Source organism: Akebia trifoliata, chromosome 10 (genome assembly GCF_017979445.1).
Source record: "Akebia trifoliata isolate Shusen 1 chromosome 10, ASM1797944v1, whole genome shotgun sequence".
In the NCBI taxonomy this organism is placed as follows: Eukaryota; Viridiplantae; Streptophyta; class Magnoliopsida; order Ranunculales; family Lardizabalaceae; genus Akebia; species Akebia trifoliata.
This window is the reverse complement of record NC_141384.1, coordinates 22,406,396-22,478,484: the sequence shown is the minus strand read 5'-3', so window position 1 is coordinate 22,478,484 and position 72,089 is coordinate 22,406,396. Positions and strand designations below refer to the sequence as shown.

The window sequence follows — 72,089 nt, the reverse complement described above, 5'->3', positions numbered from 1 at the left end:
CTAGAGTTGAGTTTGAGTCAGCCAAAACTTGGAATCTGTTAGTTGTAGGGTTGCCTTTGTTCTTCTTGTTCCTTTTCCTAGGTGGGCCAAAACTCCCTCCACTACCAATTGTGTTCCCCCCAGGGGATGAGGAGTTGGTTGTGTAGCCTATAATAATGGCTGCTTCTACTGTCTTAGGATCAGGAACTATGGAACATCCACCATTCTCTGCTCCTGAGGCCCATTCTTCGTCTTCTGAAACCTCCCCTTCTTCCTTTTGGTTGTCAACTTTATGCTAGTTGTCTTCTTGTTGCCTCACTAACTCATTGGTGTTCCCTGCCTTGTGATAAGGCTTAGCCTTGTTGTGAGTAACTTTGGACCATCCTTCATCAGTAGTAGCATGTCTACCTGTATCTACTGCCTTGGCATTCCCTATTGCAGCATTCTCACATGGTGAATCCTTTTGAGTTGTTAGGTACTTGGATTTTCCCCCATTGGGGCATTTAAAATCTGAGTGTCCAAAGGTTCGACAATTTCTACATTTGGGTGGATACCAATCATATTCTACTTTGACATCAGTTTTCACCTCATTGTAATCCTCACCTTGAGGATTCTAGGAAGATCTGAATCAGCTCTGACTTCAACACATACCCTGGCAAAGGATAACCTGATGCCTTCTTCTGTGGCTTTGTCCATGTGCAAGGGTTTGCCAACTCCACTGGTGACATAGCCTAGGCCTCTTGAGGTCCAGAGGTGCTTCGGGAGATTGTAGAGCTTGATCCACAGAGGTATGGTAGCCTCTTCTCTCTTCCCAATTCCACAAGGGGATCCCATTTCTTTACAACCATGAGTTTCCCTCCAACAAACCAAGGGCCTTTGTCTAAGACCTCATGCATCTCTTCCTCCTCTCCAAACCTGAAGTAGAAGAGTCTGTTGTCATCAGAACAAACCTCTAGAGCTCTTTTGACTTTCCAAAGTGCAGTTACTGCATTCTTAACCAGAAGGTAATGTATTTTCACATTGAAGAAGTGCCCTATAATGCATTTATCCCACTTCACCAGACCTTGTTCCAGAAGGGTATCTTGGATATGCTTTTTGTTGATGCTGTAAAGTTAAAGAGCTTAGCCCAAGGCTTGGGAACTCCCCCTCCTCTGGCTGCATTACCAACATTGGGTCCTACCAAGTTGACTAGCCCATTCTTGTTTCTGTCTTTCGAAGTGCCACTGATCGAATCCTTGGGTGGTCCCCTATTGTCCAAGCTCTTGGAATCCTTATTAAAAGGTCCCATACCTTTGCCTGGTGGAGAATCTTGGGTTTGGGTGTCTTTCCTTTTCTTGTTCTCCGTGGATGGCCTAGTTTTGTTTGTCTTAGTAACGTTGACACCAACGAATTCATTACAGACAGCTCCATCTGCCCCAAGTTGTGGCTCACCACCTCCCATTAGATCTATATTCTCAGCCTCATCCGCCCAAGACTGCTTGGGATCAGTCATGGAGGATCCACCGTTTGAAGCCTGAACGTGTTTGCTTCGTCTGCAATTCTCTCCAGGTGGTAAATGGGGTCGTACTCTCTTTCTATTTTGTGTTAAGATACTATCGAACATTAATGATATATTTTCAAGAGAAATACATCATGGTACCATTAGCATTGTGGCTAACAATATGTTCACCTTATCATCTATAACATAAAATAAAATAAGACCATCCAAATTTATATCTCACTTTTTCTTTCTCTCCAAAAGTGGAGAGAAGAGGAGAGAAACCATTGTAAAATATTTTATAATTTCAACTCTGCCCCTAAATCTTTTTAAGATATTTCAAAATTTCAAAGTTGTCCTACGTTCTTTCCTGTCAATCCAAACATGGTGGAAAGAAATTGAATTTCTCTTCTCTTCTCTTAATGAATTTCTCTTCTCAACAGTCAAATTTTTTCAAAATGGGATTTTTTTTTTTTGAATGATTTCTATGATTATGAGATCATCCTCACAAAAAATCAGTCAATTCTGAAACTTTTAACCCTATGTTTACGAATGTAAGAATCCTGGACCATCCATTTTTTGCAAAAAACTTTTGATGAGATTAGAAGTTTTGGAATGAGCTGATTTTGTGTGAGAATGATCTCCTCATCATATAGATCATCTTCACCAAAAATTAGCTTATTCCAAAACTTCTAACCTATGTAGGACAAAATGCATTGGCAAGACGTTGGCCAATATATATATATATATATATATATATATATATATATGACTATATATTACCCCACCAGAAGTAAGTCCTGGCCCCACCCCTAAATCCAATTAATATATATATAAATCCAACTAGATTATTTGTTTCACAACGCCATGATAGATACTTTATTTTTCCTTATAAGTCGTATGTCTAACACTTGCTTTATATTTAGTGATAGCTTTCGTGAGAACCCAATTAATATATAAGATTAAATAACTCTTGCTTTTTCATTAGAAAAAAAAAAAAAAGTCAAATAGCTCAGTCAAAGAATATAAATCACCTCAATATAATATGGAGTGGAATGTTTGTATTATTGTTTTACTGTAGTTCCCTATATTAATCTTTCCATAGTAAAGAGGCTATGTTAAAATAAGAAAAAAACAACTAACAAACAAATCCGGCATGTAAGGTGGTGTTTGTTTCCGCTTCAAAACGCGGATTTCAGTGCATTTGCGCTGAAAATATGCGGTTAGGTCCGAAATCACCGTTTGTTACGAAACTGCGTTACGTATTTGCATTACAAATTTGCGTTTTTAAACACAAATTTGAAAAGCTCCTCAAACTAGCTTTTTTTCTTTGCATTTGCGGGAGACGCAATCACCGAAAAACGGTTCGAATGGAAAGACGGATATGCCCCCGTCATTTTCTTCTTCTCTTCTTCTCCTCTGTCAACCGAACACATAGCTCTCTCTCTTTCTCTCTCTCTCTCTCTTTCTCTCGCACAGTCGCACAGATCTCTCTCTTTCTCGCACAAATCTCTCTCGCATACATCTCTCTCTCACACACAGATCTCTCTCTCGCACATTTTCGTCTTCTCTAGCACAGATCTCTTTCTCTGTTCTTCTCTTTGCTATCGACAAAACCTCGAACAGATCGGTCTCTCACTCGCACAGATCTCAGAACAAGCTTCTCAACACAGCTCCTAATCTTCTTCTCGACAGCACCTCACATCAACTTGTTCTTGATGTTTAACTTGGATTCGATTTTTCTTCATTTTGGTTTGAATATTAATGAAAAATCATAAATTTTTGGGGGTTTTATTTATTTTGTTAAATCTGTTTTCCTGTTGATTTTTTGTCTCTGAGTTTTGTTTACATCGATCTATATATATAACTCATTTGCATTTAGATGATTCGAATGGTGGTGAATTAGGAAAGAAAAAGTAAATTAGGATTTTTCATAACTAATATGATCTATTGTTTCTGTCATTGTTGTTAGATGGCGAAGAAGTCTCGTGTCAAGCGCCTTCAGAAGGAATATAGAGCACTCTGCAAGGTATCTAACTGTATTTTATTCATTTTTAGCTCTTAGTATTATTAGTATTTAGTGAAATCTATCTGTTAACTTCCCTATCCTTATCATTCATAAATGTTGCTACTTGTTTTTGTGCAAAAACATTGGTTTGTCTATTTTATCATAATTCATAAATCAAGGAGATACTTAGTTATGTTCCACTTAATAACAGTCTCAGAGGATAGCCAAATTTCTGACTGTAGTTTTGGTCAAATTATAATTGGAAGCTTTTTATTTTGTTTTATCTTCTCATGTTGTATATGCATAATGAGTTTATTTCACTTTTGAACCATTATTTATTCTAGACATGCATTTAGTCATGTCTGTTCAGAAGCCTTGCTACATTTTTTCCCATTTTATGGGCAGATTATTGCATAGACTATTATGTTATGTTCTATTTAAATCTTTATTATTCCAACATCGTATACAATTTAATGTTTGTGTAGTTATTATCTTTCGGTTTTGTCATGCTGGACGCATTGGTGTATTAGGTTGACAGGTTGTTATATCAAATTCTTCTATAAATATCCCGGTATTGATGTATGTGCTTGATATGGCCATTTTTTCATAATTTCCCTTGATAAATGGGGACTGTTATGAAACTTTCCTTCTGGTCTTCTGCTTAATACCCCTGAATTTCTCATGTTGTGTTGTCAATGAGCAACCAATGTATTTTGTTGAATTTAGATTAAGCTTGAATCTATTTCCAGTGTATTCATATAAATTTCATCTGTGACGCTGACAACCATACGTATAGCTGAATCCTGTAAACTATTAAAGATTAATGAGTAGGAAATAATAACTTTGCATTTGTTATTTTTGGTTGACTGCTTCAGTTTTCCGTGGTGACAGACTTCATCGAGTTCTTCATTTAAACCAACTTCACCTTGCTAATAATAAGTACAAAGTTGTTAAGTGCTCGAGAAAGTATTTCTTAATTGAACTCCTTTACATGTTAAAAAAAACCTTTACCCATAAAAAAATATTGAAAAAAATTTAGAGTGAGTATGAGGGAAGTTCTCATATGTTGTATGCAAAAGTATAGTGGTACATGGTTGAGACTGTTTTGTGGTAGATTTGGTTAGACTGCCAACTGCAACACCCCATTTGCCCCATTCTCACAATCTTCTTTGGATGATATGTCAAAGGAAAAAAAGACCAGTCCGTATTTTGTGTTGATCACTAGAGATTGATTTGTGGTTGCGGGAAAGGAATACCAGGACTAGGAACATCATAATAGAGTGAATATATTGGACTGGCTATGCAAGAGTTGTTGCTCTATTGTGACTTGTGAGTTTTTCTTGTTAAAACTGGCCTGTAAAATGGGGATAGTTTGGAAGATTCATAGAGACAATTTTGCAATGAAGAAAATTAAATCCATGAACCATGATTTATTAGACTTGGGTTACCTAGATCCTTCTAATACCCTTAGATTATTTATGTCAACGTGATACGGTATGCGTCTAGGATCCATGGAAAACATAGCTGAGCTGTGTGTGGATCTATTTGCAAAAATATCTTTTAAAAGTTTAAAGAAATAAAGGTAACCAAAGCATTATAACAATTAACATGTTGCCCCTATAGCATTGTGATACTGTCATAATAAAAGAATCACCATTTACAAGAACAAAAATTACTATATAAATCTTTTCAAATTATTATATAATTTTTTAATATAAATCTATTATATTTAGTGTAATTACATATTTATAAGGGTATTCCGATAATTTTTTATGTATTTTGGGTGCATTATCAACATTGCGTATTATGCAGGTATTTTGTTTATCAGGAAAATTTCATACGTCCATTTTTAAGAGGAGATGATGTCGAAATTTCTATAGAATTATAAATTTTTCTATAATTTTTTTTAGAATTATAAATATTTTAATATTAATACAATTTTTTTTTAATATTTTATATAATTTTATTATATTTATATATATTTAATGTAATTATATATTTATAGGGGTATTCTGGTAATTTTCGATGCATTTTGGGTGTTCTTTCAACCTCAAGGGTATTTTGGTCATTTTACCATAATACAGCAGATTCTAGAAGCTGTATCAAACAATAATTACCAGATTCTGGTCAACAGCACAGCACTTTTACAAAGCTCTATCAAACAAACTTTTCAGTGTTTCAGCTTCTGACAGCAGATTCTGACAGCAAATTCTAACAACAAATTCAGGCAGCTGAATCAAACGGGACCTAAGAACATAAGCATTACACGTAGATCAACCAAACTTCATGAGGTCAAGTTACCAGATCCAAAGGAAACTCTCCAAGCCAAACGTAACATGCAAAACACATAACATCCCCGACCGTAGAGCCAAAGTTCTATAAAATATCTCAAGATTATAATACCTACATCTCGAGCAGTAATTGTTATCATCAAAATTAATACACCAATCTCAAGACGTGCGTGATTAAAAAATCACCACAATAAGTTCTAGAATAATGGTGAATGCACGCGGTCTTGGTGCGCGATTGGGTATGTGGCTGACGTGGCAAGGGCACAGAACCGCACATCTTTCCCCAATGTATCCCAATGAAAACGATCTATTATTTTGTGCCCTTGCCACGTCAATCGCGTACCCAACCTCATACCAAAACCGCGTGCATTCATCACAACTCTAAGTTTTAAGATACTACCAACCCATTTTTTCTTTTGTGGAAAAATCGAGGAAGTGGATTCTCTATAGCAACCTTGTAACACACATTCAAAGGATGAGAGAAAGGTATTTAAAAATAATAATAATAACATCTCAGCCTCTTATGACCATGACTTAGATCTGATTAAACAAAAAAAAAATCAAAAAACATGTTTTTTTTTTTTATTGAGATCCAAGTCTTTAAAAGTGAACAGCTAATGATCTCCCCAGATTTTAAGTGGTGAGATTTAATTTTATCACTAATGTGGTGCTCTTCCAACCATTTAATGTGTGCTACAGATTGCTACAGGAACGTGTGCTACAGAGAATCCATTTCGAAAAACAGAATGCCTTTGGTACCTATAAAGAGAAAGTGGTCAATAAAGAAAAAGGTAATGAGTAATAAGTGTTATGATCCCTTTCTAGTTTGTGGTATGTGATTGGTGGAGTTGATATTGTCCAATATTAATGATATAGTCTCAAGAGATATACATGATCATCCTCATGCATAAAATATATCAAGTCTCTCCAAATTTATATCTCACTTTTTTTTCTTTTTTCCGGTGGTAGGCTTGTTTTTAATGAGATAAGCAACTCAAGTTTGGCGAGTATCAAACTTAAGTCTATGGTATCATCACCCTATGAATTTACCAACTAAGCTAGTTGACAAGTGACGCTTGCTTCATTTCTCACATAGTTGATGGATTGGTTCAACATATCTTTAGTTGTTGTTAGGGCAGGCAACAAATCGGTTTGATACTGGATTAGTATTATATCATTATCAATCCAGAATTTTTACTTGATGAATTGAATCCGTTCCAATCCGATCGGATTGGATCAATGTATCAGTGAACCAAATCCGATCCAACACCAACACCTTATTTAATTAAAAAAAAATGGGTTTGGGAAAAACCTAGGTTTGGATTCCTCCTGTTGTTCCACAACATTGATTTTAAAGGCAAATCTATACTCTATATGCTGCAGATCTTAGATTTCGAACCAGCCCTACAATATTCGGGCTCCGGGCTGGGCCAATGGTTATGAACAGGCTTTATGGGTGGGCCTATGAACGACCTTATGAATGGGCTTATGATTTAAATAAATACTTATTTAAAAAGGGGATGGAAAAATATTATTAAAAAGTTTTAGTGGTTAAGTTAATTTAAAAATACATATTATACTCGAACATAGAGAAATTTTAAGGAAACAATAAGAAAGGAGATGAATGATTCATACTTATACTCAAACATGAAAAGTGTTCTACTCCAAACATCTATTCTTATATCTAATGTTCTCAAAATGATTGATGAAAGATATGGACGCAATTGAAGATCATATTCAGCCTTATTGTCGTAAAACAATAAAGTAGGTTGCGGATGCAATATGCATAAATTGTGCAATAGATGTGAGTGGTGAGCCATGTTAGCTCTCAAGAAGTCGTAGCCATGGCACGCTATTCAGCTTCAGCAAAAGAATGTGTATATAGTAGGGTGCTCCTGTGATTTCCATGAGATAGGAGAGGAACCAAGCATAGTACAATAACCAGCAATCGAGCGACAGGACTCTACATAACTTGCCCAATCAGACTCATAGAAGGCTTTTAATTGGTGTCTGTTTGAGATAACAAAGAAGACGGTGGACTGCATCAAGGTGTGGCATTCATGGTTTATCTATGAATTGGCTTAGCATGTTGACAGAGTAAACGACGTCAAGCCTTGTAATTGCGAGGTAAACAAGGCACCCAATAAATCGTCTTATAGCTAGTCAGGTCAGAGAGTAAAGATCCGTCTAAACTGTCAAGCTTCAGGTTTTGTTCCATGGAAAATGTAGAAGTGTGAGCCCCAAGAAATCCTCTATCTTCAAGAACTTCTGAAGTAAACTTATTTTAAGAACGGAAAATGACATGTGGTGAGCATGCCAATTCAATACCCAAGAAATATTTCAGAAGGCCAAGTCTTTAACCTTGAATTGTTGTAGGATGGTCTTAAGGTTGCTGATGGAAGTGGCGTCATTCCCGACAACAACGATTTCATCTACATAAACAAGCACTTGAGTGAAGGATTCACCATTAGAACATGTGAAAAAAGATTAATCTACCTTGGATTGAGTATAGCCCACTGCAAGTAATGATGTAGAAAATTTAGCAAAACACTATCTAGAGGCTTGTTTGAGTCCATAAAGAAACTTGTTGAGACGACAAACACAAGACTCCCCCTTACGAACATATTCAGGTGGAATAGTCCATGAAGAAATGCATTATGCACTAATGAAGGTGTTGATTCTTAACTGCGGCAATAGCTAATAAACATTGAACGTTAACAAGTTTTGCAACAGGGGCAAATGTCTATTGGTAGTCCAACCCCTCCTTTTGATTGTACCCTTTTGCTACAAGGCTAACCTTGTAGCCTTGTAGCGTTCAATGGACCTGTCAAAATTATATTTGATCTTGTAAACCCATTTACAATCAATGGGCTTTTAGTTACTACATGATAGAGTAAGAATCCAAAAGTTGAATAACAAAAGATATTGCTCTGGAAAAAGCTCGGTGAGATGATGATAATTTTTCATAAGATAAAATGATCGATAAAAGATATGATTTACCAGCTATACGGTTTATAAAAAAGGATGGGACTGGAGCAGAGTGAGATGCATGGCCAACTGACAATGATAATCAAGTAGATAGCTTGGTTGTTGTCGAGTACGTGTGTAGTGCCTTTGTGGTAGGGATTGTGCAACTGAATGAGGCAAAATGTCAAAAGCAGTGGGAGATGGGCTAGACGGTATGGAAGAAGGATGCATAAGAGGAGACAAGTCCATTTGATTAGGAATAGAGCAAGGAAGGATCAATGGAGAGGATTCAGACTTTTGAGTGTGAAAGGGGTATATATTCTCATGAAACACTACTTCCTGGGAGATGAAAGTCGTTTTAACTCCAAGATCGAAAACTTTAAAACCTTTTACACCATGAGGGTAACCAAGGAAAATGCAGTTCTTTACTCAAGGATCAAATTTTGATCAATGTGAAGCAAGAGTAGAAGCATAACACAGATACCCAAAGGTTTATCGTTAAAAATAGCTTCACATAGGAAGATGAGCTTGAAAACGTAAAGCTCCTTTTTCATTCAGCAACACAATTTTGTTGCGGTGTGGCAACGCAACTATATTGATGAACCACACCTTTAGCTTGGAGAAACATTCCATATCAAATTCAAACCCATTATCACAACGAATTTGTTTGATTTTCGATTAAATTGGGTTTAAACAAGTGCAAAGAAGGAATGGGGTAAATAGCATGTTTCAGATTTGTGTTGCATAAAATAAACTCATGTGCATCATGTAAAATCATCAACTATAGTACAAAAAAAATGAGCACCATTGAGAGAAGGTATATGATAATTACCCCAAATATCGAAACATTTTAACTAAAAAAATTCATTAGTAGAAATTTGACTAACAGGAAATGGAAAACAAGTTTGTTTAGCCAAAGGACAAATACTACAATGATCAGAATTAGATACAAAGATACCAGAAACATCTTTAGCTAAATATTCTGAACGATGATGAGAAGTGTGTCCAAGTCGCCTATGCCAAATGTCAAATCATGACGAAGTAGAAGTCACGGAATGCAATACGCCATTATTTGGTGGAGAGAAATAGTAGAGGCCATTATTCTCTTTCTCCGCTCCAATCATCATCCTTGATGATAGATCCTGTATAATGCAAGAATCAGAAAGAAAGGTGAGGGAGCAATTTGATTACTTAGAGAGCTTACTATTAGAAATAAGATTAAATCTGAAGGAAGTGAGACATAATACGGTCATAAAAATGAGGGAAGAAGACCAGAAAACAGTTCCAATATGAGATACAAGTGACATTGTACCATCATGAAGTTTAACAAATGTAGAAGCATTGGAAATAATGGCAGTGAGAAGTGTCAAAGATCCAAGGGACAAAAATAGTGGTACAGGCATGGCAAAGAGAAGTATATGAGACGTGGGTGGTTAGGCAAGCCATGTCTGCATTGGTCGGGTGTGAAAGGAAAACTTGTCAAGGAATGGCCAACACTTCGAGTATCGATAGGTGAGGTCGATACTTGGCTGGTGTTGGCAGAAGCTTGCTTGTTGTTCTTGTGAAGACGATGACCAGGTGGATAACCATGCAGCACATAACACTTCTGAATAGTGTGTCTGACTCAACCACAATGCTTGCAAGTTTGTCAATTACGCTGAGAACCTTGATTATTTTGGTTCCGCTTGTTGGAATCACGATTGTCTGTTCCAAGCTGTTGATCGGACTTGGCATGGAGTGCAGAAGATTCACTCAAATTATGAGATGAGATCGAAACCTCAAGTGAAAAAATCTTGTTGAGTGGTGACAATGGATCCATAAGGAGAAGTTTTCCTTGAACCGCAACATAAAATTCATTCAAGCCCATTAAAAATTGCATAATTCATTCTTCTTGTTGATAATCGACCAATGTTTTCATTGCACCGCAAGAACATAAGGGCAAGGGCCGAAAAGTCATTAATTTATCTTAATAGCCCTTCAGTTTGATGAAATAAGCAGCAGCTATGGACAGTTGTTCTTGAGTAAGGGAAGATAAGGCTTTCTCGATTTGGAAGATCCTAAGAGCATTACTTTGAGAGAAACGGTCTTTTAAGTTATCTTTATACTTCATGGGTTGATTCAACGTATATGATGTTGGTACGTAGAAAGTTCCTTGGAAAAAGAATTTAAAATCCAAGATAAGACCATGTTATTGCATCGAATCCACTGAGCATACTTTGGATCTGTGGAAGACTTAGGCTTTGTACGGATCCAGCAATGAATTCAATCTTGTTCTTAGCGCTTAAAGCCATGTTCATGGCCCGACTCTAAGTGGGTAGTTATCACCCACCAAGGGTTGGAAAACAAGCATGGTTCCTGGATTTACGGAATGATGTAGTTAGTAAGGACTGGTTTAATCATCACTTATTGGAAGAATCCATGGAGTGGGTCCTCAATAATGGGATGGTCGTTGGAGGAAAGCTTGTAATGTTGATGGGATGATCAACCTTGTTAAACTAGTTCAAAAGAAAGAGAAAAAATATATATTCAGATCTATGCGCCCTGGTACCATGACAAAAAGGGTGAAGGAATTTTCTTTCTTCTCATTAACGTGTCAAAACATATATTCAAGCCAACAATGAGTTACAATGGATGGTAAACGAAGAGAGAATGAAACAAAAATGGGAAAGAATAAAATATTAAGATACAAAATATTTTCAAAGGGGAAGTGAATACCATGATTGTGGTGTGTTGACATGGTATTGCTAATAGTGGAGATATAAATATAGGAAAAATTACTATAAGGATCCAGGAGGAGGGGTTTCTTTCTAAGTAGTCCCCAAGTTTTGGACGATATCTTAATAGTCCATTTAGTAAAAAACAATCTATCTTAAGGTCCCTGGTCCTCATCTCTTGTTATAATGGTTTTGAATTACCCAGACTACCATTTTTTTCCCCTTCTTCACATAACTAGGTTTTCCAACGGCGATTGCGATCATTTCCCATGATTTTTTTTTTATGGTGAATGATGAATGGAGAATGATATACTCATGATGGTTATAAAAACAAAGTTGAGATTCTAAAAAAATTTATGATTACGCTGGTACTTTTGATTCAAGTGTCTATTTCGCAACTATGATATAGGCATTTTGGATATTCCAAAGAGATTTACCCGGCCTCGATGTCTAAAAAAGGAAAAAAAAAATCTGGATCACATGTACAGTGTCGAGTTCACTACTTTTATTATCTAATTCAACATTTTTATTGTCGAAGTTATCACTTAGTGTGGATTTCATCACTTTTTATTGTCTAGTACTCTAGTTCACCACTTTTTATTGTCAAGTTAGACGACTTTTAATGAAAATATTTTAAACTCGATGGTAATTAAACATGACTTAAAAGCGTCGAGTTCATCAATAATATAACAGATATCATCGAGTTCAATAATATTAATATTTTGAATTCGACTATCGCTATTGATGAACTTGACGCTTTTAAGTAATGTTTAATTATTGGAGTTCGACAATAAAAAATGGTGAGTTCGGTAATAAAATGTTGAACTAAACCATAAAAAGTGGTGAGCTCAACAAGAATGTACTATTAAAAAAGAAATTGGTTACTAAATGGACACTTTAGAAAGAAACCCTTCCGCTGGGACCTTTTAAGTAATTTCCTAAATATATAACTAGAATAGAAGTGGGAATATGAGACACAATCCCCAACACCCCACTCTTTTATCTCTTCTTCTTCCTCTTTTTCTAGTTCTCCTTTGAAACCTCAATCTATTACTGCCTAGGTATTTGTGGAGCATTGGCTTGGGTCTTAACATTTGGTATCAAAGCCAACTCACGTCCAGGGTTCGAGTTATGGGGAGGCGATTATGGAGAGTCCAAGAAAAAAGGGGGGAGACTCCTCTATAGTATGGGATATCGAAGGGGTATACCATAGTAGGCCACCGTGATTATTCTGGGAAGGAGCGACTTATGGAAAACGAGAAAGGGGGTACCTAGTACTTGGAAAAAAGGGCAAGGTGCGAGGGGGCTCGCCATAAAGTGGGCCAACAAAGACGTCGACCTTGAATCGTGGGGGAACATTACGATCCTTAGGTTAAGACTTAAGCTTTCCACTCTATTTACACCTAGGTATTTTTGGAGCATTGGTTTGGATTTTAACATTCTCCTTTGAAACCTCAATCTACACCATTTATCAAACCCTAAATTCATCTAAAAGTTTCTGCTAAGTTGGACCCTAGAAAAGTCTCACAAGTACAACATGAATACCAACAACCTTACGAGTTATAGAAACAAGGGGAATCTATTTAAAGGACCTTGACGGAGGAATTTCTTTATAAATAGTCCCTAAGTTTTGGACAATAGCTTAAAGTCCACTTAGGGTATGTTTGATTGCATGGAAAGTCACTTTCCATGGAATTTGAAATCCATGGAAAATTAGTTGTGGAAAATAGGTAGGGTTGAAAAATCAAATTCCATTGTTTGATTTCACTTGGAAAAAATTATGAAAAAAATATGAGAAAAAAGAAGAAGAGGAGAAGGAGGAAGAAGATGAGAAGAGGGGGAGAGGAAAAAGAAGATGACGAGGAAGAAGGAGAGGGGAGGATGTGGCGACAAAGGTGGCGGCTGCGACGATGGCGGCGACGGAGGTAAGTGAGGAAGATGGGGAGAGAACGTGGTGGTGGTGGTGGCGGAGGAGGTGAGGGATGGAGAAGAAGGAAAAGAAAAAAAAGAAGAAGAGAGAGAGAAAAGGTGGTCGGAGACGGAGCCGACGGCAACGGCGAGGTTAGTGTAATGGTGGTAGTGGTGGTGGTAGAGAAGAATTGAAGATGGAAAATATGGGTGGATTTCATTTTCCCACCCATATGGGTGGGAAAGTAAAATCCATGATTTAGTGGACTTTTTGAATGGGGTGGAAAATGAATTTTCATTTCCATGTGCAATCAAACACTTGAAAAATGTCATTTTCCATGGAAATTGATTTTCCACCCTATTTTCCATGTTCAATCATACCCTTAGTAAACTTTTCATTTCTTAATAGTCCCTCTATTTCATCTCACGTCATAATGTTTTTGAAATAACCAAACTACCATTTTTCTCATCTTCTTCACATACTTATGTTTTTCAATGGCGATTGCAATCATTTCCAACAATTTTTATCATAAATGACAAATGAAAATGATATACTTCTAATTTTGAGCATTTAGATGCAGTTTTTGATTTATTTTGACAATTTATGACAAAAATGAAGGACGGAGTTGAGATTCCAAAAAATTTATACAATGTCAAGCTCACCACTTTTTATTGTCGAGTTCAACATTATTTATTGTTAATTCAACAATTTTTTTTAAATGTGGAACTCAACAATAAAAATGTTGAGCTCAACTACAAAAAGTGGTAAGTCCAATGCTGGTACAACCCACCCGTTTTCATTTTCGAGTGTTTTCGATTAAAATAAATGGAAAGATCAACTAAAAACTTGACACAACGACTTGTGTAGATGATTTCAAACCACAAGAAGCATCTTGGAACAATTTTCATCCAAAAACGAAGCAAAAAAAAAATTGAAAAAAAAAAACTAACTTTTTTACATGTCTTCAAAATGTTTGAAAATGACTTCATCCTTTTTATCGGAATGGAATCTTTGAAACTCGACTGAGATGCAAAAAATCCATTTTTTTTATCGAAAATGGTGAGTTTGAAAAGTTAGGACAGTTTCGGCATTTCAATCGTAAGAAATATGTGGAATGGGGTTCATGGACTGATTAGAAAGAGAAGTTTTACAAAATGGACTACTACGAGAAGCCCTAAAACTTAGGGACTAATTAGAAAGAAATCCCTCCACTATGGTCCTATAAGTAATTTTCCCTAGAAACAATATCTTCCCAATTTAAATCAAGCAACAAGTTTCCCCTATGTGTCAAGATATGTTAAGCCAAACCAAACAACAAAAGAAAAATGCTCACAAGCCGATAGAGGCCAACAACATAAGAAACACACCATCAAACAAGTTGGCAACTCATGGAAAGACCCAACATTACCTCCAATTCATTCAAATTGATTACCAACACTAATGATGGGAAATGCCGTCCACCCACAAACATTACAAATCAACATAAAACATAGGTGACACAATAAATACTGCACCTTAGATGTTACTATACACACACATACCTCTCCCATTTGTTCCTTTCCAAGGCTGCTGCATTCACGCCAGATTAAGAAAATCGCCACTGTAGTCGGCCTCAGATTCCATATCAACCTCTACATCGTCAGGGTCTACCATTCCTGCAACCGATTGCCCACCAGTTTTAGAACCTTCCGCAGGTGTACGTGCTTCTTGTATAATCCGCATTATTTCTTCCACACTTTGGGCAGGCTTGCAACGGTCAATGTTCTCATAGTTTGTTTTCTCACCTTCCACCAACTCTTTAGGCAAATTCTTTAGAAACCAAGGATGGCTTTTTATCTCTGGGATTGTGATCCTCTTCAAAGAGAGATAAATAGTGTAAATAATCTATAATTTAGGTCAAAGAAAGTACAAAAGAGGTCAATTGTCCATGGCGAGAAACTCACTTTTGATGGGTTGGCGACAAATATTCGTGAGAGTAGGTTCCGGCAACCTGCAGATACATGTACATAGTCGGGTATGGAGTACTGAACACTCATTATTCTCTGTTGAGAAAATCAACAAAGCTGAACTCAGTAACTCTAGATTTGGGTGTGTAATATTGATGGTTATTACAATGTTTAGTTAAGAGAACTTACCCCGATGGTTTTTCGGAAATTTCTAGGATCATCGGGATCCTCAAACGGGTATGCTCCTACCAACATCACGTACAAAGTCACACCACAGGACCAAACATCTGCTATCTGCAATTCAGAAACTTTCAAACAACCCTGTAAGAAAGCTATAGCATCCATTGGTTTGATGCATGAACCCATAGTTTTAAAACTTGATTTGAATGTCCACTGAGTCAAGTCAAGTGGACTAGGACAAGTCAATTAAAAATATAATAAATTTATAAATATTTAAAAATAGTTTTTACTGTTTAAAAATAAATGACGATATTTATCTTTTGTTGTCTTCAAAGATATCAAATATAGTCACCTAACTCCGTCAAATTTTTTATCCAACTTGGTATACTTTTTTTTCAAATTGACTCAGCGACTTAGTTCCATCAAGTTTGGGGGCCGAGTCGCCTCAAAATCAAATCAAGTCAAATCGACTCAATGAGTTTTTAAATTATGCATGAACCAAATCGGCCAACTGGTACCGATAAAAAAATAAAAAAAAAATCAGCCAATTGGAGAAAGTCACACAGGAACATTGATGAAAGCCCTAAAATAATTTAAGTATACTTGGCAAATAAATAGACAAATAGGGGTTACCAAGTAAAAAAGAATTCAACAAGAAAATAGATTAGCTCCCACAATGTTTGTTTGGAAATTTTATCTCCACAACTCACAAATTAATAACATTATAATAGTCTCCTCCTACATGAATTAGGCTCCTTTTATATTTGAAAAAATGTAAAATTACCAACCAGCCACATTTTCACCTTCATTCCAATACCCTTTATGAGATGACATTATCTAAAATATACTTGGGGTAATAAATCTCCTATCTCAGAACACTAAGAACTTTCAACAAGTTGTCTCATGATCAAGATATCACCAATGTACAATACTACAAAACAACCAATAAGGGCACGTAATACATGATTGATATCATGGTGTAAAGTTCCGTACCATTTCATAAAGTTTCATCCATGCTATCCGGTTTCAGCCAAGATCATAACAAAACATTGACCCCCAACCATTGAATGTCTTTGAAAATGTTTTGGACTCTTGGAATGTTTCGATTGAGATTGTCTTGGTTTTTTTTTCAAACTGAAACATTGCCTCAAGACGAGATTTTAAACCTTGATTGATATATTGCACATCAAGGTTCTCACGCGAATGTGGGGCTGGGCATAAGGGGGCTTAGATTACCTAATAGAGCGCTTCTGGGAAAATGGCTCTGGAGGTTTGGCGAGGAGAGGGGTAGTTTGTGGAGGAAGATTATTGTGGCTAAATACGAGGAGAGGATGCTAAGCTAGTAAAGTGGGGAGTCTAAAGAGTCATATGGGTGTAGTGTTTGGAAAGGGGTTCTTAAAGTCAGTAAAGATTCCGAGAAATGAATTAGGTTCAAAGCGGGTTTGGGGGACAGGATCAGATTTTGGGAAGATAGTTGGTGTAGCACTACATCTCTGGCAACCCAATTTCCGTCTTTGTATGCATGTTCTATTAAGAAGAATCGTTCAATCCAGCAGTGTTTGATTCGCAACAATTCCAGTCCTTCATGGGATCTGGGGTTCGAAAGAAACTTTAATGATTGGGAACTGAGATAACATCTTTCCTTGATCTCCTGCATATGTTTCATCTCAAGGAAAGCGATCAGGATAGGTGGGAATGGATAAGGCCAAAGGACTTGAGATTCTCTGTCAGGTCATTCCATAAGTGGCTCACTCCTTCAGAGCGAGTCATCCCGGGATCCATTATTTGGTCTAAATCAGTTCCCTCTAAAATCTCCTTTTTTGTTTGATTGGCTTCCCTTGGTAGGATTCTTACGATGAATAATTTGATTATTCGGGGCTGAATCACACCCAATTGTTGTCCCCTTTGTTTGAAGGAAGGGGAATCTGTTGATCATATTTTAATTCATTGTACCTTTACCTATAACATTTGATCTATTTTCCTTAGTATGTTTTGAATTAATTGGGTCTTTCTTCGTAAGTTCTTCTCATTGTTAGAAGAATGGACTAGCATTACTTTTCACACTAAAAAACGTCTCCTTTGGGACATGCTACCGTCAGCTATTGCTTGGGGGATTTGGAACGAGAGAAATAACAGGATGTTCAATAGTAAGACTAAAAGCTCTCATGCAGGTCTCTTGGAGATCTTGGGTTTTCTTTACCTTTAGTCTAAGCAAAACATAGAGTTCGTGGGGACTTCTTTTGACGACTTTGTATTTAGATGGAACTCTTTATGTAACCACTGATATTGTTTGTTTCTTTTCTTAGCTGCTCTTTGAGAGGCTTCCTCGGCCTCCTTGTATTCGGTTTTTCTCTTTTTAATATATTATACTTATCAAAAAAAAAAAAAAATGTTCTCACACATTAGACCATACTAATATCACCAACCATTTGTATAACCCACAAGTCTAGTCCAAATATCATGGTACCTACTTAACAAACCCATCTTCGAAAATTTGCATGCCACATAGGATCCAAGCGAAGAATCACGAATGGACACGGATTCGGTTTGATAGATTTATCATCAACGCACATCCACCATGAATCATCAATTTTAGTGTGAGAAATGCAGAGAGAATACAAGGGCTCATGCTTTCCTTTACTCATCCCTTCTATAATAGTTCCCCGTCCTGGCGTCACAATTATTCATGTTCTTTGGGACTCATCCTGTAACACAACATAGTGGATAGTGATGATCTTGGAACAAAATCAATGTGATGCAAAATGTTGTGGGCAGCTGAAAGGCCAACCAGAAACTCGCCAGGAGCCACATCAAAAAAATTCATAGGAAATCCAGTACATTATCCAACAAATAAGCGTGTAATATCTTTTCCTTTATGACAAACTCATATACAATACTCTATCCCAATGATTCATCTTTGCTTTAAGTTCAAAATGGTGCTTTATTTTAATTTTGTAGCCCACTACATGTAGCATTCCTTCAATAGCAAGTGATCTTTTTTTCTTCCCTTTTTGAAATAATAGGGTTTTTTCCTTCCCATTGGGGATTGTTGATCTACTTGCATCAATCAATCATATTTTTTTTTAATAAATTGTCAAATGATGAGGAATATTGATCGCATTATCAAGGGAGTAGTCAATATGGGAACTCTTAGCCTCAAATACTACCAAGAAAGAGCCAATAATATGTGAGATGCATTCACCGTCACTACTCCACCACTCTCTATCTGCATAATTTTTTTCTAATTCTTTTCACTAGAAGAAGGACTAAACAACTTACATTAACCAACACGTCTGACCACCTTGAAACACTGGATGCAATATAGCCTCATGTGGTTGTCAGCAACAAAACCACAAATTTCTTTGACAATATCCCACATTTCCTTGAAGGTTTCGTGTATCCTTCTGCGATGTTGTACCTTAGTGCTTGCAATCTTCCCCATAGAATTTCTTCCACTTTCAATGCAAGTTTGTAGGCATCCTCCACAACCCATGTCCTCAAAATGGTAAGGTTTGTATCGGTATAGAAATGACCCAAACAAAATGTTTATTTTTCTTGCAACCCAGCTTGCATGGACAACTTATGAAATTCCTGTATATGCCAACATGTCTAAATTCCGTTGTCTTAAATTCGAACACCTTTGTGAAATTTGAGCCTCATACGACGAAGGAATTTAGTCCACAGAGATTTTTTTTTTGTAATCTTGTGCCATGAAGTAATGTTCTCTTTCTCTTTCCTAGTATGATTTGCTTGGAGGTGAAACCACCATCTCAAGGCAAATCCAGTCAATCGAGATGCAACCAGTATTAATTTTTAGGGATTTAGGATAATAGACTAAATATTTTGGCCAATTGATAAAACTATTGGCATCTACACGTCCGTGAATTTCTAAAATTTGAGACTGAAATATTATCCTCTCAATCATTGTGGTTTCTCTGATTTTCACAATAACCATTAAATCCGGGGGTTTTCGGATAGTCATGCCTAGGGCTTAAAATGGGTCGAGTCTAGGCCGGATATGTGTCTACCCATATCCATATCCAGATTTTTAAGTTGGGTCCAAATCCGGATCTGACTCAGATCCTACTAGCTCAAAACATATCCAATTTTTTTACTTCCATTAAACCCATATCTGGATCCAATCCGATCAAATTAATTGGTTTGGGTCGGTCGGTCGGATAATTTCAGACCATTACAAAGTAATTTATTAAAAATGTGGCTTTAATGTGATTTGAACTCAAGACCTCTCCACTTTTGAAAAGTAGCTTTGACCACTACACCTAACACTCATTTGTTGATGAATGATAGACTAAAAAATATAAAAATATAGCATATACAACATACAAAATAATATATCATTTGGAAATAAGTGGATATAGGGATGGGTCCGTATCCAACTCGGGTCAAGGGACATCAACCCATATCCAACCCATATTTTAATTCGGATATACTAGAGAAATCAAATCTGCTAAAAATCGGATTTGGATCACTCGGATTTCAAATAAAATCCAACCCATTTTAAGCCCTAATCATACCTCTTGGATCTTGTTAAAAATTCTATCCCGACTAAATGGGCTCTCCATACTTTCCACAATTTCCTAGAAATTTACAATCAATGGAACCCAATGCCATCACAACACCATTCTCACCAAAATCATGCCCCTAAGCATTCTTGTGATTTCTAGGGTATTAGTATGCTCATTAACTTCCATGAAACATGAGCATGACTCCATCTCGATCATCCTTTCCCTTGAATTAACTTCAACAGGGAGGATCATCTCTAGTTGCACCATAATAATTCCAAAATGGATGTCATCGAAATGTAATCCTCTATGTTAGGTTAATCATCTTGGTGGGTTCCTCTATGAGTTGTTCCAACAATTTTATAAGCTTGGATAGTACTTTTGTAAACATTTCCAATTGTGTGAACCCTTCTATTTGATCCTCCAATTGACCTGCGTAATATCTCATGTCACAACAATTGTTTCCTTTCCTTACTTTTTAATGATCAAAGTGAAAGTTCTAGAAGTGGAACAAGCTCTTGACACCAGAATGATGCAAGCCCTGACAAAATTGAAGTGTAAATGAAAGAAAACATGGATTACCAAGTAAAAAAGGGCTAAACATGACTCTAGAATAGCTCCAAAAGGCCCCTTCAGATTTTTCAACCAACAAAATCTGCACAACAATAGCCTTCCCCAGTGTAATCCTCTATGTATCACACCTATTCATAAAAAATGTTGGGAGAAATAGTTGTTGTTTAGCATGATCGTTGTGAGAAAGCACACATTTCAAGGTGACAACCAATCTGTTACTTCCATGCTAGCTAAAATACTCTACATAATTAGGCATAGTGTGCATGCATACCCCATATGGTACCAGACAGGTGTGGTTTGCAATCTTCTATTATCAAAGTAATCATCATATCATAAGTCATAACTAAAATGGGCCTAGAAAAAGCACCAAACTCTCCAAACAAAGGGGTTTGCTTGGATTCATGAAGAATATTATAGCCACCTGTAGATGTGCCAGATAGACCGCCAAGTGGAAAGCATCACAAAAGACATGGCTCTTGCTTGCTATGACAACATCATCAGTATTGCCTTGATGGCATCGGATAGCAATCATAGAAGATAGTTGGTGAGGCTTTGTTTCACTCTAGTAAGCATTCTCTTAATTCTTAAGTATAGTGGCGTTGGGATGGACATTGTTTCAAACCATGTGGGGTTTGACTAATGTGCAAAGGTACAAAAGTCATGGAGAGAAGAAAGTTCTTGTTGAACACCCTCATGGCAGTGAACGTGTCTCCTAAATGTAACATTTCCTGACAAAGAGGATGATGTGCAACAAGAAGTCAATTTTGATAGGTGTCAAAGCATGTTCTAGCGCGTGCACACATCATCATGGCATATCTTGATATCTACTATGATTTTCTCTACCAAAAACCCAACACACCTCGACCCCACTTGACATCTGACATCAACTAAAGATCTTAACCTCCTTATTTTTTGCGTCCACACCACCTTATTTATTGACATATTAGATGGACTTAGAACACATGAACACCTTTTAATACGAGACCCAACTTGAATGGTATCCACAGGGTCCAACGATTACATTCTCAGAATGGTACATAATATATGACAAATGACCTTTTATTTATAGAAAAATAATGGGTTTCACTAATGGTGTGGATCTCCTACATGATCTTTCAAAATGACGTCACTTGGATCAACATAGCTCACCTATTCAAGAACCTTAATTTTGGGAGGTCCAAAATTAAATCACAAGTCTAGAATCTAAGAATATAAGCATTAATTGACGAGGGAATAATCTAAAAGGTATGGATTTTAGGGTGTGGTTTGTATACGAAACATTATGGCCTAGCATTTATAAATTCTGGATAAGTGACCACACGCCCACATGTCCACATCACACACATAATGAGCATTTGGTATACAAATAGATGTGTTCATGACAACAGACACACACAACTCAGCCAGAGTGTTTCTTTTACACCACATTGCCAACCCAAAGCCCACATAAAAGTGGAGAGCTACGTTAGTAGCAGCTACTGGTGTAAAACTCTGCTACCCCAAACATGATGCCTAACCCTTTGTTAAATTTAGTGACTTCAAACACACCTTAATGAAGGAACATAATTTATTTAGCCATTTACCCAAGATCATGTTTAAGTAGATGCTGGTCCCTCCAATAGTGGGTCATTTTCCTCAATGGTTTCCAAATTTATTTGGTAGAGAATAAAATTGAAAGATGTCAATTTGAAGTTATTTTAGTATGTTCGTAACCTATGTACTTACCACTTAGATGGTTCAATCTACCAAGTTGTACACAACAGAAGGTGCGAGCTGGCTTAGTTGGTATTTGGTAAAGTCTATGGGTGATGATACCATAGACCTGGGTTCAATTCCTACTATCACCGAGTTACTGATCTCATTAAATACATTCTGACCAATCAAATAAAAAAAGTCGTACACATGACAGCATAAGAGGGTGTCTCCAAAACTGAGAAGAATTTACTAGGCCAAAGTCCTATAGCAACTGTGCATACCTTGCCATCATATTCCTTCCGTGAAAAGACCTCTGGGGCAATGTACGCTGGCGTTCCCACAGTTGATTTGGGTTGAGAGTGCAATAAAGCAGACTGACATCAAGAAAGAAGCAAACTATAAATTTGAGAAAAAATTAAGCCCTCATGCCACAGATATATCAATCACAAAACCTATAAGCATCAACAAAATCCCTAACAAAAACAAAACCTTGGAATAACCAAAGTCGCATATTTTAACACGTGGAGTCGGACTTCCATCTAAGAGTGTATTTTCCAGTTTCAGGTCCCTATGACAGATTTCCTGCAGCAGAAACAAAAGATAATGTCAATACGGTTCATAAAAAAATCTAGTAAACACCATAAAAGAGAGGATTGGGATAGTATACCATAGAGTGGCAGTAGCTAACTCCAGATATTAGCTGCTGGAAGAAAAATCTAGCCTGAAGAGGCAGATGGATTTGTATGGTCAATAAGGAGATATTAGATATAAAACAAAAAAGAAGTAAGCAAGAGTAGAAATTGTGCATTGAAATAGAGAATATATGGTGAGGTTACAACCTCGTCCTCGCTAAAACGGCCGGCGTTGCATATCCTCTCAAAAAGCTCACCACCAGCCGCATATTCCATTACAATGGCGAGATGTGTTGGTGTTAACAAGACCTGCAAGGAAAAATATTCACATTCTTTGTTTGCAACTATTACTTATGTTATTATCGCTCTTCATAGATACATATATGGGATTGGATTATATGGATCAAAGGACCATCATATATATATGCACTGAACATCCATGTTGCACCCAAAAACATGATAAGGTGCCACATGGATGTAGAGCACAAAATTTTATGAACTCCAACAAAAAGAAAATGTAAAAAGACAATTTTTCACTGTTGGGTTTAAATTTTAAATTTAGAGTTTAGTGGCCACCCATTTTCAAAGTATTAGATCATGCCCAAAAAAGTTCCCTTTTTTTTTTTCAACTGAATCTAGAACATGAAGTAAAGAGGTCTGAAGTGTCATTTCGAGCAACATGGCAGTCCACGTGGCCCAATTGAGGTCCTCAGTCCAGGCTCTACATGGTCATTCAGTCCATGCAACCTTTTTGTTTGTGTGTGTGTGTAAGTGCAATTATTGGTACATCAAGATCTATGTATAACATAAGTTATTTTGATATGGCAAGGATGTGGCTAAGGGTACATCTTGACACAATGATTAACAGGGTTAGCTTGAGCCTTGAGGCTTAACTCACAAGGCACAATGGAGGCTAAAAGCCTCACACTGGTGCTACACAAAACCATTAAAAAACATTTTTATTTTTTATTTCCCCCAAAATTAAGGTCAAGGTAAACTGTAGCATATAATTTAACAGAAATCTCAACCATAAGCCTTCAAGCCCTAATTTTTACTAGTTGAGAGTTACATTATTGTGAGCTCATTTCTCACCAAATTCAATTCCGTCACTTCCTGAGGACTTCTTGCAAACATTAAAAAATAAAAAATTTATCAAGTAAAAATAATTAATCAAAATAATAATTGCATTTTCTTCCTTTCCTTTTTGTAAGAGATAACAAAAGATATGGATGAAGCTAAGAGATGATGATGGGAAAAAACAAACTAGATCAAAGTTCATGTTTCCTTTTATTGATTGATGAAGACAATAATAGTAGAGGGAGAGAGAGGAACTGACCATATTTATAGAATTTTTTCACATTCTTTATTTTTTAACAATTACAGACAAATTTATTTGAGAAAAAAAGTGCAGAGTAATTTAACGACATAATATAATTAAAAAAGGAAAGGAAAAAAAAAAAAAGAAATCTCTTTGACCCTCCACAGCAAAGGAGGGTCCTAAAGTAGGTAGTAGTAAAAGGAAACAACCTCTGGATCTAGGGACATATCAAGCACACCAGATTATCAGAAAGGTGTCACCCAAGCTACAACAATCACTATCATAAGTAGTTGGATTTGATATGTCTAAAAAGGGGTATGTCCAACACAATCTAAGAATTAAATAACGCAACAACATTTGCATTGCAAGAACGTCCCATCCCCCTCCCTTTTTTATCAAGTAGCTTCCATATGTTGGTGACCTATTTCCATGTATCAAATTGGCGCAAAGCCACAAACCTGTCTCATTCCCCTGCCCATACACTCTTCATTTTCCACCAAGACAACTAATTAAACCACAGAACGCAGAATAAGGAGTGCAGTAACATTAAATGCATTATACCATTAACTTTCACAACAACATTCTATTAAGAATCCTCGAGACTTCAACTCCATAATAACCAAGTTCGGATTCAACAATTATTGGAGCGGGGGGGATGTGCAGTCCAATTTAGTTAGTTGTTAGTTTCTCCTTAGTTTTCTTTTGTTGTCCTAAGTGTTCATGTAAGGGTAGTGTAGTCACTTCACTTAGGCTGCTATGTTTCTTTTGTTGCTTTAAGTGTTCATGTAAGGGTAGTGTAGTCATTTCACTTGGGTTGTTATCTTTCTGTTTTGCCTATAAATAGGCCATTGAATGTAGTTGTATTTTTATTTAAATGAAATAGATTCAAGAAAGAGAATTTTCTCTTCCACCTTAACTTCTCTTGAAGTTTTCACACAAATTAGTCTAAATTTCCAGATCTAATTGCATCAAGGGGGGTCAGTTTGGTTTTAATTCAAATAGATCTAGGAAAGTTCAGAAAAAAAAAATGGGGATTTTACAATTTTACTCTAGATGTTGAAGGCAAAATAAAAGAATGTTTAATATGATTTTGGAAGAAACTTATAAGAAAATAGATTTTGGAAGAAGAAGAATCAAGTTGAAGACGATGGATTTTAGAAAGAAAAATAAAAAAGTGAAGGTCCGAAACTAAGAATCATAAATCTTGAACAACAACAAGAAGGAGACAAAAATATTGGCGATTTTCCGATAGAACAGCAGCAACATAATCAGCCATTAACGTAATAGGCAAATTTCATGACAATGTTCAGCTCTACCATTTAAAAAGCATTAAAGGGAGTAAACTAACATAATAATCTAAATAAAATTGACATTTTTCTTACCTCCTTGAACAGTACAATGTTTGGATGCCTCAAAGACCTATGGTTGATGATTTCCCTCTGGACATTCTCATCAATCTGAATTCAGAAAACACAATTAACATTCATAACAATGCCGCAACCGCAAATATGTTGTGCGAATTGCATAGAAAATTCAGATAAAAACTCGAAGAAAAATAATTTCAAATTAAAATCTGATCCAATTGTATCAGTGTCATTCCACTAACAGTAACATGTTGAAAACAAAAATAGTTATGTCAATAAATACCCATTTCAATAAATCATTAAGTAAATAAATCCAATTAAAAGATAGCAAAACCAACAATAAAAATATCTAATTAAAAAAATAAAATAAACCTTAAGCAAAATCCAGGAACCATTTCTTAAAATGAGTAAAAAAATAAATAAATAAATAAATTATAAATCCAATTAAACCCATAAAATTTAAATAAATAAAAAAATACAAAGAAATCATAAACTACAACAGGGGAAAAACAGGGAAGATTTCTGTATTATTAAATTAATTACAAAATACCTTCTTCCCCCTCTCAATATATTTGACTGCAACAAGCTCCTTAGTCTTCTTATCTCTAACAAGCCTTGCCACCCCAAAGTTCCCTGACCCAAGTTCCTTCAATGGATCGTAACGTTCCTCCATTTCCCCCACACACAACACACAACACACAGCAGAGAGAGAGAGAGAGAGAGAGAGTTCAAACTTAAAAAGAACCCATTCACCCATTCACCAATTCACCTTCACCTTCACCCATGCTTCTTAGAGTCTTGATTCTCTTTCAAAGACTTCAAATTGTAGTCGTCGTGTGTCTTTGAGAAATTACGGCTTACAAGACACGTAAGAAAGAAACGGTCGCTTCAAAGTGTCGCCCCTCACACTGATATTGACACCTAAAGCGTCCCATGCGCTAACTTGCGGCCACGCATGTTATTTATTTGCTCTTTCGGAGAGTGACACCATGGTGCGTAGTTTTAAAAGTTCCGAGTGGGCCGACGATAAGTCGTTTTCTTTGTCTTCTTCGCCTAACTATTAGGATTTCAATAATACCATAAAAGATTGGATCAACCCAAGACTTATCCAACTCTTATTGGATCTCAAAACCCATAGGTTACCTCTATTTGCGCACATCGAAAAATCGCCAAATTGCACCTAATTACGTGAATTTTATAAATAAAAATAAATAAATTACCATTTTACTATTTTATTATTGTTTATTGCACACTCCACCACTTACCAAACAAAAATCTCAAAACTCACTTCTTCTTTCCTTACTTCCCCCCCCCCCCCCATCTTCTTATTTATATTTATCTCCTTTTAAGTTTTATGAGAGGATTAATTTTTACGATTTTATTTTTTTAAAGTTATTTTATTTTTGAATTTTTTTTTTGCATGTAATCATTAAGGAAGAAGGAAAATTCCTTATCAAAATCTCAAAACGACAATTTTGAATTGAAGAACTAAAGAATTTTTGACAAATTTTATTCGATAGATTCAGATTAAACTTGTTTTAGCAAATTCGGTAGATACATATTGAATACTGTCAAATAGATACATTAAATACTTATCAAACAGAACTTTCTCGTGTAAGCAACAGCTGCAACTAGATTAGAAGTATTAGGATAAAATAAAAAGTAAGATCAAAGTTTAAAATCTTTCTAGATAAAAAAAAATGAAAGACAGAAAGGAAAAGAAGAAGAACACTCGTTTGGTACCTTTAGATAGGTGAAATAAGTAATTTAAGTTAAAGTATATCTATTAGGTGTGTGCAATTACGTTTTTTAAAATAAAAGTGTACTCGCAAGCAAGTGGGTACAATTGGCCATTTGTGGCTATCCAAATAGATCGACCAAACCAATATGATATAACAATCTAAATAAAATTTGTATTGAAAGCTTATCGGATTGGATCCTTATTGGAATCCCACTTCTCGATACAAACCCGTAATTTATTAGAACGAGTCGAATTTTGGGTCTGATCCGATCCATTCATAGACTTTGTGCAAATGACTAACATACCCTTGTGGACTTAGTTAATGAGTTGTTTGGGTTGTTAGACTTACAGTGCAGTTCAAACATCCAACGTATTCGACCATCTTATCCATTTTGTTTTTTTTGGGTTGAGGAACAAAAGTCCCATGTTAGTTAACTTCCCCATTTGGTCGGCTATAGGAAGAGAAGCCGCCTTAACCCTTTTAAGTAAAATAGCTTTATTTGGTGGCGTTGAACAAAAAGATGGTGCTTCCTCACTATTTCAACCCTCGATGGGTCCCGTGAGTCGTAACTTTTAGACCAATGAGGGTAGTTCCTTCACATGAAGAGGGAGTTGGGCACATGATTTTAAAACTCGCTTTCGCATTTTGTCTCGACCAAAAATTTTAAAAATGAATGTGAGGTATTAAATCTTGTTCTAAAAATTGACTTGTGCGTCCGTCTTGTTCATGCCTGATACCAAGACGACTCGGACTAAATATCTCAGTCTCGGACGAGTTTTGAAACCATGGTTGGGCAGCACTTTTTGTATCTATTTTTTGCCATATGGGATTTTTCTTTTGGACCCACTAATTGGGTGTATTTACCCACTTTTTTGTTGGATAGTCAATAAAATTCCTTTTCTTAAATTACATTGCATTGAGAAACGCGAGATGTTCTGCGTATATTTGGTAGATTAATGATAATCTGACTCGAAAATTTTCACTCAATCGACATGGCAAGTGGACAAAATAGCAGACATTTTTCCTTGTGTATCCTGAAGAAAAAGATATATGATTTTGTGCACTTACCATGTCAATCGAGTACACACCAAGTGAAAATTTCCGAGTCTGAGTATCGCGACTCATATTTGGTAAGAATGGAAGATAACCACAAAATGAAGGATAACAAGAGGGTGATTTACAAATACTCTCAATGTTTTGGCAAATATTTGGACACCCTTTGTTTTCAAGTTGACGACATGCATCCCTTCACCACCAGCCTCCATCTTTCCAATTGAGAAATGGAAATGACCTAAATACCTCCATCTTGAGTCCCTAACCAAAAATCTCTTGATTGTACATCCCAAAACCAATCATCTTCAACCTCTTAGGTACAAAAATTTATGTTTATCTTTGACCTTGGAATTCTTACCTACTTTAGCCTAAAAACCCCCAAAACAAAATATGAATTTAGGGGAAGTGGACGACAATATAATAAAAAAATCATGAGTTTTCTATAAGAAGTTATTGGAATTCTACCTACTTTAGCCTAAAAAACCCCAAAACAAGATATGATTTTAGGGGAAGTGGACGACAATATAAAAAAAAATCATGAGTTTTCTATAAGAAGTTAAGGCAAAGTTGAAGACCTTGGATATGATGGCATTTTGGAAGAAAAGTCAATAATATTTTTATAAGAGATTGAGGATAAGGGCATTTAAGGCATTTTCTATTAGTCTAGAGAGAAGATCAAGGTCAAGTCATCAGTTAGAGAGCATAAGGGTATCTCAAATATTCTTCAAAATTTGAAGGGATATATCTAAAGGGGGGCGTTCAGTGGCCAATTTTGGCAAAACATTTTTCAAAACATGAGTTAGAGGTTTTGGAACGGGCCGTAGAGATCATTTCACCAAAAATCAGCCCGTTCCAAAACCTCTAACTCATGTTTACAAGCTGAAAATTTATGGACCGTCCATTTTTTGTAAACTGTTTTTGATGGGGTTAGAAGTTTTGGAATGGGCTGATTTTTGGTGATGATGATCTCCTCACCGTAGAGATCATCCTCACCAAAAATCAGCCCATTCCAAAACCTCTAACTCATGTTTTGAAAAATGTTTTGCCAAAAAGTTTACGCTACCCATATCTAAAATAGATATCGCATTTGCATAATGTGAAGTATGTCAACATGCACTCCCCTACAAAGACAACTAAATTGCAGTTAAGAGGATTTTTCCATATTTAGATGGCACTCTTATTATGGACTGCCTCACAAGTAATTTTTGTTGAGTTTAGTTGCTTACTCAGATATGGATTGGGTAGATAATCTAATAATTGCCAATCCACTAGTGGTTTTGATGTATATTTTTTGAGCAAAATCAGGGTCGAAACCAGGATCCGACCCTGATTTTGCCCACATGGGACAACTAAGAGTGACTTTTTTTTTTTTTTTTTTAGGGTAATAACTCATAAATTCTCATAGACTTTGAAGATTCTTGTAGAGAGCAAGTGCTCTTATTACCCCAACCCTAACCTGGGCACAATATCATTTCTTAAAAGTCAAAGGAACAACCCACCATAGTTCAATCAAGTATCAAATCCGATTAAAAGTCTCTTGCACATACTACACAAAATTGACTTGTCCTTGAACTCTTCTAAAAAAATTGGATGTTTTTCTTCCGTTATTATGGTACAATAACATTAGTGCTCTTCATCTCCTGCCTAATCTTGTGTTTCATGTTCTATGTTCGTACAAAGCAAATCGAGGTAGATCATATTTTATGTGCAAAAATATAATTCTTAAAACCCTTGTTGTGAATATGTGGGGTATATGGATCAAATTGCAAATATATTTATCAAAGGCCTCTCTATCATTTAAATTAATTGACTGAAGTCAAAATTACTCGTAGCTCCATTGTCGAGTTTGAAGTGGTGTATTAGAGAAATTGAGTCAAATATCTTCACAAACGATTCCGTGATTCTCGACTATTGACTTCATATGAAAATTTTTTAAAATTTGATTTGATTTTACAATTAGAACAACTCAATCTTTAATTGTCAAAACATTTTTATCCTATATGTACGTTGTTTGTGGGGAGTTCACCCAATATTTCATAAAGGAACCTGATATGTTCAATCCAGATTGAGTTCCATACATATTATTAAGGGATACTTACTTAATAGACCCTATTGGAGGGGTTTCTTTCTAAATAGTCCTTGACTTTTGAGCGATATCGTGCTAGTCCATTTAATAAAAAATTTATATCTAAATGGTCCCTTGATTTCATCTCCTCTTATAATATTTTTTGGAGTACCTAAACTACCATTTTCCGATTTTCTTCACATACTTGGGATTTTCAATGGTGATTGCAACCATTTCCAATATGATTTTTACTCTGAATGATGAATGAGCGATGATATACTCCAAATTTTGAATATTTAAATGTATTTTTCAATCTGTTTCGACCATTTGTAACAAAATATTATGAAAGAAGTTGAGATTCTTTTTTTATTTTATTTTAGATTTTGTTGTAAAATTTTGATTCAAATGTTTGTTTGCAGTTATAATATATGCATTTTGGGTATTTTGAGTAGATCTATCCAATAACAATGTCGAAAAAAATGAAAGCACAATAAAATTTGAATCACATTTGCAATGTCGAGTTCAACATTTTTTTTATTGTAGATTTCACATGTGTTGTTGTTGCGATCAATTTTTTTTTACAAAGTGGTAATCTCAACAATAATAAAATCGATCTTGACAATAAAATTGTTGATCTCTTCAATAAAAAATGTTAAACTCGACATTGTAAATGTGATCAAGTTGTTTTTAATTTTATTTTTTTAACCTCGACATTGGATGAATCTTTTCGAAATACCTAAAATGCATATATTATAGTTGTGAAATGAATAGTCAAATCAAACATTACAATGAAATCTTTAAAAAAAATTGAATCCCAACTTTTTTAACTTTTTTTGTTACAAATTGTCGAAATAGATTGGAAAATACATTTAAATGTTCAAAATTCAGATTATATCATTCTCCATTCGTTATCCACCGTAAAAATTCTTCAAAAATAATTGCAATTGTTGTTGAAAAACAAACTATGTGATGAGAAAATGTTAATTTGGGTATTCAAAAAAATATTACAAGAATAATTAGGGTTGAAGGACCATTTAGATATAAAAAAATTCATGAAAGAATAATAATAGATTGATTGCGTAAGACATTGCATATCGAGGAAAAATATCTATAGTTTTGTGCACAACTCCACGTCAGTGCAACGCCCTTTTCCCTATTATCAAACAAAGTCGATTTGATACTGTTGAAAAAATTACAAGACCTAAATTCCCCTTTTACCAATACATTTTCAAGATTTTCCCCATTTTTAATTAAAAGTTGTTAAAGTATTTTTTTTAGAATTTTTTTCCAAACACAACCTTATTCTTACCTATGTTCAATTTCCCCAGTCTCTCTCTCTCTCAATCTTTGATTTGTCCTCATGTTCTCTCTTGTAGAACTATCTTCGCTCTCTTCTCTTACCCATTTATCAAGCAATACATTTTTTTCCCATCAATTGTATTTTATCTACAGTGAAGAACATCACTTTTAGGATTTTTCGAATCAGTTGAAGGTTGTGAAAGGTAAATTCTTTGAAACCCTACGTTTTTTTTTCTTCTAATTTTATTTGTTTCTAAGCCCTGATTAGGTTATTATTGCAGAGAAAATTTCACCAATGACAAACAAAATTGATTACCTTTTGTTTTATATGTCGAATATGGATGTTATCCTTAAATTTTTTTTGGCATGTGTTAAATGCCCCCACTTCTTAGCAAGGGCGCTCAATCTAATAAGGGCACCATTTAAGTTATAGAGTTGCTATTGGCACCCTATTTTTACTCATTACACCCTATTAAAAATAATTAAACAATGAATCTCCATTTCATGCACTAAATATGACAAAATTCTGATTTCAGTGTACTGTTCATTTTAATTCTCATAACATGATTTTACAATAAATCTGTCACTTTTATAATCTATGAATACGTTGATAAAATACTAACGATTTTGCCTTATTTATGATCTCATTGGTAATTTATCAACAAATTTATTGATTGTAAAAGTGACGAATTCACTAAAAAAGCATGTTTTGGAAATAAAATGAACATTGTAATGAAATTGAAATTTGGACATAAGTAGTACACATTTTAAGAAAAATCTGACATAGCGAAAATGTGTGAATCAATAGATTTGATAGGTTGTCTTTAATGAAATACTTTAAATTAATTTGAATTAATAGATTCAATTGATAAGTAATCACTAGCTTGAAAGAAAATAAGTATAAAACTAAAAAGTAATTAAAAGAAAAAAAAAAGATAATTAATTTATTATTAATTTTCATATTCGGAATTCCTTATATAGATAATTTCATTATAACAATTAAAAATCTTACTAAAATATTAAAAAATAATATTTCCTAACATATGTATAATATAATACTAATTTTTTTAATCTTATTAAAATTTAAATTTAACACTTCTAATTATAGTTTAAATAATAAAAATAAATTAAAAATTAATAAGGAATTGTACTCTTAACATAATTATGAAATAGAAATTCTACTAGAATTAAAAATAAAAATAAAATCTAATAAAATTAAAATTTTATTTAAAATTATAAATGTCCTGCATCAAAATCTCATGATTAAAAGATTAATAATAAGTAAATGTTAGGATACCAATAGAAGCTCTATTATTTGGGGGAGGGGTTAGGATTTTATGTCAGGGTCAGGATTTTATGTCATAATTTGTAAAAAAGTACTAAAACTGTCTACGAAGGAAAAGTTGGGGTGCCAATAGATCTTAGCTCCCACTATTCCAACTTCATTCGTTGACTTGACAAGCTCCCCATCCCCCACTCCTCCTCACGCCCACCTCGCCAACGCCAACGCCAACGCCAACGCCACTGTGGAGCAACCCAATACTCACTATCACCACCGCCCGAAACACGCGTTTTCTTCCCCACTAGCACCGCAACCTCCACGTAAGTTTTCTTAATTTTCTTTGTTGATCGAAGTTTATTATTTCTTGAATATATATGTAAAATTGATTTTCTTTGATTTGATTTGAAAGAAATTTAACCTTTTCTACTTGTTTTACAGTGGTTGATAAAATTTGGAAGTAATTTATTTATTTTCTTTGATAGAGGTTTAGTGTTTGATGAAATGCCTCAAATAAGAGAGAAAATGAAATAGGGAAGAGCATGAGAAGGATGAGGGAGAGAATGAGATGGTCTCCGGAAAGTGAACTATTTCCGGTGATATTTGTGGTAGTTGGCCTTAGTTTTGTTGGTGGGAAAGCTCTCCACTACCGGGTTCAAATTTGGAGAAGGGAGAGATGAGGAGAAGAGAGAAAGAGGTGGGGTGCTCTAATCAGGGTAAAACTTAAGTAAAAAAACTAGAATTTCAAATAGTTCGTGGGTGCCCTTATCAATATGGTGGGCGGCTGGGCGCCCTTAACGCAACCTTTTTGGCCTTACTGGTCCCTTGATCTCGCAAGTTTTTATTTGAAATCTTGTCTCGATTAAGGTTTCATGTAACCCGCCACATTTTGGAACTTTGTGTTTTCTAGGACTTGATTGCTACAAAAAATTGACTTTTTCGATCTTTCTTTTCAAATTTTATAGCCAAGGTTTCAATCAAAACAATGTATAGGTATGATTCATATATTAATGGTTTTGGGAACCACCTGAGTGCTAGAAAAGATTAAATTTATTGCTCCCCCCCCCCCCCCCCTGCTGAATTTATAGCCAAAATTTCAATCAAAACAATGTATAGGTATGATTCTTGTGATAATGGTGCTGGAACCACCCGAGTGCAAGAAAATATTGAATTTTTCTCTCTTCCTTTTCAAATTTATAGTTGAAGTTTCAATCAAAGCAATGTATAGGTATGGTTCTTGTGATAATGGTGCTGGGAACCATGTGAGTGGTGGAGCAGTGATTCAACGACCTGTGTTTATTTGTGCATGCTTTTTTAATGGTGATTTATACACATGTGGCCCCTACAACATTTTCTTTTCCTTCTTGTTTGTTGTGAAGGTCCATTTTATCTCTCCCTTGCTTTCATGTGTGACTCTGTGTTACTATGGTACTTCGAGCTATATGTTGTACCCGTATAGGACATTTCATTGTTTTTAATTGTAAATGACGTGTCCACAACGTACCCAACCATGTCTTTGCCATACCCAGGTAAATATTCTTGTTCCATGTGCAGGATTATGATGGTTTGCAGTTGAGATCTTTAAATGAGCATTTTTCTATGTAAATTTAGCAAACATTACGTAGGCGATAACTTTATCAGGTCTCTAACTTAATATTAGTGTAAGGACCAAAGATTCAACCTAGATTACCTAATTGTACCACCTAGCTTGATACATAGGAAATGAAGAAATTGGAATAGTGATCTATGACCACAGTTTATCTTCTTGTCCCATTTCTCTTTTAGTTCTTAACTGATGATGTGGTTACATTTGTCTTAGAAAATGCGCTAGAGGATCAACAAAATTTGTTTGGAGTCTACATGCTTTCTTCTCTTTGTAGGGAGAGTTTCTCAATGCAGATACATTGTTTCACGAGGAAGTTATTTTGTTCTTCATCCCCTTTGGCCCCTGTAGCTGTTCCATCTCAAAGGTGTGCTTGTTTTACTAATAGCTTTTTCTTTCTTACATGTGAACCAATTCAAATATTTAATTCGTTACCTTTTTTAAGTTGTGAATAATGAAGATAATTTTCCATAAGAAAATAAACACTCTACATAATGCCTCATTGAGTATGTTGATATTGTTGTTGATACCGTGACTTGAACTTCAAACCTTTTAGTTGAAGTGTTGAAGTTACTTCCAATAAAGCAACCAAATGATGGTATGCCTCATTGAGTATGGCATCATTTATATGCTTAATGGACCTTTTTCCAAGGTATTCTGACTTTGGTTTCTCTACTCAATGTGTTTTTTAGCAAGTAGCCATCGGAAAGAAAACACATAAATGGAAGTTATGATCGTGGATAAAATGGCATGGTTGAACATGATTCATATACCGACCAAAAATAGTTGGGACTAGACTTGGATGAATATCATAATTCATGAACGCATCAGAGATAATGGATTTGTTGAGGTTTCATGTATATATTCATTTTTGTAGTTAATTCATTCATGTCATCGAAGCCTTGTCCCAAAGATTTGGTGTTGACTAACCTTTATTCATAGATTTGTTCATAATTATACATACATTCCCATTATCTCTCTCTCTCTCTCTCACACACACACATAGAGTGAGACATGTATCATCATCATCTAATTTACTATCATGTAATTTTAATATTTGAAAAGTTGATGATACACTTTTTTTAATTCACAGGGAAACCCATTTTTGGTATATTGTACCTGATGAAGTGAAGGATGCTTCTCTCCTAAATCAATATATGGAGTTGCTATCACCTTGTGAAAAAGAAAATGTTTTCCGCATGCAAGGAGACAAGCTTCAAAAAAGGGCCTTGCTAGCCCGTGCCCTGGTGCGCACTACCCTTGCTAGATGTATGGTCAAATTTCATTTGATTCTCCCTTTCATTAATAATAATATAATATTAATAATAATAATAATGTAATATTTAAAGTAATGATTATTATAATTTTGACTCCAAACTTGCACACGGAGGTGAGATAGTGATGAATATTAGCAAAATAATGTATTTACACTATACACATACGAACATAAGAGGCATCTATCCCAATATTGATCCCCAACTCATGCGTGGTTCTACCATAGAAGTTGGGTCAATGATCTTTAAATAGATAAGCACAGGAAACAATGCAAACAATCGAATCTTGCAAGTTACCATATATTATGAAAGTTTATACCCTGGTTAAACTATTAAGGCTAATGATATTGTCTAACACCACCACTACCAAGGAGTTGCCGTGAGTAAGACTTATTGAATCACGCAGTGTGTATACCTCAATTTCGCTTAATAATAGAATTTGGGGTTACCAAATGAGAAGTATCAATGCCCTGAGATTGCCATTAAGTGGGGTGGGACAAATCCTTCTCATGAAAGGGAAGAAAAGTTATGTATGATCAATGCTAAGGCACAAAGCCCGCTTGTCAAAGGAAAGAGAAGAATCATAGAGCCCCCTAGTGGCGTCAACATCTCAAGTTGAAAATTGGTAAAGAAGAAATACAATTGAGACAATAAAAATTTACAAACTTTCTCATTATGCAAAAATAATGACACCTGCAACATACTCCAAACTTTGTTATTACATTGCAAGAAAATATAAGCAATTATTCAAAAGAAAGAAAACACATGCTTAACATTTTTTTACTTTGAAAGAAAACAAAATCAAAACCCTTTTTCATTTTTGAAAGAGTAATAGAAAATAAAAACAAAAAATTTGTGGAATTGTGTGCAATATGTGCAATTACACTAAAAAAAAATTAGCAAATTTTGCAAATCATTTTGAAAGAGGGTCCCAGGATTGAAATTCGTCATCTACAAACATTTTTTAATATTCAACAAATTTGCGTACCATTGACGGCGTTAGCCTAGTGCAGGAACACCCTGTAGATTGCAGGTGCCAGCATCCTGTGTTGGAACATTTAGGTGCTTGAAACATTAATCATTGAACATTTTCATTTTGAGGCACCTTCGACGACGCTGACCAATCATGGGAACTCCCTGTACATTGCAAGTGCCAGCATCCTATACATTGTGGATGCGTCCAGCTGTGTCGCAACATTTTAGGTGCATGAATCATTGAAAACATTTTCATTCTGAGATATCCAGAACATTTTGGACATCAACAATCATTTTGAAACATTTTTTTAATTCTTCTTGAAATATTTTTTTGTCGAATTCATTTTGCAATATCAAAATAGAAACAAATTTTCAACATTTTGCATAAGGACAACTTAATCAATATTCCAAACATGATTTGTTTTTTTTGGACATTTTGAAAATTATTTCCAAAAATATGCAATTTTTTGGAAGAATGATAGAAATTCACTTTGACTTTTTTTTTAAACATTTTTTATTTGAAGCACTTTTTAAAAATTATTTTGAAAATTATACGACTTTTTATTAAGAACAAAAGAAAATCAATTTTCACATTTATTGAGGAAAAAGCCCCCTAGTGGGGCAAATATATGCCATTGTGAAAAAGAAACATCTGAGAAAGTAAACTTTGGTTTCGAATTTGAATTTTTAGGGGAAATTGAGAATTCACATTTTTTTTGTTTTTTTTTTTTAATTTACATTTTTTGTTGTTTTTGAAAATTCATATTTTTTAGAAATGAAAACATATATATATTTTAAAATGAGAATGTTTTGAAGAAAATATTAGAAAAAAGACGACACGATTGTGAAAATATCATGAGTGTGATCATCAAGATCTGAAGATGTTACAACAACACATTATGCAAAGATGATTTAAATCAATAATCTAAACATTCCAAAGGCATTGATTAGGCCAAAATGATGACAATATGAAAATTACAAGTACAATGATGATATTCTAACAAACAGTTGTGCCCAATTCTAAATATATTGAAAATTGATAAACAAATAGAACATCAAGAGGCAAAATGGCTAGGAAAAATTGGGCAGCATAACACCTCATAGTCGATGAAATGCTACCATTCAAAGTGATATTAATTCGAATCTCAAGTCATCCCAAAAGGGAGGACAGAGATAAATAATTAATACCATTCAAATGGTAATATCTTTTTGTAGAAAAATGTGGGGTGTTACTCAATCTTCAAGCCAATATTGCTAATGAAACAAAATATAAAGTAAAGCAAAATTCAGGTAAAGAAAATCATTGGCTTATCCGATTGATAAAATGTAATCGGAATTCATAAAATGATATATCTAAAAAATGATGAAGGAATATATCTTCTCAAACAAAATGGCACAAGGCTGTATGGATAAAAAGAAACAAATTTTTTTTTTGTTTAAAAACAAGAATTTTAACATGTTTGTATTAAAAGGGAAACAAAAAATAATAATTTATTTTTTTCTTTTCTTTTTTTTGCAAAGAAATAACAAAAAAAAAAGTGGAACACCACAAAAGAAAAATAAACTAAGAAACTAAGAAAATTGACAAAGAATTGGAAAAATAAACTAAGCAACTAAGTAAGAGGTGGCAACCATACCATAGTTGGCAATGAAAAGTGAAAGGTGGCACAATGAAATGGCAGCATGAGCTGGCTGCTGTTATGGAATTTTAACGTCATGTTGGAGTTTTGGTTTGAAGGAAGCTCCATTGATTGGAGTAGAATGTGAAATGGAGCAGTTGAGAGGATAGTTTGAAAATAGCGAGATCGAAATGAAAACGACATGGGGTGGTTCTGTTGTGATAGAAAGCGATATGAGATGAGAAAAGATGATAACAATTTAATTGGGAGATGAGAGCAACTTGCTTGTTGTTGCTATGCTAGGCTAAATTACAGAAATGATTAGCAGGGGACTACTTTTGATGATTTTGTCTTTAGATGGAATTCTTTATGTAATTGTTGATGTTGTTGTTTTCTTTTTGTAGCTATTTGTGAGACTTTCTCGGCCTCCTTGTATATTGTTTTTTCTTCCTTTTTAATATATTATACTTTTTCAAAAAAAAAATTACAGAAATGATTAGCAGTGAGTGCATGTGCTGCATAGTCTCGAATGGAGAAGTGGGGGAGGTAAAACGAGATGACAAGTAGCAAAGCTTGCTGTGGGGATAACACGATATAGCGATATGGAAAGGAGAGGGTATGATAACGATGTGGGGAAGGAAAGTAGAAAATAACGAGTTGATTGGGCAGAGGCTGCTGTGATTTTATGTGAGATGAAAAGTAAGATGGGGAGGCAATAATGGAAGCAAAAGAAAAGAAGAGATGCATATTGTGGGGGTGAAACCAGCAAAATCAATGTGGGCAGAAGAGAAAGAAGTTGAAAGTGAGACTGGGTGAAAACGATATAGAAAGGTGGGAGTTCATTGGCTGCTGTTGGGCCACATGTGATAATGATATGAGTTGGGGCAGTGGTAGCTTGATGGCGAGTTGAACTAACATTGGGACTGTGCTAGGCTTCCACATACAAAGATGCAGTCCAAAGCAGAAATGAATGATGGAGAGGTGGGTTGACCTAACAGTGGGTCTTTGGGTTGGTTTTAAATTTTTCTTAATTAATTTGTTAGGGAGAATTGTAAGTAAAGAGGGATATTTTGTAATTGTAATCATAATTGGGGCATTTTATTGGGAATAATTGTAATTGTAAGTAGAGAGGGGTGTTTTGTAGCTGATTTATAAGTGAGGGGTTACTTTGTAATAATTGTAAGGAAGAAGTGAGGGAGTACTCTATAATAATTGTAAATTGTAAGTCAGGGAGTTAGTAATAATTTTCAAGATTCTCTTTATATAAATAAAAGAGAAATCTTAGAAAGAAGGATAATTTATTTTGTAAATTTATACACACAGAGAGAGATTTAGAAAGAATGAGAAAGAGGTGAACAAGGGGACATAGAGAAGACAGAGAGTCTCCATTAATGGAACTCAAAATCTAAAAATTTCTTATTCTTTATTAATGAATTTCTTCAATTTTTCTTGCAATATTATCTTGATCTCTTAGTTTCTTTATCAGTTTCTCTTAATTGCTTGTTCTTTTATTGTTTCTTCTTAATTTCTTTTTTTCTAATTATATCCGATCAATAACACTTCAAAAAACAGATCTAGAATCGATCACCTTGCCGTATTGCGTGATTGGATCGCGGATCCTCTTCTTTGCGGTGGGGCAAGATCAACCAAGAATTCATCAATGTCCCCCAAATTCAGATCTGAGAAACATCCCACAAACTATGACTATAGAGGGGAAATCAAAATATTTCAATGAAAGCACCATTTTGTTTTCCCCTTTTTCGATGGTTCATAACTCACGAGATGTTTCTCAGATCTGAATTGGGGGACATTGATGAGTTCTTGGTTGATCTCGTCCCAACTGTAAGGAAGATGATCTACCATCTAACCTCGAAATACGGCAATGTGATCGGTTCTAGATCTAGATTTAGGTGTTCTTGATGGATTTAAATTGAAAAAAAAAAAAGAAATTAAATACAAGAGATTTAAAGAAAATTAACAAAGAAACTAAAAGATTGCAAGGAAATTGAAGAATTTCATTAAGAAAAGCAAAGAAACTTTACAAATTAGGAGCTCCATTAATGGAGGCTCTCTCCTTCCTCTATCATCTCTTCTTTGCTCATTTCTAATTATCTCTTTTTTGCGTCTAAAAGTAAATTATGCCTATTTTCTAAGATTTCTCTTCAATTTATAGAAAGAAAATCTTGGAAATTATTATTAACTCCCTCACTTACAATTATTACAGAGCACTCCCTCACTTACAATTTACAATTATTATAGAGTGTTCCTTCTTTACTTACATTTACAATTATTACAGAATAACCCCTCACTTCTCTTTTGTACAATTATTACAAGATACCCCCCTTTACTTATAATTATTCTCCAAATACATGAAAAATTACAAGATACCCTCTTCATTTACAAATAAACCAACCCAAAATACATACCAAATATGTAGTCCAATTTTACCCTATAACAATAAAGCTCCCTTAGTGTTGGTCCTCCTAAGTGAAGCTCAACGACTAACATCGAAGCAAAAATCATCACAGAAACATCCTCTTCATAGACATCTAGCTTTAGTTAGCACCCCTAGGTTAGATCAACCTTCTGTGTTTTTTTTAAAAGATTGACAAATGCCATCGAATCCATTTTGACCTCTATAACACCTATCTCTATAGATAGGAAAAGAAGGGATTTTCCCAATTTTAGAATATTGATTGCCCACCCCATGAATGATTTTAGGATTATCTATGGCCTGCTTTCGCCCCATCAGAAACTAGGTGTCATTCTTGCTGGTGCAAGCTCGGATATGCGTCTAAGATTGAGGCAAGCTTACAGGTGTATTAGGAATCATGAAGTGCATTAGGACTCCATAAAAGTGAGTTCAACGTGCAAGATGAGTACAATTGGTGTATTTGGAATTGTGGAGTGCATTATGTTATTTCAAGATATCTTTGTTTTGTTGTCCTTTCCTTTTGAATTGTTTGGTTCTTCGTGTAGCTCCACCATCTTTATCATGATCAAAAGGCTCCTTGTTCATCTTGGGACCCACCCAGACCTCGTCCTCTTCGTAGGAGGCTTTGCCTACAAGATGAAGAATCTGAATAAGAGTCCCCATATACTGATTCCAAGACTGAGGGTACCAATTTCTGCTTTAGGGAGGCTACCTGTGATCCCCCAACTCTATGCAAAACCCTAAATGATAATTCTCCCAATGTTGTGATCAACTTGAAAGCCTATGCTCAACAAAGACTTGTGAAAGCCTCAGTTAGAAGAAACATGCAGATTCAATGTTCAAAAAGAGCGAGTGGAAGACCAAAAGGACATGGATTGTGGTAGGGAGAGTGGATATAAACACACTTGACTTAATAGAAGATATGGCTTTAGACAATATTGATAAGCCAACCTCAAGTTCTTGGGATGAGGATTTGTTGATGATGACAATGATCAAGCAATTTGGAGGAAGATGAAAGGGAAGTAGGATGTCATATTGGTAAGACTTGTCTTTAAGTTTAGAAACTGAGCTACCATTGTTTCAAAGAAGAATCAGATTTTACTTGGTTTCACGATTTTTGGGTATTGTGCGAATATCTTCAAGACCTTTTTGCAAGGGGATATAACACTCGGGTGTTTTTTATTTGTGATCTTGTGGTTTCCTTAAGTGCTGAAAAATCTCAGTGAAATTTATAATAAGTTTGGGTCTTGGGATTTTGGAAAAGGAAAATACCAGTAAGGCTATTTTAGCCAGACAATTATGGGGTAAACATCATTGATGAAAATCAGGATGGTCCACGTAATTGAATCCCCCTTTGCTTAGTAAGGATTCACTTTCTTGGTCCACACCACTTATGTGCTAAAGGTAAAGTGGTAAATCTAATGAAATTACCGTATGTGATTGACGTTGAAAGATCACATATGTCAATCCCACTGATTGGGGATTTATTTTTTCTTTCTAATTTTGGGAAGAAACTACCTATTTTTTTACATATAAGACATTGTGATTAGTTCAATTATGTCTTCTCTACTAAGATGGAGATCAATCCATTAATTAAGAAAAGGAATGCTGAGAAAATGACCCATCTAATGAGAGTGATTATCCTCTTAATTGTTGCACTTAGAGACAATCTCTGCAAATCCATCTCATTTAATGAGAAATTATCCTCTGATTATTTAGTTAATCTGGATTGGACTCTATACCTATCGTCTTTTGGTTTAATTGGCATTCGATCCCAAAGGGGATTTTATTATATCAAATCTCAAGGGATTTTTTAGAGAGAGGTGAGAAAAATGCCATGTTACACACTCTCTTTGGTGAATTTTTGGGGAGATATCAACCACTTTCAAGGTTAAAAAGGCCTTGTTGTTGAGGCTTATATTGTATTTAATTGTTAATGGGGGGGATTAACCCTCTCGGATTGTTGGCTTCAGAGAGTTAATCTGGACTCTGATATCAATTCGTGGACCAAGGCCAACTAGTTTCTGAGCAACTAGATCCAGATGCTGACATCAGCTACTGTATGGTACTATACCTTTCTTATGACTATATGAGAAATTTGATATTCCCCAAATCTTTTGTGAAATCAGACCACCATTTTTTATGGTCTGACCCATTTAAGTGACCTGATTTTTATGCCAACCATGACCTCGAATTTAGAAGTAAGTTTGAACCTTTCTTTTTATCATGTTTTTCTGGTGATAATATGTCGCTCTTCATCCTGTTTATTGTTTTCTGATATCTATCCTGTTTGGTTTTAGATCAGATACGAACTCTCAAGTAAGTCCAAGAACGTTGAAGTTCGGGAAGAATATTTTTGGGAAGCCAGAGGTCAGTATATCTACCTTAGCTTCTGTTTCGTTTGTGAAATTGCCACTAAATTTCTTTACAATGCTTTCTTTACTGTTTTTACTTTTCTAACTTTAATACAATATTGTAAATATGAATAGGTAGAGTGGCAAAATGATGAGAAATGGGAGCCACCATCTTTGCATTTCAACATCTCACATACATCATCCTTGATAGCGTGTGGTGTGACTGTAGATGTGCCAGTAATACAAAATCTCTAGTTCAAATCTTAGCTGTACTTTTTTGCCTTAGCAAACTGTGAATGCTCATACACTTGTTAGTAAGTGCTACTTCTAATTGTAGATAGGCATTGATGTGGAAGAAAAGCAAAGGAAGATAAGGAACAACATCTCATCTTTTGCTCAACGTTACTTCTCACCACATGAAGTAAAATACTTGCATGCTATTCCAGATCCTGAGATTCAACGGCAAGAGTTCATTAAAATATGGACACTTAAGGTGAGACATTTCTTATAGTTGTGTTGAGTACATATTGTATAACTTATTTACATTGTGATAAAGAAGGGAATCTGAAAGATTCATGAACACTAGCAAATATCAAATAAAACCTTGTGATAACAGGCACATTAAAGATCATCAGGCAGTGCAAATCCCATTGATATACTTGGTCCATCTCTAAACTGTAATTTCACTAAAAAAAATCAAAGGACCAAATTTTCAAAAGAATGTCCACACGGACCGAGATTTTGAATTTTAGTACATTCTTTCCATGAAGAAATGGCAGAGGAAGTGGTTAGGGAAGAATTCCTATCAGGATTAATGGCTAATCATGTAAATGCCAAACACTTGATGGATTTCGATATTGAAAAATGCTGAAGTGACTGCATAGGACACTGTGTTGGACACTAAGCTGATGTGGAGGTGTGACGGAACCGTAGATCCTTTCCTCAAGGTACGAGTGAAAAGCATCTACGATTCTATGGACACCTCCACGTTAGCTCAGTGTCTAACGCAGTGTCCTGTGCAGTCACTCTAGGACGACTCTTCGATATTTCATGTACTTATTGAGACAAGAACCAGCTTGCTCCACAAGTTAATTGTTGGTATGTTTACTTTAACATATAGAATACCAACCAAAGCATATTCTTATGTGGAATAACAAGTTTTACAAACAAGGATGTTGATAAGACTAGCGACTTACACTCAGCTCTAAGTGTCCGATTCATTCTTCAATTTATAAATATGGATCTTACGTTTAGGAAGCATATGTTAAAGCACTGGGGAGGGGATTCTCTGCTGCACCTTTCAAGACTTTTACTATCTGGTTCAGAGATACTAGTAGAAGATCCAGCTATCAAGTTCCCTTAGACCACAGTTCAGAGGTATGTCACAAGCCTTTTTTATTTTTTTAAAGTCTTCTGAAGTAGAGTTAATGATGAGAAACTATCAAGATTGTCCATCTACCTATCAAATTCGGTCCAAGTCTCAGGGTATGGGTACAAAATTCCATCTTTCCCTAATTTCATGAGAACCATAGCTCTAATATGTCAAAGAAAGCCCAAGAACATGCAGTATGTGTCCTAGCTACTACACCTCTCCGAAACCAGAACAAGACAGATTGTATTTGATCCGCTTTAACAACGGTTTGATCTAAAGTGCGGATCATCAACTCACTCTTATGAAAGTTTTTTTTTTTTTTTTTTCTATCTATCATAAGAGACTTGAGAGAGTTATTTATACGTCTAGATTCTTACAGCGTCACCTTGGAATCAAGACCTGCCTTGACCAAACTCCTTGCATGGTGGTATTGTGTTCATTATGCTCAGTCCTGAAAATTTCTCTTCTATTTTATCTTTATAATTATTTTTTTAGGCATTTGAAATAGTCGTGGAAGCTTTTGATGATTGCAAGTACCTTACTACCAACTGGCAATTTGCACTCTTTGAACTGGCCAATTCTCACTATGCTGCCATTTGCGTGGAAGACAACAAAATAATGGAAGGTGAGACTCATATCTTCAATCGATTCTAATCTTGGAACAATGCACGCTCATGGTAAATTTTTATAATTGCAGGTGAAGAGACTAACACGCTGAAATTGAAAGTGTGGAAAACCATTCCATTTGTAGAAGATGAATGCATTTCTGAAACTGACTCAATTTTATGTATCAGTGGATTGACAAAGATAGGATCATCACTTTAACTGTGATGAGAAAAGAATAGTGTATCCTACAAAGAATATTACTATAAATTATTAAATTTTATCTTTTGAAAGCTAAATGGAGGAATTGGATTTGTTCAGCTGACCCAACTTTCGGATGACACTTTGATGTCTAGATGATATCACTCTCCCCCCTCAAGATCATAGAAACCAAGTTCAGATAGGGAAATTATTCAGCAGAGGTCTGAATTTAATTTGGATGAATCAGGGAAAGTTTTGGATAAAAATAGGAATTTTTTGGGGGGGGATTGTACTAATAAAACTGTTGGATTTCTTCCCAATGATCCATCAACCTCAACCTCCACAAATTCCGTGTCTTGTTCTTGAGATTTGAAGATTGAAGAAGATAGAATCTTGAAGTTGAAGCGGATTTGCTAATTTTAGTTGATGAAACAATATCAATGAATTGAAGCGGTGTGGATTTTCTGATTAGTTTCAATAAAATATTTGACACATGTTACTCTTTTTTCATTGAGGCTTGTTGAGATGATTATTTTCTATGGTGGACCCACAAAAAAAATTAACTTGATCGGTGATTTCAAGATATGAATTCTCATTTTCATCAGTCCTTATACAGGGGTTGGCAGCCAGTTTCATCAATTTGAGAATTGGAACTGCAGTGGAGAAAAATTACTCATTTTTTTCTTTTTAAACTCAATGACTTGACAAACCATTGAAGCTGATTTTTGGGGATGTAGGTACTTCACTTGGTGGGTGGATGAAACATTCATGTTGATAGGGTATGTTTGATTACCCATGGAAGAGTAGGAAAATGATTTTCCCTAAAACAATTTGATGATGATTGTATAGGGCATAATGTTGGTTGGACTTGACCCAAAATTTGAGTCATTCTAAAAATTTATTTAGCAGATTTGGAAATCATTCGAGTAGATCTGAATTAAAAAATGTGTTAAATATGATTTAATGTCCCTTGACTGCACATTATCCAACCAAGCTGACTCCGAATTTAGGGGTGATTTCTCTGAACCTTATAATGTTTCTAACGTGAAATGCAATCCAACTCGATCTTACGAACAGTCAAATTTGAATCTAAATTTTTTATTAGGGCATCCAACCCAGGTCGAACCCATTTTTGGGTTATACATGGGTTGGGTCAGGTACACCTTATAAATGGTTTGGGTTTGAGTTTTAAATTTTTGACAGGATCATTAAATTGGTCGGGTTTGGGTTTCTAACAATTTTTTTTTTTTTTTGGGGGGAGGGGGCGGGGGGTTAACAGAGGGACACCTTTTCAAACAATTATGAATCCATCCATCTAATTTGATGTAACCCTAGTCTCTCTCTCTCTCTCACTCATTGCTTATGCTTGCAGAGAATGAGATGGGATTCTTCCATTGGTTATAACTGCAGAGAGAGAGGTGGGATGGAAAAAAAAAAAGGTTGGTGTGGCAATAGAAGTTCTAAAAAATCAACAAAAAATTTCACCTTAATCTTGAACCTCAAAATCCCATCAAGAGTTAGACAATGGGTTTAAGACAAGATTGAATATCTTAAAATTTGTACCCTAGAGTTTATAGAGGTTAATGACTTCAGAGAGAAAAAAATCAAGCGTTTTTGGCAAGAGAGTGGCAGTTATTTTGGTTAGTCTCTCATGAAACACCCAAGTTATCAGTTTGAAAACCGAGGTATTATACGTAACAAGATGAACGTATAAGCTGACGACAACACTGGGTACTATACATGTAGCACATATGCAGAACAGGTCATGATGCACTATCAATGGTAGGTCCAATCAATAAAGTATGATGAGGAGATGATGGCGTCGGTCCATAGAATTACCTTCCTTTTGTGACATTTCTTTCAAAGGGTTGAAGGGAGATAGTACATTAAGAAGTCCACAAAGAGTTCCAATAGATATGCAGATGTTTATGACACGGGCAAGGATGGTTTCTTATCTTCCAGTCTTTGATTTCAGTATTCATTCAAAATGAACTTAATACCAAATAGAAGACCACTGCAAAGATACAGAATTGATGTAGAACTTAACACAAACTATATCATGTAGTTCACCAAACATGGGGAAACACGAACTAGACGTCCCATTACCAGCAAGAACAAGCTCTCAACAGAATCGAGAAGATTTGCTAAGCTTCCGTAGTTTGAGATAATGTTTCGACCTCTGAAATGATGCTTCGAGCTTCATCAATTTCTTGGCCTTCCTTCTGACCCGACTCCTCTAACTCTTCCTGAAATACAAACTGCTTAGCAAAACAGAAAATATATATATAATCTCTATATTGAAGTGGTATTGTTTCAACATGTGGATTCTGTAATCCAAGGTAATAGAATCATTGTTAATAGGACTAAAACTCCAAATGTCTTAGATTGTGGAATCCACAGTTTGAAGGCATGAATCATTTACTATGGTGGCTGTAAATCTGAGATATCAAGTTTTTATTGAAATTATAGGCCTTAGTTATGGAAAATCTCACAGGTTAAAGATAAAATACCAATGTTCCTTTTAAGTCAGCAAGTGAAGCTTCCAGGCGCTTGTGACAATCAGGAATCATCATCCTTGACTCGGCCAAAACATTCTCCTAATCAAACAATTGGAACAAAAGCAAGTGAAAAACTAACTACGATGATATAAGTCAAATGTCAATTAGCATGAAACACAAATTTAATGATGCTACATTCACTTTATTGAAACTGGTAAGGTTTGTAAGTATTGATGTCTCATATGGACACTCTCTTTTAAATATATTATGAATTATGATAAATGGAAAACTGATGGTCGAGCTGACCATCCCTGTACAGGAATTATACTAGGCTTATCTTTTGAATCCCATTTGAATAATGTGTCTTCAAAAATGAAACCCTTGAACTCCAAAAAAATACAATGCCCAATATGCTAATGATAGTTCATTCCCTTTGAAAACTTGGTTATTCCTCTCTTTCCAAAGGTCCTCGAAAGGCTGGACATTGTCAATTTTGAAACAAAAATAGAACTGAGGAAGGAATCATCCAGAGAAATGAAATAAAGAAATAAGATGAGATCATACAAAATATGCAACGTCCATTTGAATAAGGACATGATTAATTGATTCCTCGGAAGTTTACACATGGAAAAAGTCAACCAATGTTATGCCATGACTCATGAGGTTACCAATAGTTGAATTTTGGTTGCGGCCGCAATCCAGATGAAGAGGGCAACTTTGGAAGGGATTTTTTTAGTCGAGATGACCGACAATGGAAATTTCGACCGCACCAAGACCTACAATAAGGATTTTATAGAATGACCTGACCGAAAATACGATCCTTTCTATTAACCCAAATTAACCAATCCTCCTCCCTCAGGGATATGGTAATAGTGGACAATCAATCCATGCTGGACAATCTCTAGTCTTGATGTTATCGTTTGCTTTGCCACTAGAAAAAAGATTCTAACAGGTTTGGTATTTGAAGGGAGCAAAATTGAAATCATTTGATGGTTAGACTCTTCCAAAGGTGCCATCGATGATTTTCTTTTTCATTTGGTGTGCAGCCTTGTGAAAGATTCTAACTATAGACCAATTGATGCGTAGGGGCCTCTGCGGGGTTAGCTTTTGTTGGTTGTGTAGAAGGGATGGAGAGTCAGCCAACCATATTCTTATTCATTGTGAGTGATTAAGGGAGATTTGGTCGCACTTTTTTTTTTCAGTATCTCTATTTGCTTTCTCTTTCGGCTCAAGAGTTGTTCGAGTCTTGGGGGACCACTGTTATGCTTTCTCAGGAATGAAGAAGAGGCTTTGGAATCTTATACCTTATGTGATTTGTTGGGCGATGTGGAAGGAGCAGAACAATCGTGTATTTGAGGGTATAGAGTGTTCAAGAATCCATCATTTAGATTTTGGATTTTTTGTTTTTCAGCTGCAAGATCTTTAGAGAATTTAAAGGAGTCTTTTTTGAGCACTCAGTAGGGAGATGGGATTGGGTTTGTAGTATTACTTCCTTGTAATTTGCTCTCTTGTTGTGTTTGTATTTCAGCTGGTCACCTTGACTGGCCTTTTTTCTTTAGCTAAGAAAATTATACTTGTCGGAAAAAATAAATTGAGCTAATTTTCAGGTGATTTATCAGATTCTTCCACTGTCAATCACAATTGCCAAGAAGAGTAATATATGAAGAAAAATAACGCAATCAACATAAGTGGGAAACACCTCCTTTTACAACGTCTCAAGTGTAAAAATCTCAATGTAGAAAATGAAGGGGAGAACTAGGGTCGAGGTCCTCATGGAGTATCACTTTCATCATTTTCTGCTACCAACAAAAGTAAGCATTCTAGACAAACATGGGTTGCAATATTGGAATGACGAACAAATAAACTAATCAGATTCAAAGGTTTAAAAAGAAATGGAAAAAAAAAAAAGCCGTAGGAAAATGTGAGTCAGATCTATTCAACAACCATCTCAGTGACTTGACCAATCTCACCAATCATAAGGAACATGTTGTGTATTCACAAGGATGCAGTGCATAGATTGTATACACCTCCAAAAGCAAATTTTAACTGACAATGTTATAACTTACTTTTGGAGGGTACAAGAGACGGGGTTTACTCAGTGAGATCTAGGTATGTTTCGGGCTTACCTACGTTGAGCTGTACTTTCCCAGCATCTTTAGTTTGGGGCATGGAGGTACCTTCTAAATTCTCGGTTTTTGTGCGGCAAACAGCGTTGAAGAGACTAACAACAATGGATGACTTAATCAAGAGGCTTTCAAACTCCCAATTGTTGCTTGATGTGCTTGAGAATGGGGAGACAGCGAATCACTAGTTCCTTCACTGTGACATTGCCCAAGACGTTTAGTCTCACTTTCTTGGTCTTTTTGGTCTAGCAGGATGCCTTTCGAGTTCTATCAAAGTGCTTTTTGAGTCTTGGTGTTCATGGAGCTGCTCTTTTAAAGCCTCAAAACAGATTTTTGGAGTCATCCTTTTGCCATTTGTTTGGGTATTTAGGAGGAGGAATAGGCATACTTTTGAAGGTAAGAAGCTTCTGATTCATGATCATTTGTTGTCCATTCTGGGGCTTTTGTTCTTTTGGGGGAAAGTGTACAAAGAGTTTAAAGGAATTCTCTTCGAAAATTTTGTTGCTAGGTGGGATATGCTATGTAATTTAGGGGTGGCCTAAGGGGCTTCCATCGCTTCCTTTTGATTCATGATCTTTTGTTGTCCCCTTTTTTCATAAATAAAATTTCAACTAATAAAAAAAACATATTACAAAACAATAAATATAGAAGGATACAAGTAAACAATGTGTTGCTGATGCTATAGCACCAAAATATTTACATGACCCACTATGCATACGATAATTCTGTCATGCAATAAGAATTGAACAGTTAGGTACTAGATTATAGTTAGGATGGAGTATAACAATATGATTAGGTATTGGATAACATTTGAGAGGAAAAATAAAGAAATACTACTTTCGTGAAATAGCGCAGGAGGTTCACTCCCACCTTAAATCGAGGCAAAAGGATGCCTCACACTCAAAGTGGTTTTCTCATTCCCCTATCATTTTATCTTCATTTTCGCGAGATTTACAACCATTACGAACTTATGTTTATAGCACGAACATTGCAAAGAAAATATTCTATCCCAATTCCTTCAAAACATTCTTACATAAAAGGAAAACAGTTTTGGTTCTTAATCGACACAAGCATAGATAACCACAAGAGACCAACTTTGTAGAACCCTTAATGTTAGGACGTGGGAGTACAGCCCATCCTATGATTTCATTTGGATAATGATAAAAGCCCCATCCATACCTGCTGCTTAAGATCATAAGGGTCAGCTCCTTTTTCTTTCATGTCAGCCGTCTTGGTTGCTTCTCTCTCCACCTCTTTCTCATAAGAACTAAGCTCCTTAAGAATGCGTTTGCAAGTGCCTGTCTTGATTTTCAGATTTCTTAGGGTAGCCATATTTACCTGCACCAAAGGACCATCTCCTACCTTTGTTTAAATACTCATTGAAATGCTTTGCAAGTGAAAGCAAAGAGTATTTTGTCTTTTTAAAATATCTCTTCAAGCAAGCACATCATATATTTCACAATAATAAACCTATTATAACCTGCATTGCATTTTCTTTTTCAATAAATAAACTGAAAGATGTTGCCAAATCCACGAATTAGTAATTGGTGGGGGGCAGAGGCGGGGGTGGCAATGGGCCATCATGTGCAATATAACGTAAACTTTTTAACATTTTGATACTCTCCTATCTATGTGATTCTACCGTACTTTGTTGTTTACCTCCATAACAGTCAAATTATAATTCCAACTATATTAAATATGCTAGCTTGCCTTCAAAAGAAAAAGAAAATAGCTACTAGACAAATGATGCACCAATCTGTTACAAAGAAGAAAGACATGCTAGCTCAATAGCTGTATTCATGAACTAGAACTAAAATCAGCCCGTTAATTGACCATAAGAAATGTGAAATAAGTTAACAAATGTTCTATTCATCTGAGTGTTTAAAGGATTTGTTTAATTGTAGCTTCCTGGCATGCCATGCAAGTACATATGTAATAAATATTGCTTTCATTGGTTTCCCGTTTTTTATGAATCTAACCATCACCTCCGATTATTTGTGGCATTAACTGGTTATGTAGCAGAAATGTTGTGCAGCCCAACTGGAAAATAGACTCACTAATGGACTATTTACCAAAAACAGATTCTATTAGCCTACAACATGCTTTTCACACTTAAGATATATTATTCCATCCCATTAAGGCAATAATGATGAAAGATAAAATGACAATTCAACAGTAGATGATGCAAAGACAAGCCTGTCTTGCTGGCACATAGGATGTGCATGCTGGCATAATGGCATTGTGAGACTAATCTGATGTTAGGTGTCACTATGACATAGTCCTATTTCCTTCTTGTCTCAGGACACAATTTTCCCATCCCAATGCGTCATGTGCTTTTAGTCCTTGGCTACATTTTTGTCTTGGAGCACCAAATGCCCCTACTGATTGGTAGTAACATTAACATTAGGGTGTCATGTGGCCTGTTTGGATACCAGAAGCAAAAGTACTCTATCAAAAAGCAGGAGCTAGAGTACTCTATGAAAAAGTTGGAGAAGTGTTTCTGTGCTGAAAGGGTGTTTGGGAACCAACTCTGTGAAGTACTGGAAGAAGTACTTTTGTGCTGGAAGTGTGTTTGGGAACCATACTGACTTCTCATGGTTTCTGGAAAAAACAAAAAGACCAGGATATCCTTATATTCTACCTATTACTATTTTTTGTCTTTTAGTGTCATAATATGTCTTCAAACTATACTGTTTTTGACATTTTAACTATAAATATTAATATAATCTTATTGATGACATAAAATTAATTGTTGATGGAAAACATGTTTTTCCATCCTTAATTGTTGATGACATATAGAATTGTTTCCCAACAAAAAATATTTCATATAATCTTCTCCAATAAACTCACAGTTTGTCTTGGGTTTTTATTTAGATTAAGTCCACGTTGAGACAACATTTGATATGCTGCAATACCAATTGCTAACATTTCAAGATCATCATCCGACGATGAATCTGTCAAGTCTTCATCCGACAATGAATCTGTCAAGTCTTCATCTGACGATGAAGACATCGAGTATGTAGCCGACGATGAATCCATCAAGTCTGTTTGTTTTCAAATATATAATAAAATATCAAAATTCAAACTTATGACTAATCATAATACTATAATCTAACAACAATAAATAATATTTAGTTAAGCTTAAACATAAAATAAACATTAACATTGCAAGATTAAGTATCCAACATAGATAAACACAAAAACATCTAATAAAGATGCAACACTAACAAAAACATCCAACAAAAAACCCCAACAAAGATTCAACTAAAAAATTATCTAACATAAAAAAGGAATAACGGCATACCCTACACATCACTACGACCACTAGAACTACCACCACCAAACAGTTGCCTCCTACTCACCAACCACTGTAGACGCCTCTCCTTCATCTTAAAACAACAAAACATATCTCTGAATCATAACTTTGTTTCAAAGTTATAACATGCCTAAAGATATAATTCATTCATGAATGGGATATCATCTGATAGTTCATCCAATAACGCAACACACTCCGCGATATTAGTCCTCTTGACACCCCTTTCCTTAATAGCTTCAACAAGATCACCAAATTGATCTTGAGATATATTATTTTTGTTCCTCTTCTTGCGTCGTGACTAAAGCTCCTCTCCAGATGACATCCTTCTTAAAGGTACACGAACTAGGATCTCACCCTCAAGATCATCTACATTTTGAGACATATTTGATTGATAGTGATTCTCGGACTGCATTTCTAGCTGACTCTCAAGGACCAAATTAGGATTATTTTTTATAGATTGGATTCTAGACATTTTCTGTTACCAATAAAAAAACAAGCTATCTATTAAGCAATGAATAAAACATATTGTACAAAATAAGCTCAAGCCGAGTCCTAAATTACAAGTGAACTCGATCCAAGGGTGATGGGATTCTGTCTCAATCTATGGTTGTGAAACATCTCAATCATGACAAAAAATTACTTTTATTTGTATATGGAAAGGCATGGACGATTAATGAGTCCTGAATTACATAGGTTTAATTCTAATTATAACCTTAACATTTTAGTAGTTGGTTGCATTTATGATTAGGCTCGAGTAAAACAACAAAAAAGCACACTCTACAAACATTAAAAACCCAAAAAATAGCACACACACACCAAAAAAAAAAAAAATTGGGAGAGCTTCTGTTGGCACCCAAACTTTTAAAGATTGATTACAATTATGATTAGGCTAATGTAAAATTGTAAACCCCAAAAAACAGCACACACAAAAATGGGGAGAGCTTAGACTCATAAAAAAAATAAAAAATAGGCCCCAACTTTAGCACACTCTACAAACATTACAGAGGTTAGACTCTAATTATAATCTCAACATTTCAAGAACTTTTAAAGATTAAAGCACAATCTACAAACATTACAAAGGTTTGGTTGTAATTATAAGCTCAACATTACAAAACATACTTCCAAACATCACAAAGGTTTTGCTCTAATTATAATCCCAACATTCTATTGGTTGAATCCAATAGTATTAGCATCAACCCATTATAGTAGAAACAAAAACCCATTTAAACCCAAGTCAAAAACCCCTTTGAAATTTCAGAATGTAAAACTCTAAAACATTTAAACCCAACCAAAAAATCCCTATGAAATTTCAGGAACAAAAATTCTAAAATCCCATAGATAAATTGCAACAATATTGAGCTACACATGATAGAAGAAAAGGGTTTTAACCCAAAATTTAAAAAGTCCTTTTGAAATATTAGAATAAAAAACATTAAAAAAAAAAAAAAAAACAACAACAACAACAACTCAAGAACGAAAAACCCGTTAGACCCAACTCAAAAACCCATTAGACCCAACTTAAGAATAATACCAAACCGATGAAGATCCAACAATAATCAAACCCAACTCAAGAACTTAAAATCTATGTAAACCCAACCTAAAAACCCCTTTGAAATTTCAACAAAATAGGTAGGACATATGGGTTTTTAAAAATCAACTAAAAAGTAATACCAAACAGATGAAGATCCTATAATAATCAAACCCATATGAATCTAAAAGAGGGATAACCATAAAAACTCAAACCAAAGAGAGTAAACACTTGCCTTCGATCAAAGTCAGATCAAATCAAACTCGTACACGAGAGAGAGAGAGAGAGAGTCACAGTGATCTGAAGAAACCCTGGATTTGCAAAATACAGAAAACATCATTGAAGATAGAAAAATCCCAAAAAAACTTAAAAGAGAGAGAAAGAGACTCACGTTAGGGCAGACGCGAATGAGAGGGAGAGAAAGATAGTGAACTGAGAGGATATTATTTCTCACTTGTCTCCTTTCACTACTTAGTGAGAGGGAGAAGATGTGAGCTGAGAAGAGAAGGAACAAAAATCGTTGCGTAAGACGTTAGGGCAGACGTGAATGACGGGTAATTTTTGGGTTTTTTCACGTTAAAAATCGCTCCGCGCAAGAGAGATCTTGCGGAGCACTATTTTCGGACTTCTCCTCAAGGAGTGAGTTTCGCTCTTGCCCGGAGTAGAATTTTCACAGAGGATTTTTATCCAAATGTGATTTTTGCTACTTTTGACTCCTAGTAGAAGCAAAAATTGTGAGAAGCTCTATCCAAAAACATGCCAAATGCCTTGACGATTAAAGGAAGAGGTTATTTCTACCATATGGGTGAACATCTCAGGGTGAGCCTAGACGTTGCAAGGTGAGTTTCATACACCTCAAAAGTATCGATATGATATCAAAGTCATATGGCAAGCCGTAATGCTAATCAAATAGCTAACAATCTCCTAAAAAAGTTAGAGCTAGGGTGTTAATGAGGTGAGCCTATGCATGTTTGGAATGTATTTATAGTCCCAATGTATTGGGTGCCTTGACTTAATTTGAGGCCCACGGGATAAATAGGTCAAGGTAGGGCTTAACTTTTGAACCACCCTACCCTCCCTCTTTTTTCCCAAAAAAAAAAAAAACTTGGGCTTGACAAAAAATCTTTGGTCTGGCTTATAATGCACTAGACTAGTTTCGGCTTAGCAACGTATCCCAGGTCAGGTTCAAGTAGCTCATCCAATGATGGCACAACAACCATCGACTTGATTTAGGTGAAAGCCAGAACCAACTCACCTGTCTTTCCACCAACTAAACACTACCATGTATAATTAGCAATATCTAGTATTTACCCTCTTACATCAGTAATTTATCCACCTCACCTGGTTTCAATGGTGAGTTTTTTGAGTACTTCTTTGGTATATACACATTTAAGTAGATGTATATTACTAGAAAAAAAAAATTGGTGTGAACAAGCTGGGCCGATTAACTAATTTGAAGAAGAAAATTACAAGCCTATTCTGATTTTTTTAGAATACATACACATTAATCCTGTCTCAATTATCACCAATATTGGGTGTTGGCAACATGATCTCACCATTCAACTCAATGTAAAAAAGATAAATCAAATAAAATTATCTGCACCCTTGATTTCTCTTCCACCAAAAAAATAAAGCTAGCATTTTTTTTTCTTTTGAAAAAGTAGATGTCTGTTTGGCTCACCAATTTGTTTTAAAAAAACAAAGGGTAAGATTCCCAACAATGGGTGTGGTGTGAGCCCATTTTGCAATGAGTCCAAGATAATATTCTTTTTCTCTATCGATTTCTCTATTTCTTTTTGGGTAAATTACTAAAGGAGGATAAAATATTTTAATATTTACAAAAAAGAATCTATTTTATTAAAAATTACCAAAAATGAATTAAGTCGCTGGACAGTCCAGCGTTTTAGTAACTCGTCGAACTGTCCAGCGTTTTAACATGTTAAAATACATTGCTTTACCCTTTTGATGGTTAAAATGTTGGACTGTCCAATGTTTTAACATCTCACTAATTTAGCCTCCATTTAAAATGTTGGATAGTCCAGTGAGTTACTAAAAAGCAGGACAGTCCAACAACTTAATTCATTTTTGGTAAAAACATTTTAAAATAGATTTTTTTCTAATAAATAAAATATTTTACTATCTTTTAGTAAAATATTTTTACCAAAAATGGAGATCCAAATAAACCCTAAAAACTAAAAATCACAATATAAAGTGGCAAATATAGTATCTGATTTACGAATCATAACAATTGTTAAGGATCACTAGATCTAAACCCTAGTTCCAGAATACATCAGAGACAGCATAAAAAGTAGAGAATTTCTTAAGATTCTAACGCAGTAATATTACCCTCTTCATCTGATGGGTAGAACAAAGCTGAGAGGCAATTCTTCAAAATGTGGAGGCTGAAACGTTTCAACAAGCTTCAGTTCGATTTGGTTGGACAGTGATATTGCCACACCATTATTGGGCCATTCTATTTGCACCACCTTTATGCTCATTGCACCCACTTTATTCAATACAAAATTACTAATTACTATGGGTGGCAATGCACCAGGTCGTGCCGTTTTAAGGTAAGGGTATAATGAAAATTTATCAAATTCAAACCTGACCCATTTAATAATCGTGTCAAAACCTTAAACCTAATCCATCTATAAGTAGGTATACCTGACCTGACCCATATATAACCTGTTTTATAAAATTCTAATATTTATTGAAAAAAATAAATTCATTTTCACTACCAAAAATAAAATATCATTACTAAAAGTAAATTCACACAATCATAAACCAATATCTACCAGCATAAATTAAGTATCACAAAATATAAACTAAATTTTCTCACAAAAAATGAGTAATTTAAAAAATTATAGAAAATGTAGACATGGGATGTTCATCCTAAAACCTTAATACTATGTTGTTTAGAGTCTTCACCATTTAAAAAAAATTTGGTGTAAATGGGCATCTAAAATGATTTTGAAATTAGTTTTCTCATTATAGTGATTGTCATTTATGAAAATGGCACGATCTACATAAGATCTAAGTAGGAAGGTTCGGTTAGAGGATTGGGAAGGTGTTAACACCTCATCCTCTCCACCAAAAGACTACCTTGAAACTTGCTAATCTTTTGAAAATTTTAATAAAGTAAAAAATGGATGTTTAGAGGTAATGTGTGTAATAAGTGAAAATGTACCCTTGAAGAAGGCTTTGATATCAATGTAAGACATTAAGAATATCCTATGAAAAGGGATAACTTATATACTCTACATTATTTTCATGAGTATGAATATTGGTTTGGGCTTTTTAGAAAGACTCTGTGATGGAGTTACTTTAATACCATAATCTTAATGCATGTATGCAAGGTTATAAACTTAATGTTTCAACTCCAACAAGAGGGTGACATATTTTTTCATCATTGTCAAACATATGTGAATGAATGCATGGTGTACAACATGCTGCATGAGATATATTATAAGGAAAAAAAGGATTCAACCCCCATCCTTTCGGTCGAATCAAAGTCCAACCTACCAGAAGTGGGAAAGGGTGTGCATTATATCCTAAAGATTTTCTAGAACATAAAAATAAATTGAGGGTTAAGAGTAAAATATGCAAATACTTAAATAAAAATCATAATCTACACCCACCTTGTCCCTTGATGTTTTTGAATGACATTGAATCTTAAAAGAGAGAACTTGAAGATTGAGAATTTCAATTAAGGGTTGGAGGTTAACGAAGGTGAGGATTTTTTATTGAGAGTTGAGAGATAAATGAAAGTTCTTAAATTGAAGGTTGAGTTAAGAAATGGTGAGTAGAGATTTTGGTAGAGCTTCAGGTTGAGAGATAGAGGCTTGAGAGCATGAATTGCTCATAGGAAATGATGTTATTTATAGAGTTTTAAAGAACTTTTGAAGGTAAAGTGGTCCAACCCTAAAAATAAAGAAAAAAATACATGAGGTTTTGGTTGTTTATTTTGAGGTGAAATTTGTGAGATGAAACTTGTAAACACCCCAATTTGAACAAGCCCCCACTCAAAAGGGTCCAAAAATAATAATTTTTCAATAAAATTGGTCAACGGGCCTTAAAAGCCCGAATCACTCAAATATGACATTTTGATCGAACCGAGGTCCCTAAGACCTCCTAGTGGTCTAGTGGGCCCATCAAAAGGACTTGACTTACCCTACACCTTTTCAACCTCCACCGCTCTCCTTTCAAAGCGAAAATACTCGATTTTTCAATAAATTCACCAACAGGCCTAAAAAACTTGATTTGCCAACACGTGGTATTTTGATCAATCCAATTATCCCCAAAATCCCTAAAATGATAAATAAATACAAAATGAGACTTGGAATACCCACCATCTCCTATAACCTTTATCGTTCTGCTCCCGAATAAAAAATACCATAAGCTCACTTAAGGCCCATAAACCTTCAACCCTCTTAATCAATTTCTTACCTCCCCTCCCCTAACATAAGTTTAACCCCATTTTACCTGTGGATATGTGATTTATTCAATTTTGAATATATCATCCACTTTGGGGGATTTTGGAGTCGTCATCATTCATATTTAAAATGGGTGTGAATGGTCACCCGGATTGTATATTTTTGAAAAATCATATTTTTTGACATTTGATAACTCTCGTACGGATATGACTCATTTGGTCAAACTTTTGATTCAAGGTAAGGGGGTCCATTTTATGGAGTAGGGAAGGTGTTTAGCACCCTACTCCATCCACCATTGGTGACAACCTCGAACTCAGTCCATCTTGAAAATAAAAATAAAATAAGAAAAAGAATCAAAAAATTCGATATGTGCCATCAAGTATGAGAAGCTTTGATGTTGATTCAACCCATTGAGGGTACCCTTATTGAAAAAGGGGTCGTTTGATGGTTCAAACCATGGTGTGTACGTGAATGTGTGAAGAAATGGATAAGTAGAAGAGGGGAGTTGGAGGGAGTGTTCTTTTATCCAAACCCACCTTGCTCCTTTGTTGACTTTCTTTGCCTTTTCTTGATGAATCCCTTTGACCATCTTGAATTTGCTTGAGAAGAAGTTGAGAGTTGAGAGTTGAGAGTAGTGAGGTGAGTAAAGAGTTTTTTTTAGAGAGTATTTTTCTCAAATTTTCATTAGGTAGTGAGAGTTGAGAATGAGGGGGGTTTTATAGAGTTTGGGAGTTATTTTTAGGGGTAAGATAGGATGAAATGTTGGGATAGTAGAGAATGACATGAGTTTTGAAGGTAGAGGGTATGAAATTAGGAGTTGGGAGAGGGGTAATTATGTAATGGATATAAATGGGTTGTGTTTTGATCCAAATGATTTGAATCTTACCCAAATCATTTGGGTGGAGTGTTTGGTGAGGTGAGATGATGGGTGTCTAAGAAGGTGGTTATAATTAAGTGGTGTTTAATTTAAGAAAATGGAGGGTGTAAGAAAGTGGTTGGGAGGGTGAGGAAGATGGCAACATGTGACAAGATGTGTGCAGATTAGGGGTTTAGATCAATTAATGAGAGAGAATGACTGTTTGAGGAGGGGTGTAGGTTTAGGTTGTAGAGATGGTAGATCAGGGGAAGGTGGTGGTTGGTTAGTAGGGAATGATAATAGTAGGTTAGGGGGAGGTATTTGATTTGAAAGTAGGGGTGTAGGTTTATGTTGTAGAGATTGTAGATTAGGGAAAGTTGGTGGTTGGTTAGTAGGGAGTGATAATAGTAGAAGAGGTGTGGGTTGATGTGCTTTTTTAGAGAAAAATAATGGAATAGTTAATTTTTTAGAGAAAGGTGATGGGCGTTGGTGGTTTGATGAGGGCGGTAAGATGGGCGGCTGCCATGTGTTATTTTTTATGAAAAAGTGCTGATTGGTTTGCTGTTGGTCGGGTTTTTTATGGGTTCGGATTGTGGTTGGATATAAATTGAATATAGATTTAGGCTTGGGTTTTAGGAAGGTTGTAAGTTCTTTTGCGATGGGATAGGGTTTGTTTTAGGGTCGGGTTGGGTCTGTTGAGATATTTTGGGCTTTTCGGTTATGTGCGTTCGGTTTAGATTAAGGGGTAAGGTAAGGGATTGATTTTAGAGAGTTGCCGGTTTGGTGGGTCGTAGATGGGTTTAGGGTATTTTTGGTTTCGGCGATGGAACGGTGAGGGTGGAGGAAATGATAGGTGTACCAAGTCTCATTTTTTTTTTTATTTATTTTTTTGAGTTTATGAAAATATTGGTTTGATCCAAAATGCCACGTGTTGGCAAGTCGGGCTTTTTAGGCTCGTTGGCGAATTTTATTGAAAATCGAGAATTTTTGGGTTTGGGAGTAGAGCGGTGAAGGTGGGGGTGCGCCAATTCTTTTTGGTAGGCCCACTAGACCACTAGGAGGTCTCAAGGGCCTTGGTTTGCTCAAAATATCATATTTGAGTTATTCGAGCTTTTGAGGCCCGTTGGCCAATTTTATTGAAAGATTGTTGTTTTTGGGCCTTTCGAGTGGAGGCCTGTTCAAATTGGGGTATCTACATTACCTAAACCTCAAAACCTACCCACCATCAAAAAATCTAATCCAAAATGACCCTAACAAATTCCTAAAACCCAAAAATCCTCATAAAACCCAAGCCCAACACTACTAAGCCCAAACCCATATATCCAACCCATAACCCTAACCCACAAACCACCACTCACATCAAACCTGTAGAAAACTGAATTTATTGAAAATTCTTTGATACCCATTACAAATGCCCTAATAGGGTATTTATAAACCAATTATCCTATTTAAGAATATTCTAGAAAACTATCATATTGTAGAGGATTAGAAGAATATTCTAGAAAACTATCCTATTATAGAAGGTTACAATAATGTTCTAAAAAGTCAAGAGTGATCAAGAATAATCAAGAAGAATATCCTATTTTCCTAAAATAAGACTTGGAGATTTTTCAGCACTTCCCTCAAGCTGGTGAATATATGTTTTCCATTCCCAACTTACCAATGACCTTTTGAAATGTGGTTCTAGGTAGTCCTTTCGTTAGAACATCTACAAGTTGCCCTTCTGTTGAAACGTATGGGGTGCAAATTAAACCACTGTCTAATTTTTCCTTTATGAAATGTCGATCCACTTCCACATATTTTGTACGATCATGTTGCACTGGATTATAAGCAATATTGATGGCTAACTTGTTATCACAATACAACCTCATTGGACTGTCCCAAGTGATTCTAAGATCTTCTAGAATTATTTTGATCCACAGAAGTTCACAAATTTCTTATGCCATTATCCGAAACTCTGCCTCTACACTGGATCTTGCTATAACTGGTTGCTTTTTTACTTCTCCATGTAACTAGATTTCCTCATAGAAATGTACAATAACCGGACATCAATCTTCTATCCACCACGGACCCTACATAATCTGAGTCTGTGTATGCTTTCAAACGCAAGTTTGCTCCCTTTTTAAATAAAATTCCCTTACCTGGACTACCTTTTAAGTATTAGAGGATGTGGTGTACGGCTTGCAGGTGTATACTCTTAGGATTGTGCATGAATTGGCTAACCACACTAATAGAATATGCTATGTCAGGCCTAGTATGAGAGAGATAAATCAGTCTTCCAACTAAATGTTGATACATCCCTTTGTCTACAATCTCATCTTCTGGAGCTTCACTTAGCTTATGATTTGCTTCTATCAGTGTCTCCATAGGCCTGCAACCTATTTTTCCAGTTTCCTTGAGAAGAACTAGTACATACTTCTATTGTGAGACAAATATTCCTTCCTTTGAACGAACAACCTCTATACCTAGGAAATACTTCAACCTGCCTAGGTCCTTTATTTCAAACTCTTCTGCAAGACGTTTCTAGAGTGCTCCTTCTTCTTTCGCATCATTACCAGTGACAATAATATCGTCCACATATACTAGTAGTGCAGTTACTCCCCCAAAGGCCGAGTGTTTTACGAATAGAGTGTGATCACCTTGACTTTATTTGTAGCCCATTCCTAACATTGTCTTTGTAAACATTCCAAACCATGCTCGTGGAGATTGTTTTAACCCATACAATACTTTCTTCAACCTGCATACATTCTTATCTCCTGAATTGTCATCAAATCCTGGAGGCCTCACCATATAAATCTCTTCCTCTAGGTTTCCGTGAAGAAAGGCGTTTTTCACATCGAATTGGTGTAAACTCCAATCTAAGTTGGCTGCCAATGACAACAAAATCTTTACTGTGTTCATCTTAGCCACCGGTGCAAATGTTTCCTCATAGTTCACTCCATAGGTCTGTGTATAATCTTTTGCAACTAACCTGGCCTTGTATCGTTCAAGTGATCCATCAATTTTATCCTTCAGAGAAAATACCCATTTGCATCCAACAGGTTTCTTTCCTTTGGACAGCTCTACCAACTCCCAGGTTTTGTTCTTCGCGAGTGCATCCATTATAGCATGTCTCTATTCTTCTTTGCTTAGGACCTCAGATAGTGTTTGTGGTATGGTTGTGGAGTTTAGATGGGTGAGAAAGCTTTTGTGTGATGGTGACACTTTTTCAAATGACACAAAATGAGATAATGGATATTTTGTACAATTTCGGGTACCTTTTCTAATTACAATGGGTAAGTCAAGATTATTTTTTTCAAAAACTTCAGAAGACAAGTTGATGACAGGGATATCAGTATTTACCTCATTTCCAAGAACTGGTTCGGACGCTTGAGTTAGCTTCGGCTTAGCAGTGGAACTTCTCTTCCTTGAGTAAACTTGCATTGGTTTCGTGACAACTGATTCAATACAAGTATGTCCTGGGGTTATAGGTTCAAGCTGTCCAGCTTCAGGTTGTTTTGATGGCTCAACTTCTTCTTGTTGAAGTTGTTTTGGTGGTTCAGTTTCAGGCAAGGAAGGAAATATGACACTCAAAGTCATAAAGGAAGGATGTCCAAACTGAAGGTGATAAAGCCAAATCTGGTCTTTTATTGGAGATCTTGTATCTGAAAATAAGGAAGATGGATTGTCAATCCTACAACTCTTATTTTTATTCTGCACATCAAGGTAATAGAGGCCAATGCTTTTCCTTAGCATGGCCAATCGTCATCCCCGTAGCTCGGTCCTGAAAAATACAAGAGGTGGATGAAAAGGTCAAGCTACAATTCAAATCCTTTGTGAGATTTTGGACAAAGACTATATTTATTGTAAGTTTTGGAATGTGCAAAATATTTTTTAGAATTAATGAAGGACTTATGTGAATATCTCCTTGACCTGCTACAGTAGCAAATGACCCATCGGCCAATGTAATTTTTCTGTTACTAGAACATGGACTATATGTGGAGAATATAAAGGAGCAATGAGTCATGTGGTCAGTTGTTCCTGAATCAATGATCCAAGAGCGAAATGGTTACTATCCGAGACACTAAAGGCATGAGAAGAAGAAACCATACTTGAATGTGCAAATGAACACATACCCGATGGTTTCTCCAAAGAATTGAGAAGTGATCTTAGCCGTTCAATGTCTTCTTTGTTGACTCCTTGCTATTAGAATTTTCTTGAGTACCCGAGCCATCACTGCTGGTTTGTGCCAGATTAGCATGTCCCTTTGTTTGTCAATTCTGCTGCCAGTTTCTTGATCATCCCCCATTTCGACTAGAAAAGTTTTGTTGTCTCCCATGAAGTTTCCAACACTGCTTCTTCAAGTGTCATGTCTTCTTGCAATAGTTGCAGATGAAATTGGCCTTGTTACCATTTCTTTGATCTTGTCGTTTACCTTCTGAGTTTACAACAAGAGCCTTCTCTGAGGAAGTTAGTTCTCTAGGACTTGTTGTAGCTAATGCTGAGGCTTCCAACGATGCGTGTGGAATAAGTATGACTCCCCTTCAGCTTTCCTCGGCATGAACAATCGCAATTGTCTCATTTAGAGATGGTAATTCTTCATTTCCAAAGATCTGCACTCTCACTTGATCAAACTCAGGATTGAGACCCGCCAAGAAGTCATATGTTCAATCATTCTCAATAAATTTTTTGAGAATGACAGCATCTTCACTATCTTTCATCACAATACACCTATAATGATCCATCTCTTTCCACATGTTTTTCAACATATTAGAATACTCTGTAATTTAACGATTACCTTGTTTTGTAGCAATAAGTTTGGTAATATCATAAATCTAGGCTGAATCATTTACTTTTGAGTATATCTGTCAAACTTTCTCCCATATGTCCTTAGCTGTGGTGAGGAACATACAGGTGTCACTGATTTCTAGCACCATTGTATTCCAAAGCTAGGCCATGATCCTGGAGTCTGCTTCATCCCAAACAGAGAATACAAGATCATTTTTATCGGGTCCGGTACCAAGGAGATGACTGAGTTTTCCCTTGCCTTTGAGAAAAGTTCGAACCAGTTGTGACCATTTTAGGGAATTTTTACCATTAAGTCTGTAAGCAGCCCGAATATTCTACAACTCCCCTACGGCCTGATTGATCGTCACCATCTCAGACTGATTGGTGGCTCCTGACTCTTCTGACATCGTGAATTCAACAAAAGATCACAAGGGAAAAATAAATGAAGGGTAAAAATAGATGAACAACGAACAAGACGGTAAAAAAAGAAAAAAATCGATTCCCAGGATATGAGCCTAAGGCTCTAATACCATGTAGAAAATTGAATTTATTGATAATTCTTTGATACCCATTACAAATGCCCTAATAGGGTATTTATAGACCAACTATTCTATTACAAGAATATTATAGAAAATTATCATGTTGTAGAGGATTACAAGAATATTATAGAAAACTATCATGTTGTAGAGGATTACAAGAATATTCTAGAAAATTATCCTATTATATAAGGTTACAAAAATGTTCTAGAAAATCAAGAATGATCAAGAATAATAATAAAAAATATCTTATTTTCCTAAAATAAGTCTTGGAGATTTTTTAACAAAATCAATCATCATTTTTTCGTAAAAAATGACACATGTCATCACCCCATCTCACCTCCCTCATCAAACCACCAACTCCCATCTCCTTTCTCTAAAAAAATTAACTACTCAATTACTTTTTCTCTAAAAAAATCACATCAACTCACACCCCCCTAACCTACTATCATCACTCCCTACTAACCAACCATCACCTTCCCCTAATCTACCCTTATCATTACCTACAAACTCATCTTTACAACCTAAACATACACCCCTCTTCTCAAATCAAACATTCATTCTCTCCCATCAATTAAATCTAAACCCCTAATCTCCACACATCTTACCAAATGTCACCATCTCATTCACCCTCTCAACCACCCTCTTACACCCTCCATTCTCTAAAATCAAACACCACTCAATCACAACCACCCTCTTAAACAACCTCACCAAACACTCCACCTAAATGGGTTGGGTGGGATCAAACCATTTAGGTCAAAAATCAACCATTTACCTTCATTACACAACTACCCTCATCTTAACTCTAAATTTCATACCCCTCACCTTCAAAACTCATGTCATTCTCTACTCTCCCACATTTCACCCCATCTTACCCTTAAAAATAACTCTCAAACTCTATAAAACCTCCATCATTCTCAACTCTCACTACCTAATGAAAATTTGAAAAAAGTTCCATCTAAAAAATTATCTATTATCAATTCACCTGAATTCTCAACACTCAATACTCAACTCTCAACTTTCTCAAGAAAGTCAAGGAAAGTCAAAGAAGACTCATCCTTTGAAGAAAGTTAAAGAAGGTCAAGAAGAATAAGGTGGGCTTTGGACAAGGATCACCTCCTTTCTCTCCTCCCCACTTCCTTCTTCTACTTATTCCCCTCTCTACACTTACACATACACACCACAAATGGTTTAAATCATAAAGGGGCCCCTTTTCAATAAGGGTGCCCTCAACGATTTGAACCAATATCCAAGTCCCTTATCTTCGAGGGTACATATCGGATTTTTCCAATTTTTTTTTCTTTATTTTAAAATAGATCGAATTCGAGGTTACCACCAACGGTGGATAGAGTAGGGTGCCTAACACCTTCCCTACTTCATAAAATGGGCTCCCTTACCTTGAATTAAAAGTTTGACCAAATGAGCCATATCGGTACAGAGTCACTAAAATACCAAAAATGACATATTTTTTAAAAAATACAATCCGAGTGACCATTCACACCATTTTCCAAAATGAATGGTGGCTACTCCAAACCCCCCCCAAAGTGGTTGATATATTCAAATATGAATAAATCACGTGTCCATAAAATCCTAAAAGTTTTTTTAATATTTGATTTTTTAATAAATAAAAGTTAGAGAACAAATGTATTTTTGGGAGGCTGAGTAGGTAAGTGACATGTGTAAAGGTGGAGTAGTAGGTATAGATACGTGGTTTCGTCATTATGAAGGCCACCTCTAATAAGGATTGGAGTCGTCACCATCCATGTTGTAAGTGGGTGCGAATGGTCACCCGATGTGCATTTTAAAAAAAAAAGTGACATTTTTGACATATGGTGACTTGCGATGAATAAGGATTGATCCAACCTTAAGATCTGGGGTAAGCGGCTTGGTTGGAGAAAAGGGACGGTAATCTCAAAGAACTCGATCATTGGATTTAAAAAAATACGAAAAATAAAGTGTCACGTGTGTGCATTTGTACCCTAAGTAGGGATTTACTTTCGGCTCAATCATAGGATCATCACATTGAAAGAGATGATTCTAATGGATCATTTTCCTTGAGATTCACTCATCTTAAATCCATTTAAAATAAATGAAGAGGAGAGGGGATAATAGAAGAGGGAGGAGGAGATGATAAAAAGAAGAGGGGGGTATGGAGTCGTGAACCCACCTTGAAGCTTCTCTTCTCTTCTTTCTTTCTATTTTTATGTCTTCTTGAATCCTTAGTAGACTATGAGAGAGTGTGTATATATTTTTTTAGAAGATTATTGTGAAGCTAGAATAGTAGAGGAGAGGTGAGTAGAGATTTGAGTTCTTTTTTTATGTGAGACTTGGTGTAGAGTTAGTAAGAGAGAATTGATAATAGTGGTTGGTAGTGAGAGTTGGGGGGGGATTTTTTGTAGTGAAAGTTGGGGCCTTTTTTGGGAAGAGGATGATGGTATTTATAGATGTGGAGGAGTTATTTTAGGGATATAATGGGGTAAAATGAAGAGAAGTGGTAGAATGGTATGGGGTTTAAGAGAAAGGTGGAGGTAAATTAGAGATGATTGAAGAGTATTTCTGTAAGAAGGGTAAATGGGTTGTTTTACAACCCAAATGGGTTGGATCTTTCAACCCATTTGGGTTGAGTAATAGATGGAATAAAATAAATGAAAGTGGTTGAAAGGATGGGATTGTGTAAGAGAGTAATTAATTGGTGAAGTAAGTTGATGGGATGAGATTTTAATTAAAAGAAATGTTATGTAAGAAGGTGGTTGATGATATTTTGGGAGGGTGTGGGAGATGATGCCATGTGTCAAAATGGGTAGAGATGAAGGATTGAGATGTGTTGATGGGAGAGGTTAAGTGTTTGACTTGAGAAGATGGGTGTAGGTGTAGGTTTAAGTTGTAAATGTGGGTTTTGTAGGGAATGATGAGGGTAGATTAGGGGGAGGTATAGGTTAGGGGTGTGGGTAGATTAGATTTTTTTAGAGAAAAGGTGATGGGTTGATGTGGGTAGATTAAAGGAGATATAGGTTAGGGGTGTGGGTAGATATGTTTGATTTGAGAGAAAAGGTGATGGGTTGATGTGTGGGTAGATGAGGTTTAAAGAAAATTAATGGGATAAATAGTTAGATGAGGGAGGTGAGATGGGGTGATGACATGTGTCACCTTTTGATGATAAAAATAGTGATTGGTTGATGTGGGTAGTGGTTTGTAGGTTAGGATTATGGGTTGGATGTGAATTGGATATGGATTTAGGCTTAGGGGCATTGGGCTTGAATTTTAGGAAGGTTGTAAGTATTTTGAGATGGGGTAGGATTTGTTTTAGGGTAGGATTGGGTATGTTGGAGATTTTTAGGTTATGTGGAGTTAGGTTTAGGTTAAGGGGTAAGGTGAGGGATTGATTTTAGAGAGATGAAGGTTAGTGGGTCGTAAATGGGCTTAGAGTATTTTTTACTTCGGCGAATGAGCGGTGAGGGTAGAGGAAGTGATAGATGTCCCAAGTCTCACATTTTTAGTTTTATCCATTTTTTTGAGATTTTGAAATTATTGAATTAATCAAAATGCCACGTGTTGGCAAATCTAATTTTTTAGGCCCGTTGGTGAACTTTATCGAAAATTTGGCGTTTTTGATTTTGGAAGCGGAGCGATGAATATTGGGAAAGCGGAGGGTTGGCCGAGTCTTCTTGGTGGGCCTCCCAAACCATTAGGAGGTCTTAGGGGCCTCGATTCGATCAAAATGCCATATTTCGATTGATTTGGGCCTTTGAGGCCCGTTGGCAATTTTTATTTAAAAAATATGTATTTTTGGGCCCTTCGAGTATGGGCCCGTTCAAATTGGGGTGTCTATAGTAGGTAAAAAGTAGACTTTGGTTCTTTTGTAAATACCCCCAAAAGTAAGGGGTAGATATATATTTCTGAAATGGATTAATGGGATAGCTCCATATATGTATTTGAAAATTCCTATCTTTTGATGATAGGATTGGAAGTTCTCCTAACTTTAGAAATTTTTACCAAAGATCAAATTATATTTTTTTTATTTGACCTTACTTTTTTAGGGCATTCTTGGGATTTCTCAAGGAAGTTGACTCTCCAATTAGGTTGGAGTATTAACCCATCAATGAGGAGCCTTCTTGGATATTAAAGCTTATTAAAGACTATTATCTGTCCTTTCTTGGGGAAGGTGTAAGACCATGGGCTTAGAATGAGCTTGGTATGGTTTTAGACTCAAGTTATGGGATTATGATGGTTTAAGTATGGGTATTTGGATTAGACTTGAAAGTAGGTTTGGTATTGGGTTAAGGTATGGATAATGGATCGATTAATAAATAATAGGTTTGGATTAGGGAGTAGGTATGAAATTAGATTGGTTCATGGGTTTGGAAATATGTTAAGGAAGTGGGTATGGAATTGGTTGGGTTCTACAGATAGACTAGGGACAATATTTGGGCATGCAAAACAATATGAAAGAATGTATGTGTGTATGTATGCATGAAGGAATATGCCAAGTGGCCATTATTATGCAACATGGGCTCGTTGAAGGTCTTTAAGTTCTTAATTGAAATCAACTTGAGAGTTTGAAAATTTGGGCTTTGCTAATGGGTTCATGAAAATTTGGGTGTCTACAGAGAAAAAAGTAAAGAAAGAAAGAAAACCTAGAGAGGGGATATTGAAAGGTTTGGGAAGATTGGGATCTAGAAGTAGGTGAAACTAAGTAATAAATGTGACTCTTTGTATCAATTTACTTTATTTTTTTCATAGTGAAATCGAGTTCCAATGCTCATTCGTGGACGTGGACGTAAACTTTGGGTGAACCACGTAAAATCTCGTGTTGTGGGTATTATATTCTTACTTTTTCTTTATGTGGTTGTTTATCTTCTTTGCATTTGCTACTATTAATTGGGTTATCCTTCATTGTCGTTATCAAACAAGATCTTAGAAGGTTTGGCATATAAGGTGTTTCCTTAAATACCTAATAGGTTTTGAAAGTGCCCTTGATCCGTGGGGTGCGCGAATCCGCTTTTGACTCTTGAGGTTTGGGAGTCGCCACCTAGTTATTACGGTCTAAGAACCGAATACTAACTCTAAAAGGATAAAAAAGTAATCTACTACAGAAAAACTGAATCCGGGGATCACATTATGGGGTTTGAAGGTATTAAGCACCAACCCCGCCCGGCCAATGCCGGTCTCTACTTATCCCAAATAAGACTACAATGCTAATGACAAAACCTAGATAAAAAATAACATAAATTTTACCTTCGATACGCAAATGTTCTATTCCCTCAGATCTGATGAAATTGCTCCTTATATCGTACTCCTTGCTTCGTTTTGTCTCTGGATCTGATTTCTGATCTCTGAGGCAAGGTATCTCCTTCTTGGATCTGGATTCTTCGAATTTGTTATGGATTTTGGGGTGTTTTTTAAAGACTTCTAGGTGTTTTTCAAACTAAAATTAAAGTATGGGTGTTAGGTAAGGAGTTGGGGCTTCAAAATTAGGGTTTTGGGAAGGTTGTGGAGGCTTCTTGACCTACTTTTTCTAGGATTTTTTCTTTGATACGAAAATAGGGTGTGGAGGCTCCTATTTATAAAGTTTTTTTAGAAGAATTAGGGTTTGATTAGGGTTTCTTTTAGGGTTTTGACTTTAGTCTTATGAGACGAACTTAGTCTTTAGGGTTTTAATTTAGGGTTTTGACTTTAGTCTTATAAGATTGACTTGATTAGTTTAGATTATGGTTTTGCTTTAGAGTTTTGACTTTAGTCTTATGAGATTGACTTGATTAATTTAGATTAGGGTTTTGACTTTAGTCTTATGAGATTGGCTTTAATACTTTGACTTTAGTCTTTCTTGGTTGACTTTTAATATCTTAACTTTAGCCTTACTTGATTGACTTTAGTCTTACTTAATTGACTTTAATTTTTGGAGAACCCATTTTTATTATATCTTTAATTCTTTGGGTCCCCAGATGAAAGGGTCCCTGAATAAATATCCTGGCAACCATCAATAATTTTGCCTGAAAACTTGATTGATCGATTTTTTGATTCAAAATTTTAAATTAATTTTATTAATGTTTCACTTTACATTATTTAATGTTTTATTATTAATTTCAAAATTTTTAATTATTAAAATTGTAAAATTACCGTTTTGCCCTCGGAGATGATGTTTTACGTTTTAAGTCGTTTTTCAATGTTCTAGGATGTTTTGGAATCAGTTTTTCATAAGAAATTCAATGTGAATGTTGATTTTTGTCATTTATGAAGTTTTTTGTATGAAAAGATCGTGAACTTTATGCGGGGCATTTTCGTAATTTTGTCGAATTCCGTGAAAATTGGCGAAATGATTTATTTGGTTTCGATTTGTTATTTTATGTGTTTGAATGAGTTTTCCTAATCGTAACGTAGGCTCTGGGCTGTTTTGATGTTAGAAATATTTTGGTAATTTGATCATTTTTAGTGATTTTTATCGTGAAGCTTCTTTTTGGTCTGCAAGATGATGATTTCTATGTTTCTGGGATCGTATTTTCTTAACGTAGCGTGGTTTCTAAAGTTTTGTCAGTTCGAGATACCTCATCCGGATTTCTGAAACATATTTAGTAACAAAATAAAG

The 72,089-nt window shown here is 35.5% G+C and overlaps 3 protein-coding genes and 1 long non-coding RNA gene across 7 annotated transcripts; 2 read left to right on the top strand and 2 right to left on the bottom strand.

Annotated features, from left to right (window-relative positions):
- The first annotated feature begins 2,615 nt into the window (after positions 1–2,615).
- LOC147393293 (uncharacterized) lies at positions 2,616–6,670 on the top strand. Its single transcript, XR_015182347.1, has 2 exons — positions 2,616–3,485; positions 6,455–6,670. It is a non-coding gene; the product is annotated as an uncharacterized LOC147393293 (long non-coding RNA).
- Positions 6,671–9,486: 2,816 nt separating this feature from the next.
- Positions 9,487–26,402, bottom strand: LOC147393292 (serine/threonine-protein kinase SAPK3-like). Of its 2 annotated transcripts, XM_086456753.1 has the most exons (10): positions 26,127–26,402; positions 25,595–25,669; positions 23,102–23,203; positions 22,930–22,983; positions 22,752–22,844; positions 22,544–22,636; positions 15,481–15,585; positions 15,289–15,387; positions 14,887–15,199; positions 9,487–9,864 (listed from the first exon to the last, which is right to left on the bottom strand). In XM_086456753.1, the coding sequence occupies exons 1-9, from the start codon at positions 26,331–26,333 to the stop codon at positions 14,921–14,923; spliced, it is 1,107 nt and encodes a 368-aa protein (XP_086312879.1). In that variant the 5' UTR covers positions 26,334–26,402; the 3' UTR covers positions 9,487–9,864; positions 14,887–14,920. The 2 variants fall into 2 exon arrangements, with proteins under 2 accessions (XP_086312879.1, XP_086312878.1); XM_086456752.1 differs by lacking the exon at positions 9,487–9,864 and having other exon boundaries at positions 14,672–15,199; positions 26,127–26,401.
- Positions 26,403–33,123: 6,721 nt separating this feature from the next.
- Positions 33,124–45,568, top strand: LOC147393291 (uncharacterized). Of its 2 annotated transcripts, none has more exons than XM_086456642.1 (9): positions 33,124–33,337; positions 34,895–34,984; positions 35,711–35,886; positions 43,225–43,289; positions 43,409–43,510; positions 43,611–43,766; positions 44,528–44,650; positions 45,141–45,270; positions 45,343–45,568. In XM_086456642.1, the coding sequence occupies exons 2-9, from the start codon at positions 34,908–34,910 to the stop codon at positions 45,468–45,470; spliced, it is 957 nt and encodes a 318-aa protein (XP_086312768.1). In that variant the 5' UTR covers positions 33,124–33,337; positions 34,895–34,907; the 3' UTR covers positions 45,471–45,568. The 2 variants fall into 2 exon arrangements, with proteins under 2 accessions (XP_086312768.1, XP_086312767.1); XM_086456641.1 differs by having other exon boundaries at positions 34,834–34,984.
- Positions 45,569–47,271: 1,703 nt separating this feature from the next.
- On the bottom strand, positions 47,272–55,705 carry KIS (tubulin folding cofactor A (KIESEL)). Of its 2 annotated transcripts, XM_086456643.1 has the most exons (6): positions 55,306–55,705; positions 55,150–55,225; positions 52,921–53,114; positions 51,250–51,408; positions 47,960–48,046; positions 47,272–47,695 (listed from the first exon to the last, which is right to left on the bottom strand). In XM_086456643.1, the coding sequence occupies exons 3-6, from the start codon at positions 53,107–53,109 to the stop codon at positions 47,594–47,596; spliced, it is 537 nt and encodes a 178-aa protein (XP_086312769.1). In that variant the 5' UTR covers positions 53,110–53,114; positions 55,150–55,225; positions 55,306–55,705; the 3' UTR covers positions 47,272–47,593. The 2 variants fall into 2 exon arrangements, with proteins under 2 accessions (XP_086312769.1, XP_086312770.1); XM_086456644.1 differs by lacking the exon at positions 52,921–53,114 and having other exon boundaries at positions 55,306–55,697.
- Between the last annotated feature and the right edge of the window lie 16,384 nt (positions 55,706–72,089).

Excerpts from the sequence above, each read along its gene's own strand:
- KIS (XM_086456643.1), bottom strand. The coding sequence starts at position 53,109 with ATGGATTCATCGTCGGCTACATACTCGATGTCTTCATCGTCAGATGAA. Across the intron at positions 51,409-52,920 it reads ATAAAAACCCAAGACAAACT|GTAAATATGGCTACCCTAAG; the intron begins GTGAGTTTATTG and ends CCTTTGGTGCAG. Across the intron at positions 48,047-51,249 it reads CTTATGATCTTAAGCAGCAG|GAGAATGTTTTGGCCGAGTC; the intron begins GTATGGATGGGG and ends TTGTTTGATTAG.
- LOC147393292 (XM_086456753.1), bottom strand. The coding sequence starts at position 26,333 with ATGGGTGAATGGGTTCTTTTTAAGTTTGAACTCTCTCTCTCTCTCTCT. Across the intron at positions 25,670-26,126 it reads ATATTGAGAGGGGGAAGAAG|ATTGATGAGAATGTCCAGAG; the intron begins GTATTTTGTAAT and ends TTCTGAATTCAG. Across the intron at positions 15,388-15,480 it reads ATTTCCGAAAAACCATCGGG|AGAATAATGAGTGTTCAGTA; the intron begins GTAAGTTCTCTT and ends TTTTCTCAACAG.
- LOC147393291 (XM_086456641.1), top strand. The coding sequence starts at position 34,875 with ATGCTTTCTTCTCTTTGTAGGGAGAGTTTCTCAATGCAGATACATTGT. Across the intron at positions 34,985-35,710 it reads GTAGCTGTTCCATCTCAAAG|GGAAACCCATTTTTGGTATA; the intron begins GTGTGCTTGTTT and ends TTTAATTCACAG. Across the intron at positions 45,271-45,342 it reads AGACAACAAAATAATGGAAG|GTGAAGAGACTAACACGCTG; the intron begins GTGAGACTCATA and ends TTATAATTGCAG.